Raw genomic sequence first — 72,089 nt, 5'->3', positions numbered from 1 at the left:
GCATTTTTTTCATTGCGACTACATCAAAGGCTTTTCTGGTGTATTTAGAACACCCTTGGAGAACTGCTTCGACGAAGGATTTTAGGAAGTGTGTTTCCATGAGAAGTGTGACGAACCTGCTTTCATCAATGGGCACACTGCGACAACTATCCATGCATTGATAAAGCTACTATTTCTGACTTGCATATTTTTTGCTTACAATAATGTAGTCAAATGAGTAAACTCTGTTATAGAGTGTTTTGTGACATATTATTGACTATTTGTCTCAATTAATCAATTTGTGTAATAAATAATTCATACTTACAGTATTCTCATCGTAACTTTAACGACTGATATCTCCTGTTCTAATTGCACACAGCAGCTACAATGTTTATGGTGTATGTATGTTATGTTGCTCTATTAACTGAGCTATGTATGAATATTGTCTGGGTGACAACATGTCCTGACCTTCCCTTGTGAGACAGCAGTGGCTGCGTGCTGTTTTATGACATGTACGATCGACGTCAGTTATCATAGAATCACAACGAAAATATTACCAATTGTTTGTTAAATGGACGTTATTTCAAGAAACCTGCACTAGCCACTGTTACAGACGTTTCGACATACAATGAAGCTGCGAAGTGTAGCACAGTTGCTGTACGAATCGAGTATGACTCAGCTCGAAATTGTCCAGCTAATTCCACAGCATACAAGTTACTGTATGGACTTGTGGTGTCTGTTCTTTAGGACATGTCCGAAAAGAATAAGCATCATGCTCAATCCGCATCTGTGAAACATACAATATAAAATGAAGGCGGAACACTGTTTACGTTAAAATGGTCAATGACGATACATGCGAGCGCGTTTCAAACGCGATCAAACTGGGTCTTCGTGTGCGTCACGCTGACGGTAACGTTGGGTTGGTCAAAGTCGAACATGCGGGATTAGGCATTTGAACTACTCGCGAGTTCGAATTGTCATCGAGGTACCTTGAGAGAACGTCGTAGCAGCTTTTCGGCCATGAGGCAGAACGCTGTGCCAACTTTCGAACGTGCCCTGTTCTTAACGGAGTGCATCAGATCAAAGTTGATCTCCGAAGCCATATTCCATCTTATCTGTTCATCAACGGATGTCGGGCAGTAATCACGTACGACCCACAACCGCGTACTTGTCCTGTGTGTGTAGAATAGGGTCACATCGGATTTGAATGTCTGCAGCGAAAGATAACACAACTACCGACTAGAGAAGTTGTACTTCTTTCGTCGTCGACGATAATTCCGGCCATATATGCGACAGCACAAAGTCGCCACCGGCCGCCCGGCGTCTCTCGGAATCACGTGAATAGCTGATGGATACTGTTCAGATCATTCCTGAACCGGTTGTGGATGACTTGACTGACGATGTGTCTTCAGTCACATCCTCAGTTTCGGTGGTAGCTCATCTCGTTATCTCGAGGGCATCCTTTCTACCTGATCGTCGCGACTCATTCCCAACTTTGGGCACGGAAGGACCATCGCGTAAACAATGCTCCCGTAAACGACGCAAAAGGAGACGCCGTACGACTTCGGAACGGGACTCTTCTCCCTGTCCAGATGATACATTACCTGTTGAGTAAACCAACATTTCAGCGCGAGAGACCGTGGACGACGGCGTAGCTAGTGCGTCTGAGGAACGGTGGCCCTCAGTGTCTACCCTGGAAGCTCTGGCGCCATTGCCCTGTGTCCAACGTCTCAGCTATCTTGGGACCACTTTCACGTTGTCAGCGCACCGTAAGGCGGTGGTCAACTTTTGTCAAGTTTTTAGAAGAACCTGTATGATGACCGTCACAGCTCCTTACACCGCTTAGATGATTGGCAGAGTGTTACCTACCTGGATGCCCACACTATGTGATCAAAAGTATCCAGACACCTGGCTGATAATTCGTGCCGCCCCTAATCAGTAATGCTGAAATTCAATATGGTGTTGGCCCACTCTTAGCCTTAACGACAGCTTCCACTCTCGTAGGCATACGTTCAATCAAGAGCTGGAAGGTTTTTTGGGGAATCGCTGCCCATTCTTCACCGAATGCTGCACTGAGAAGAGGTATCGATGTCAGTCAGTGAGGTCTGGCACGAAGTCGGCGTTCCAAAACGTCCCAAAGGTGTTCTATAGGGTTCAGGTCAGGACTCTGTGCAGGCCAGTCCATTACAGGGATGTTATTGTCGTGTAACCACTCGGCCACAGGTTGTGCATTATGAATAGGTGCTCGATCGTGTTGAAAAATGCAGTCACCATTCTTGAATTGCTCTTCAACAGTGGGAAGCAAGAAAGTTCTTAAAACATCAATGTAGACCTGTGCTGTGATAGTGCCACGCAAACCAACAGGGAGTGCAAGCCCCCTCCATGAAAAAACGACCACACCATAACACCACCACCGCCGAATTTTACTTTTGGCGCCATACACTGACAGATGACGTTTACCGGGCATTCGCCATACCCACACCCTGCCATCGGATAGCCACATTGTGTACCACGATTCGTCACTCCACATAACGTTTTTACACAGTTCAATCGTCCGACGTTTACGCTCCTTAAACAAAGCCATGCGTCGTTTAGTATTTACCGGCATGATGTGTGGCTTATGAGCAGCCGCTCACCTCCCACCTAACTTTCATAGTACTTGCAGTGGATGCTAGGGCAGTTTGGAATTCCTGAAGGATGGTCTGGATAAAGATGTCTAAAAAATGGTTCAAATGGCTCTGAGCACTATGGGACTCAACTGCTGAGGTCATTAGTCCCCTAGAACTTAGAAGTAGTTAAACGTAACTAACCTAAGGACACCACAAACATCCATGCCCGAGGCAGGATTCGAACCTGCGACCGTAGCGGTCTTGCGGTTCCAGACTGCAGCGCCTTTAACCGCACGGCCACTTCGGCTGGCCAAAGATGTCTGACTGTTACACATTATGACCCTCTTCAACTATCGGTGGTCTCTGTTAGTCAACAGACGAGGTCGGCCTCTATGCTTTTGTGCTGTACGTGTCCCTTCGAGTTTCCACTTCACTATAGGATCAGAAACAGAGGACCTAGAGATGTTTTGCCGGCCGCGGTGGTCTAGCGGTTCTAGGCGCGCAGACCGGAACCGCGCGACTGCTACGGTCGCAGGTTCGAATCCTGCCTCGGGCATGGATGTGTGTGATGTCCTTAGGTTAGTTAGGTTTAAGTAGTTCTAAGTTCTTGGGGACTGATGACCACAGTAGTTAAGTCCCATAGTGCTCCGAGCCATTTGAACCATTTGAACCAACCTAGAGAGGTTTATGAGTGTGGTAACCTCACGTACAGACGTATGACACAAGTGACACCCAGTCACCCCTGACCACGTTCGAGGTCCGTGGGTTCCGCGGAGCCCCCCATTCTTCTCTCACGATGTCTAATGACTACTGAGGTCGCTGATATGGAGTACCTGGCAGTAGGTGGCAGCACAATGCACTTAATATCAAAAACGTATGGTTTTGGGGGTATCCGGATACCTTTTATCACATAGTATATGTGGCATCCAGAATGGTTCATAAATCGCAGGTTCTACCGATGCCGATTACGATAGGACGCTGCATTCAAGAGGCATTCGTATATTTTTTTTTAGGTCTGAGTTCATCTTCAGAGTACTCATCCCCCTCTCCCGTGTGCAGGAGGACTTATGAACGTACGCTATCGTGCGGCTGTACATTACATGGCCACGATGTTTAAAAAACGGAGCTGTGTGAAACTTAGTTACGCTCGCGCCGAACTCCCACGAACGCACCAGCCGCAGGCAAAGGATTTCTACGTCCTTCCCCAGCATAATGGGGCCTAAAACGTCGTAGAGAGCACGTTCAAACTGGTGCAAATGGCTCTGAGCACTATGGGACTTAACATCTGTGGTCATCAGTCCCCTAGAACTTAGAACTACTTAAACCTAACTAACCTAAGGACAACACACACATACATGCCCGAGGCAGGATTCGAACCTGCGACCGTAGCGGTCCCGCGGTTCCGGACTGAGCGCCTGAACCGCTAGACTACCGCGGCCGGCGAGCACGTTCCCATTGTTGCTATTGACTGTGATTTAGCGGTACATTCATTACAATTTATTTCCGACGCGTATCATGTCGACTTAGTATTATGCGACTTGTGGTAAGTATCCAAGTAATCAGCAGCTCTACGCCATAGAACTGGCGGACTCTCCCCTCTGCCCCGTCTGTCGTAGTGTGGACGATGGTCATTACCGACTCAACTGTGTAGCCGTTACGGATGTTTGGTTGTTGGGGCGACAAATGGTCACATATTTTCTGCAAATGCTGCTGCATGTTATTGACCCACATACCTTTCCTTATCCAGCAGAGGAATATTTTCCTGCCACAAAGTCTCGGGCGATTCTCTGGATAAATGGCTGGACCTTGGTATATCTATATGGAGATGCTCATCACTCGTTCCTTGATTTTTGGCAGTAATTCAGACTGCAAATGTGGAGGTTGTGTGCTGTTCCCGTTACCGTAATTATTTTAACTGCACTTTTTCCACACCCCCAGTAAGCGGGCATGCTCTCGGCGAGGCAGCCGCCCGCAGGTTTCGGAACGAAACCTGACAGTCTACGCCTTTGATTCGATCCACCTGCCATCCTCTATCGCTTTGCGGTGTTTTGAAGGTTCCGCATATGTGCGCAAGCTTCAAGTATTTGTTTTTCCCCTGTATATATGTGCAGATAAATAAAAAAAATAAAAATGAGCATTGCGAGTGTGCAATAAAGCAAAGGGAGGGGGAGGCATCGTGGAAAGGCCACGGGATTCGACCCCTGCCCCAGTCCACCTGCTGCCGCAGGGTAGCCGTGCGGTCTTAGGCGCCTTGCTACGGTTCGCGCGGCTCCCCCCGTCGGAGGTTCGAGTCCTCCATTGGGCATAGGTGTGTGCGTTGAACTTAGCGTAAGGTTGTTTAAGTTAGATTAAGTAGTGTGTAAGCCTATCGACCGATGACCTCAGCAGTTTGGTCCCACAGAACTTACCACCTGCCCACCTTGCCTACTCTCCAGCCTGTGACATGTCTTTTTTTTAATTTTGTTTTTCTTTAAGTAAGCTGGGGTTCCTGTTCGAGTCCTAGTCCGACACACAATTCACTCGTCACCATTGATCCTGCATAAAGCTCCGATACAGCTGATATCATCAGTTCCTCCCCTTAGCTTTCCTTTCTCCCTACTTCACCTTAAATGTACATAATATGTATCACAGCTTCAGATTACGCGTGATGCCTGTTCTTTCGGACATGTCGGAAAGACCAGACACCATACACTCATGTAATATATTCGCCTCGATGGGCAATGAGCCCACAAATTTCAGTGCTGATACGCAAAATCGTTCGACCTTCAGCGGGAATCTAAAATTAGCGAGCGTGGAGGACATGGACGGAAAGTGCGTATAGGTAGTGCTACGTGGGAATGTGGGTCATCTGGAGAGCGTGGCGAGACTGTCCGTTCATTTGCAACGAACACTGTGTCCGGGGGTGCAGTGGTTAACGCAGCTGCCTAGTAAGAGGGAGATATCTGGTTCGACTCCAAATCCGGCCCAAGTTTTCACTCGCTGCCGCCGATCGCCGATTTTTCATAAAGTCTTGATGCATCCGTATCATCAGCTCCTTCCTTTTCCTTTCCTCCAACTCCCCCCCCTCCCCCCCCCCCCCCCCGCCACCATTATGCAACAGGTTGATCAATTATACACCTACAACAGGAATTTTTTGACTAGTTTTAAAGCTGATGCCACGTTAATATTTATTGTCCACTATGAGTAGGTCCGCAGATGCAATGAATTTTTTAAATGGTTTTGTGTTAACTTCAGCTGAAAGTTTCTTTATTTTATGTACGATTGTACGATTTCGCCTTAGACCATTTTCAGATAGCTAATACGGAAGCGTTACACACTGAATGCATTAGTATCACCTATGAATATCCGAAGATATACTATGACGATTATCAGTTACTTGGGAGATGATGTCTAAGGTTTCAGTAACGAACGTATTGAAAGAATTCGCTCGCACAACGTTGTATGGGGCTAAAAATACAAATATAATCTTCTTCACTTTCATACTACTCGACATTAAACGAGGGTAAAAGCGACTAACTACACAATGGTTGACACAGTATTTTGCATTTCCTGGTGCCAGCATGCTATAACTTTGTCTTTATCTTAAAGCATTTGATCAGCAACAAATCTACTCACTGTTTGGTCCTATTAGCACAGTCAGATACATCGATAAGCTAGAATTCCACAGTGGCCCATAATACAAAATGCTGACATAGGATAAGCACCATTCTAAGGCATCTAAGAAAGTACAACCACGAGTAAACTTGGTGAGGAAACTGGCAGACAGTACATGGGGAACAATTATATCAGTTCACCGAGGAGTATCCCTTGCATTGGTATACTCCGTAACAGAACATTTCCCACCATTTTGGCCCCGTATCACTCATGTGAAGAAAGCTGACGTTCATTTTCATGTAGCAATGAGAACCATTACTGATCCAGTCAGATCTATACCTACATGCTGGCCAACAATACCATCTACCTTATGGCCAGCTCACTTTCGCCGAAAAGCAGCTCTCTGCAACCTTTGCCAGCAAGTTTCTAAAAATGGGTCACTCCCTCTTCACGAAAATGTACTCACGTTGCTAGGAAACTCCTCAAATTCAGAATATCAACGTATGAAGGAAGAAGCCAAATGTACTCCACTGGATTCCTCCAGGACCCTGAATGGAAACGTGAGTAGCAAGCAACGAAATTCTTGAACCCCTAATGTATCGACAACCAAATTGTTAAAGATCCTGGATTTCAGAATCCTAGGGAAATGTGGGTACAGCTTTATAGATTCCGAACTAGAGAAGGAATGTGCAAATGAAACATGCAAAAGAGGGAGTTTTGCACTAGCAGTATGTTTGGCTGTGGCGACATTCGGACAATGAGCCACATTGTAAATTAGTGCCCTGTCGGACGTTTCCTAGAATATATCAAGAGTCTTCACGAAGCTACTGACGAGCCGCTGTTCTAGACCGAGCCCTCGGACATTAATGTGTTGCATGGGTTTCATGTTTATACAGTGTAAATAGATGTACACGTATATTTTTTGCTTTAATACGTACGAAAATTTTTGTTGTATGTGATGCATATGGTATTTATAACACAAACTGGAAAACAGGAGTTTTTGTGGAAGGTGGCGAAAAGCTTCGGTGTTTGAGTCATATAATCAGCAACACGTCACTAACTGACCTACAAAAACATTGTGAATGCCCGTCTATGCACTACTTTGAGAAGAAAAGGAAATAAATATATACACATACGTAAGGAGAAGAGAAAACTATGTGAGCGGTTGATGATATAAATATATTTTTAAATTGGATGATATATAATAAATGAAATGTTAACGAACAGTTCTGTGCATTATATCCCCTACCTGCAGTGGACGACAGCTAGCCAATAATGCTCTTCACAGGAAAGAGCTGTGCAGCTCTAATGACACCCCCATAGTTCATTCGATTCAAGAAGCATTTTTTGAAATCATATGATGTGATGAATCCAGCGAAATGGATGCTCACTGAGCTCAAAATAAATGCAGAACAAGGTGTTGAACGTCACTAACGTTAACGTCATTCTTCTAGCTATAACACAGGAAGCTAAACTTCAGTTAAAAGAATCTGTACCTGGTGGCGTTCTTTTAATGCTATCGATGGAATATTAGCTGTTAACCGCCATCATGTAACCACCACACCTCACGTTTGAGCATACTCAAACTTCAACATAAATTACAGCTACCATCGCTCATACCGGTATTCTTCACAGAACCCTTGACAGAAATGGAACCATGTAACTCGTTGTAAATGTTCTACCTATGAACATAGAGAGCAACGTGTCATTTTGAAAGAAGGTTAGCAAAAATATTACACTACGGTTCTTAGATTCATACACATTCATGCAAAAATCTCCTCAAAATCTAGCTGAGACTTTATGTCAGGATGATAAATATCTTACATGAGCTGTACATCCCAATATGTAAAACTTCATTTAGTTGCACGGAAGGATGTTTTCGTATACCAAGAACTTGATCCGCTGGAGAAATTCTTCGAAAATGGATAACTGATATTTCTGAATTATGCAAGAAATCTGAGGGAGACCCTTTAACATATGGGGAGTATCACTATGCGTAGCAGAAATACCAGGAATTTTACTTTCAAAATTTTGATGCGTGTGGAAGGCTGTACATAGAAACGGATACTCGACTCCCTTACTAACGTGTTTGGAAAATTTCGTATTGTATGCCAGGTAACACACGGTATGATTTACTGTTAAAATTTCAAGAGAGTACCATATTACTTAGGAATTATCAACATATTATTAATCTATGAGCGCGGGATTCGTGGAGAATGTTCTGAATGTGCCCACAGACAGACCTAGGCGAATAACTCATGAATGATGGGGACGTTTAATCCACAAATCGATTACAGTTACATCATATACTTTGATCTTAGAAAGTTCTACGTGTTTTTATGCACCAATTTCTACCTATAGGAGAGTTCCATTGGTTAGCCAGGGAAGAAATCGATAATACAGATGTTCCTACTGCTACACATGACTCTGACGTAGGATACGAGTTGGAGGCAGACTTACGTATCCTATAGTTCGCGTGACGAGCAGTTAATTTTACCTTTGTATTCAAAGCACCAATTTCGAAGCTGACGTTACTAATGTTAAAGCGGGACGACCATACAAAATTGGTTGCAGGTAAGTCTGATGCCAGACTGAAATTCATTAGAAAAATCCTCAACAACTTCATTCCTCCCGTGAAGGAAGTTGCTTACAAAACCCTAGCCCGACCAGTACTTCAATATTGCTCGTAAGTCCAGGACCCTTATCAGATAAGACTGATAGAGGATATAATAAGAATACAAAGAAGAGCAACGCGCACTGTCACAGGTTATTTCAGTAAGCGAGGAAGTGGCACGCATATGTTCATCCAAATACAGTGGCAGTTGCTACTAGATAGACGTTGTTCATAACGGTATGGTTTACTGTTACAATTTCAAGAGAGTACTTTCCTTGAAGAGTCAACAAACGTATTCCTTACTCCTATGCACATCTCACGACGAGACTGTGAGATTCTGCATGCGCCTTAATGCAAAAAGATCACAGCAGTCACTGTAATTCGAATTGATGTTTTAATTATTGGAACAATGACAATGTGAGTCCAAGTACGTGATGCGATTGGGAGAATGATGAAACGTAGTACGTTGTTAGATCATTGGTTAAGACGTTGGATGTGATGAACTTAAAGATGAAAAGAAAAACCTGTCGGCACCCAGAGAGATTGTAGTTTCCTTCGACTCAAAGGCCATTCGTAGGAAGCAAGATCTCATAAGGAGGCCGGTGTGGCCGTGCGGTTAAAGGCGCTTCAGTCTGGAACCGCGTGACCGCTACGGTCGCAGGTTCGAAACCTGCCTCGGGCATGGATGTGTGTGATGTCCTTAGGTTAGTTAGGTTTAATTAGTTCTAAGTTCTAGGCGACTGATGACCTCAGAATTTGAGTCGCATAGTGCTCCGAGCCATTTGATCCCATAAGGAGCCCATTCTGCAGACATACATGAAACGCTTCAATGCATTCTAAATGTGATTCCGTACGACAAACTACGTAATTAATTTGTGGAAATCTCTTATAATCAGATGACAGTCATTAAAACACTGAACGAAAATATACACCAAACCCCACTCTTTATGCTGAGAGAGAAGAAGACGATGACAGTGGCAACAAAAGGCAAAGCAATAAATAGTGGAAGATAGTCATTATGTCACAGAAAGAGCCAAAGAGACAATGGCAGCGTGAAAAACTGGTAGGGATTATAGTAGACAGTGGCATAACAGTGAGTGACTGAGTGAGTGATGGAGACAGTGCAGAAGGGGGGGAGGGGAATAAAGAGAAAAAAAGTGGTGCAATTGGGTGAGAACCAGTGATAATTAGAGACAGATAATATGACAGTGACAACGAAGCAGAGAGAGGAGAGAGGTAGTGACAGTGAGGTGGTACAGCAGCGGCAGTAAGGAAGGAATAAGACATTAGTAGTAACAGAGAGCAAGAGGGAGACGGTGAAAGCGGGATAAAACTCCAGTAGTAGGACAGGAGGAAGGGGACTGTGCCTCTGACACAGGACATAATGATAGAGAGACACAAAGAAATAATGACAATGAGTTGGGCGGCATGAGTGAGTGAGAAAGGACAACTGAGAGTGGTTGGGTATAAGCGATCTATACTTACGAATTAGTGGGTGTGAGAGAATTGCAATTAGGGATGCTTGTGGGAGCTTTAGGTGAGTTGAATGTTAAATAAAGGGCAAATATGTACGCATACCGAATTTTTTGGGAAAATTTTTAAGAATGGTGAGGAAGTTAGAATGAGGGAGCTGGCAGACCACTCTTCACTTAGAGTCTTTTAAATAAACAGGGACACATTCGCATTTTTTGCGGAAATAGGAGCATTTTTCCGCTGGTGTACTATGGTCCTGACCATAAGAACCTATCTACAGAACTGGATCAGCTTGAGAGCACTTTTCGAAGAACCTTTACAATGAGTAACGTTTTAAAGACTCAATGAACTATCGAGCCGCTGCACAGACATCGAGTATTTTATATTTTTATATTCTTTTTCGTTGTGGCTAGGTGTGTAGAGGGTATTCCAAGACTTATAGTCAGAATTATACACATTCGAGAGACATTAAACTGAGTTTTTTGAGATCAGAAATCAGTTCTTGAGAGGGACTCTTTTAAAATGAAACGAGTCTTGAACAAGCAATGTGAGCAAGGCATATGTTTCCAAACTTCTTGTGCTCCATAGCAAACAACTAACTGCATGCCACAGCAGCATTGCTCACGATACCTTGAGAAACGGTATATAGCACTCTCTGATATGTCCGTGGTGAACACTGTTCACTGTTAAAGAATGGTTGTAGAAGACAGAATATTGCAAATTGCAGCCATGTATTTAATGTAAAACCAAACATATGCATAGGGAAAAGTTTTACAACATACATAACTATGATTTCAAGAAATGTATCCCTGTACGTCCTGGTCGACCAAGAATCAGACCTGCAAGCAGTGCTCTGGCTCTCGTGCTATAGCTCTCTCTCATCTGTCTGCACACTTCCCCCACACACCACGTTAGACTGTCTGTTTGTGAGAAAGAAGAAGCTGGAGGAACTACGAATGCGACACATTTAAATGGCAATGTTGTTGGACTACATACGAATTGGCTTCATAGTTTACACTTCTCAACAACATAGATCACAAGCAAAACTAAGTTCCAGTATTATTTAATTGCTTTTGCCTCATTGAAGACATTTAGTTTCGTAATTTAAAAAGTCTTTTCACACAAATATGTTGATTAAAATATTCTTTACGTTTGCAGCATTATCCCGGAGACGCGGAAACTCTTCCAGAAGAAAACAACGTAGACCTTCTGGACAGTTTTACCGTTACAGTATTTGTCTTTTAATCGGGAGTTACACTGGAGATCAGTCAGTTCCACCTGCACATGCAGAGGGACGATTTCAACTGAAACTGCAAACGGTATCGGAAACATCTCGAAAACAGACTCAAGAGTGGCAGTGTCCTGAAAACGTTTAGGTAACTAACCTTGCACAGTTTTGAAGGCCACAAAGACTTCTTCAAATCGCGAATGATCCTTATTGCCAGCGACCTTAGCGAAATGGACGGTGTGAATTCAACAACAGTGGCGCTGAAATCGAAAAATTCGTTCGAGGCATGCCCCTTGACTTAACCAACGTACTTTTCAGTAATGTATAAAGTCTCCACACTGTTCGTTCAATTTCTGTTGCAAATGACAGTGGAATAGGCGAGCGATTTCAGAAAATTTACTATTTGCACCTCAAGATCATCACGCGGTTCGTGTCTGCAAATTTAGCACAAAGTGCTTCTTAATGTACAGAATAATGAATCCCCTCTATCGATTGTTATAATTTTTTGCTCTTCCATCGTCAATTAAATCTTTAAATTCATCCTGCGTGGAGTTGTCAACGTCGTTCTACAGCAAATTTGCGGTACCCGTCGATTATGCCGCTGTCCGCAGCTCGTGGTCGTGCGGTACCGTTCTGGCTTCCCGCGCCCGGGTTCCCGGTTTCGATTCCCGGCGGGGTGAGGGATTTTCTCAGCCTCGTGATGACTCTGTCATTCCGATTCAAATTTAAAGGCTTTTCGGGAAACAACAAAGTTATATTATGTGGCAGGTGGCATTAGAGCACAGTTAATAAAGTCATATCTTGAAATAATGGATAAACTAGGCACTCATCTTTTCGTGTTTCCCACGCTGGTCTCGTTGTGAACTCATGGCTCAATCGTCGGAAATCTAGGTCGTGATGATTCCAAGCTCGGATGCGAAGAGGCCTAGGTCTTATTCTGCGATATTCAAAAGTTTTATAGATGTGTTTCATAAACCATTCTTGAAGATTAACCTTTTGCAAGTTAGGACAATGGTGATGTAAAAAAGTAATCAGCATTCAGAATTTAAGTTACACTTCTTTTTTTATTACTTTTGTTGCAATATCACGTAATTCGTTCCAAAACATCACTTCACAATATAAAACATACTTGAAAATATCTTCCTCACTGTTAAAGTTAACATTTCATAAGCTGACTACAATTTGCGTCTTTTTAACATGATGACCAAAGCTTGACTCTCTAATAACCGCTTACGCGCCCAAAAATCTGAATTACAAGTACGTCAAAGATCATAGTGACAAAAGAAAGAATACACATAAGAATAATATCATTGCAATACATGCACATCGATGTATCGAAGTACCTCTACATTAATGAAATCAAATCTGAATGTTGTCACAGAAATATGTTAACTGTTTTACAGAAACACAGTAGAATATTGCTGGTATCGAGAGGTTGAGATGAGGTGCCGTAATGGTTACGTAATTCAAGTACCATTACATGGTTCAGAAATTATTAATTTAGCAGAATCCCGCAAAACTTCGGGCAGAAAGTATTGGGAGATAGTCAATAACGTATTAGAAGTCGAAAATGCCGTACTGAAATGTTTTATTCCCTACTGCATTTTCATTCCCAATCATAATCACATTCGTCCCTTCTGTCACTATTGCTTTCAGAAGGGTCACTGTCGCGTTGTCCACTGGGAGATGGTTGGAAATGCACATCTTTCACCTCAGGTGGCGCCTGTTTATCTTCTTCAGTTGTCGTTTCCTGGACTCTCGAGATGAATGGATCCAAAGATGCCAAAAGCTGATGGAATGCGACATGAAACTTTTTCTCATGGGATTATTCGGGTTTGAAATGTCGTCAATGCCCGGTATCCTCATTCAGAGTTTCCTGCACATCGACAGATAACCAACCAATCGGCCACGGAGCAGCTTCAATTATGGCACATTCGTGCATCAAAACTACGTGGACTGATGTCGGCATCGGGATTTATTGCAGGACGTTGTGAGTCCGTTGAAGACGGAATCCGACCTTCGAAAAACATATACTTTTTCAGGGTCCATTATGGATATAGTTTAGTTCTAAAGTTCTCTGTAGAAAATGTGAATAGTTCTGAAGCATACTGAGAAAAGAATAGTATAATTCGAGGAAATTTTAGTCCTTTAAAAAATTCATTTGCCAATTTGTCAAAAAATATGATAACAATCCCGGATAGCTCTCCAATAATTCTACAGAAAAACCTAATGATATCTTTTTTGTAGGTAATAGTTTATGAGATAACTGCAATAATGAGGGACCCGTTTTCACCGTGTGTCACTGCCGCATGCTGGAAAAAAGGCAGTCCACCAAAAACGTGCTAATACGTGGATTCAGAGCAAATTGAACTCGTTAACTATACTACTAAGAAAATAGGAGAACCATTTACAAAAGTGGAGTCACTCAGAGAAAATTTTGTAGCCACCTAATTTAGATAAAATGTGTAGGAGCTTGCTTTTAACTCGATATACATCATTACACACGTTAAAAATGTCATAGAGATAGCTTTTGGAGCACCCATCTTACTTCATCCTGACTACTAGGCGCCATCGCCATCGTATTTTAAACAGGCCATACAAACAATATCCGAAAAATGTGTCGTTGTCCGATTCACTGTTTACGCTAAATTTCACAGCCTGTATAAGATCGACTTGACACTGGCATGACACCGCAGCGTTGGGCAAATATGCACCAATGCAATCTACACAAGATTTCGCTGACTCAAGTTTGAACGCGCACGTTTTTTTCTACTCTGTCCAGGTATACGATCGAATTGGTCAACTACGCGCCTGTTACGGTTCTCTCTTTGAGCGTAGTATACTTTCGCTCCACCGTACAATCAATGAATGAAGAATGGATGGAATGAAGGAGCATAACTTGGTGACTCTCGAATTATATGTATTCACTGACACACTCCGAATATTTACCTGTAGCGTAAAAATGAAATAATTAATGTGGTTACTATTTACAGCGAGATGTCTTGGCACTTCTGGAATTAAATATTTAGGAAACTGTCACGGCAACATTCGGTCAGTTGATGTCAGAAAGGAGCAGAGGAGGTTCACGCATGACGTACCCATACAACAAGCCAATCATAATTGCCGTTTCTTAAGTCATAGTTTAACGTTACACCGCATTTTGAAAGAGAACGAAGAGACGCTGATGCATTGGAAGTATACTGCTTCATCTTTCCCACTACGCGTAAAAATTGCAAAGGAATGTTCATTTCCTATAAAGGATTCGTGTAAGACACATACACCCAATTCTCACAGTATCTTCCACATTGACCATCACAGATCTGTTTTTGTGATTATAAGAAGTGTTCCATGGGTAATGTCACGTCGACGACGAGGTCGTTCGAGTCGGAGGACAAGCTGAGACTGCACGGAAGAGAACGAAAATAAGCCGTGCACTATTCAATCACTTTAAAAAAAAATACCTTTGAAAGGGTAGGAAAACCACAGACGTCACACAGCTCAGCGTGTGTGTGTGTGTGTGTGTGTGTGTGTGTGTGCGTGTGTGCGCGCGCGCGCTTTATCTTTAGATACAATAGCATGTTTACTTGAGATTACGTACTTGAATGTCTTTCGAGGAAGTGTGAACACCTCTGTTGAATCAAGAAGATGCGGCTTCACTGTTATTTATTATGTTAAGAGAAGTCAGTGCTCAGTTCGCGAAACCGATTCGTTACAAGAGCCGACAGGCGCCTTTCCGGAATGTATTTCATCATTCTGGAAAATAATGCGAGGAATACAGCTGCTTGAAAGGTTTCTGTTTGCAGAGCGGCGAAGAAGTTGGTGAGGGGTGGCGCGCATTGTTCGACGCGCTGAGTAGCTGTCCTTATCGCCGTTCCTCTCACCGATCGGATGTCTTCCACAGAATTGTTGCGCTGACGAAATTATGGTTCGTTTTGCTACCGCTTCCCGTTCTTCTTATTCAAAAGATGAATGGTACTTACGCCCGTGCTGTATTGATTTCGTCTGACTGTAGTGGCAAGTCAAAGAAAGTACTATTTTCCTTAAGTATTTGCTACTATTTCAAATTAACAAGGAGGCCGCACAGTAATCGGATTTTTGAATTTTTTTATGTATATGGTACGTGAAGTTCAGAACTAATATGTGTGTCACCCAATGACGTTGGGTGCAACTCTAAAAATTTCTCCATAAAATCTTCTTTGTAATTCTCTGAGAGTCGTTTTCCAGTAATTCTCAGTGGAATTTTGGGGTCTGGGCATATATCTCTGTGGTAGAATGCTCGCTAGCAATGTGGCCTGCCTGGATTCGATTACCGGCCCATGCGAATTTATAAACACTCGTGTATGTTCTACGAGAATATCCGTGAAGCTTAAGAGACGTAAGGTGAAAAAAATAAATCGGTAGCATTCGAGGCTGGTAATCGCTGGTTCGAGTTTTGTTTCGGTCATTATTTTTTCCGTGTTTTCCGTTCGGGAATAAAACCTGCATCATATAAATATCAAATTCATCAAATCTATGCTAATTAACACTAATCTGTCATTTTATAAGAAAATGCATGTCTTCTTGATTAGATTTACACATCGCACACAGAATATAAATCCTTAATGACGTATCTCTTACCAACACTGTTAATTACCACTGTTTGGATAAAAAACTGTAGTTTATTTCAGTTTTGTCTATTTAAGCTTCATGGTAAAGCGCTTAGAACATGCACCATTGTTTAAAATTTTGCATTCACCATGAACTGAACGAAGGCCATTGCAGGCGGGCATATTACCACAGAGCCATGTCGCCATCGAGAACGTCGGTCTGAGTTACTGATTTAAAGGCACTCGGAAAATTATCAAAGTCGACTTCCTCGAGAATTTTTGAGAGCTGCATCAGTGACCGATATTTGACTTCCGAACTTCATCTACCCTAAATGTGAAAAATTACAAAAGTCAGGTTGCTGTGTTGTCTCTTCGTCAGTAAAATGTTCACACAATGCGCAATTGGAACTGTCTCCATCCTACTCAAATTCGCTACTTAGTAACATTATCACATATTTCTCAGTGCAAGCTAGTTACCTTATTTGTACTGCATATAGAAAAAGTTTGATTAAAATAATATTTAAGTCAATTGTTAAGGGTTTAAGATACGTTTTAGATAGCTGTTTCGGAGAGCCCATATTTCTGCGTGAGCTGAGAGAACTCTGTTGCAATGTGTACATATGTCAATGTAAAATGATTATTAAAGATACATGTAGATCACGTAGGACACTCTGGACAGAACGGGATAGCGGGTCAGAACGAAATTGTGCTATTTCCTAGACTGTAGAATGCTGCAGCCTGTTTTAGTGACATGTAGCTACCTCTAGGAATTCAAGGGAAGGTTCGACAGCCATTTTGAGTTGGTTGGCAGTGCGACTTCTAAGTGAACGGTCGCCTTCTACGTCTACAGCTGTGTTTTATAGCTTCTGTCAAATTTAAACGCGAGATAAGCCTTCAGTTGTTAATTGTACGCTCTTAAGTGGCATGTAATCTCAAAATACATCCCGGCCGCTGTACGTTAGTTACACAACACGTTGAGATTCATAAGTTATTGCACTTCGTTAAAAATTGTTAACCTGAAATGTGGTCTTGGGCTGCACTGGAGGCGGCAGAATGGGGCAGTGCCCCGTTTTTCCCCTTCATTTTTTGATGCAAGTGGATTTCTAACTATATTTATTTTTCCTTACTTTTCCACATTGTGTAAACTTGCAATAGAAAGACTAATAGACAGCAATGTAATATTAAATCAATGGAAATGGCAGGTTAAACCTTTTTATTTTCTGAAGCAGGAGTCTTAGAAGTATCTAAGAAGTTCAGTGATCTCATACCAGTATTGGAAAGATATGTTCGTAAAGCTAAGAACAGTCCCATCTAACGAGATGAGAAATCGTATGGGCAATTTAAAAAAAATATGTTCACTTTAGAAAAAAAGAGACGAGTTGGTTTCATATCTGAGGTCAACTGGGAACAGAGATTTTAGTCCTACGGTGAAATAATTCAGTGTCAGATCATTAACCTGTCATCCAGCAGAAACAAATGGCTTACTGCACCGATTTGACAAATAAATTAGTCTAGCTGAGCAGGATTGGGTTATAGAATTTATTGTTAGGCATCCTACTTTGTCTATTCGCAAGCCATAAAATACGTCTGGTGCATGAGCGATGGTATTCAGTAAAGTAACAGGAACAGTGACATCTTATTAAGCATCAAAAGTAATTATGCATTTTTCTAAATAGCAGTAAGATATTTTCTTTTTGGAACGATTATTTTGAAGATATCATTAAACAACTGCATGTCTGCGTTTCAAGATCATTTTCCTAACAATTCCAACGTATGTGCAATAAATTCACAAAAAATTGCCTTATCGAATTCTGCCTCTGGGTGGGGTAGAACAGGAAGTATGCAACTATTTCTTTAAGAATATGTAAAAACTACGTAACGTATAGTTTCAACTGATTTTCAAGTAAGGCCGTTGGATTATACTACAAGGTGACTTCTTATGCCTTCAAGAAGTGTTTTGTTGTGCTCCTTCATTTTTCAAAAAATATTAAACATAATGTACCTCGTTCCGCACCGAGATCCCCTATCACAATTAACACGAAACCTGTCACAGGTGAATGGTCACGTTTACAGACGTAAAACCGTTCCAGTAATCATGGATGCGACAGAAAGCGGTTTGCGAGAAAATGCCCAATGTGTGGCTAAGATCCGTTACTGACTCAAGTACGAATTATTTTTCGAGCCCCTACAAATGTGTCTATGATGTAAACTTTTAGAAGAAGTACCCATCTAATCCGGCTCAAATTTCCCCCGTGGCGTAACACGAAATACGATGCTACTCCACTACGTTGCCTGTTACAATTTACTCTTCATTTACACTTAATAAAGGAGGTGCTCGTGTGTACTCGGATTCGAGTACAATGCAGAGCTATGAATTCCTTTAAACATTCCTGGATCTCGTCGCAATTACTGACAAGACTCAACAATTCTCTGTTCTAGCTCTTCAAGCAACTCAGCGGGAGTGCTGTACACTAATCTTTCAGCACCACCACAGACAAATCTGGAGGATACACCTCAGGAGATATTGGAGACCAGGTTTCTGGCCGTTGCCAGAATATCCCTCTTGAATCATATTAAACTATAGACGTTGCCTTACATCAGCCGCAACATCCGCAGATGTCCCATGATGCTTGTACCATATCCCCCAACGTTTCGCAAGGAGAGAAAGCCAAAACCAATCCTGGAATGTCCTCTCCATGAAACTGAAAAGTACCCGCCTCCATCAAGTTAACTTGAAAGAATCTGTAGCCCAAATAAATGATCACCTAATACACGTAATTAGGTTTCCAATGAGAAACCTCTGTAATGTTGTGAACCATACTCATTACATTGGTTTACGGAGAGTTTCAGCACAATTACACGGAGATTTAGTTATTTACTGCTGATCCGCGTTTGTTAGAACATTTTTGGTTCAGTTAGACATGTATTTTCACCCCAGTCAGTTTTTGTATTTAATTATGATGCACGCCTCATTTACACAAAAAATGGTTCAAATGGCTCGGAGCACTATGGGACTTAAGATCTGAGGTCATCAGTCCCCTAGAATTTAGAACTACTTAAACCTAACTAACCTAAGGACATCACACACATCCATGCCCGAGGCAGGATTCGAACCTGGGACCGCAGCAGTCGCGCGGTTCCGGACTGAAGCGCCTAGAACCGCTCGGCCACCGCGGCCGGCTCATTTACACATATTAACAGTTTCATTAAGAACAGCCGTCATGTAACGTGCACGCCCATTCATTGTGATTGCAGAAGCGACGCGACATGACACTAACTCCACGAGACAATGGAAATGATCGACGACCGGTTTGTTATAAGCCATAGCTCAAGGAGTTTGGCTGAAGCTTAGTCCAAGAGCGCTCATGCGAGTAGATGGCTCGATGGCGGCCAAGTGACGACGAATAGGGTTGAGGCCAAATGACCCTAGCGGCAACTGAATACCCCTTTCATCGGTGGGATGTTCCGCAAGAAATACACACACGATCTCTGAGTGATGGGATGGTGCATTGCATTACTGAAGGTTCAGGTCATCTGCGGCGTGCTGTAGGCGACCAAACGGAGTCTCGTTACCGGACAACAGGTTCCTGTATTTTGCGCTGTGAGATGTTTCGTCGATTTGTCTTGCGTAAACCTTCTCCACACGGCAATTCAGCCACAAACTTCGTGAACAGTGTCTTGTCCACATATGGGATTCATTAATTCATATGCTTTTCTACGTTCTGTCGTTAGCAGAAATATTAGCTATAATTGCATTTTAACGCGGCTCAGTTCTGCGGATGTAGCGTGATAGAGTTTCCACACAATTTTTGGTTCAGTACTCTGTTTTAGCATCACGTCATGTAGTTCTTGGTGTGTGCGAAAAGGAAGGTGACGAAAACCATGGATGCATATCAGACTGGAAGTAAGAAGTGAGTGTCATAAAAATTCACCAACATACCGATCAGCAAATAGTATTTCGTTACTGCTTGCATTAAAAATTTTTAAGAGTTATTTCAGAGTTACAGAGTAGTGATAAGCTAGTTACGTTAACAATAAACAGCGAACATGTGGCTCTGTAAATAACGTCATCATTAAAAAAATCTTCACTGGCAGACGCACGTAGTACTTGAGATTACTCTGGACGTGAGCGAGAGAGGACTAAATGCTAACAACTACGAATTCATCTCCCTGTGTACTTCCCAACGGAGACTATGCAGCAGAGATTGATTTAGAACATAGATTGAGTCGCCGAGGGAATCGTATGGTATAATGAAGGTTAGAGGGCGTCCTTCCCCCGCTCGCAATCAAGCCGCGACCCTGCAGTCACGTTCGAGCTCCCTAGCCATTTAAAGTACTGCATTTCCATAATAATGAAATGCGACGCCATTTGCCTTGTCCAATATGGAGCGTATCACTGGACACTCAAATGGCTAGATATAGAGTGGAAGTTCAGAGAATACGGTGGTGTGTCATCAGTTGCAAGTGTAAAAAATCGAATCACAATGGAATAACACAAAATACTTTTCTAGCGACGTGGTTGAAACTGATTTTGTATGATTGAGGTCACTATCAGAAATTTATTTCAGTATCTACTACTGATAGCTCTTGTGGAGTAATAACTAATCAGACAGGTTAGAGCATTTCATGGAAAAGTAAAAATTGTCTCTAATCTGACAATGTGAAAATGTTCAGGCTGTGTGTGTCTTGTCGCGTCGTATCCTCCACTTAAAATAAACACTTCTCGGGACATAAGCTTTTATGTAATCTATGTAAAATGATTAGATACTAGCTCCGAAGCAAAAAATTGCTTTAATTTCGAATTTTCTAAGTAAACTTTGCAACTAAGGCATCTGAATAGCTTGACTACGAAGAGTTAAATATTCCATTTAACTTTAGGCGTTGACAACAGCTACGCTATAGCACCTCAGCACTCAGACAGGCATGTACGCCTTGCAGTGCAAAGTTTCCTTCCTTGCTGCCACCAGTTCGTTACAGGTCGGAATTTTCATCGTGCCTTTGCATAATCGCCTCTGACAGAGCATGTATAACGAGTTACGTAAAAAATGGTAAAATATTTATTATTTCGGGCCTTACAGTTCACTTAGTAAATTTGTAGTATTGGTTAACATTTAATTATAAATGTACACTACTTGATGTTTCTTTGTTAAGTAGCGCGTCTTGCGCCCTTCGTAACATTCAGACATAAAAACTGTGACCTATGTATAACTTACATGCGGTACACTTCCGTATATTACTGCGTACCTCCATCTCTCTGGATGATTAAGTTCCAGTTGCTCAGAAAGTTTACAGTATTATTCACAAATAGTTTCATGAACCTAAGAGTTTCCATTCTTGCCACAAGGTTGATATGACGACGTTCTCACATGCTTTGCTCTGTCTATGATGCAACTGATATCTAACAAGATTAGGCTGACAACAATAATAGGGAGTAAAAAGATATCAGAAATCCACTTATCTTTTCAGAATAAAAAAAAGTTCAAATGTGTGTGAAATCTTATGGGACTTAACTGCTAAGGTCATCAGCCCCTAAGCTTACACATTACTTAGCCTAAATTATCCTAAGGATAAACATACACACCCATGCCCGAGGGAGGACTCGAACCTCCGCCGGGACCAGCCGCATTTTCAGAATCCGCTTTGGTTTTGTGGTAAGATTTTCTTCTTCTCAAGCCACTATTCTTATCACCGCTTAATTTGGTTTAGCAGTACATTCTTCGAGCATGGTGGAAACAGTACCTACTGTAGATCCTAATTACAGCTATCCAATTACATATGAGCTCGAAAGTAATATTATGCTATAAATCCCGGGAAGCAGGCTTCATTTCCCCCAAAAATATTCGAACTGTCTCCAAATCGTTACTCACGAATACATGTTAATCTTAGCGTACAATTCACCCTGTGAGATCTCTTGTCTATCTAAAAACCTACATTACGTAGAATAAAAATTCTACACTCAGCTTAATATTGTTGTATGACGCCATCAGCATTAGGCGTTATTTATGCAGCCAGTATCAGTTAATGGCAGTAATGGCTGCTGCTAAAACCTAGACATCTGGCTAGGCTTGATACTGCGTTGGAATCAACTTAGTACAACTGAATAATACTGGCAGTTTCATTTTCCTACATAAATTATTATATTTCATACCATTTTGATTTATATTTGTCTGAATGTGGCTTCTTGTCGTAACATGTTATACAGCATATTACGACGAGCACGCAGTTGGGTTTACACAGTGTGCATTATGACCTACACAGTGTACCTGAGTTTCCCATACGATGTTACATGAGCAACATGTCGTTTAGGGCTCAATGGGCAGCGCTATTACAGTAGACAAGTAGACGCTGCACGTAAGTATAACAGTTTATAAAGAGTTATCATTCATCAACGTGTGCTATAAATGGGTATACATTCTACATTACCAAGGATTGATCTACATCAACGGACGCAATGGTATTACTTGCGACATCATTAATATTGCATTATTATACCATGTCGTATGCACCGCTATAATGACTATGCTTATAAAATGCTTCATCCTTTTTAAAGAAATTCATATGGATAAGAGAGAAACGTTCGGGGATGAGACCTTTGGTATGCTTGTGCTGTTATCCACATTAAAACCCCGTTACGTCCGATTCAGTCTCCAAGACGTAGAATCTGGATCTGCATAAATATTGTAAGGGCATACAGCACTAATCATGACAGATACTTCTCATTTCAAATTGGGTATTTGTCTACGAGTCACGCTTCAAAAAGATCGTTTCAAAATAGGCCTGGGGTTATGCCTCACACAAGACACAAATTTGGTTATGACCATGCTAACCCTAGATTACTAAATCACCTTAATTTACAATTGCGATAGGGTATAAAACTGAACAATCTGTACTTTATCTGGCATATAATATACCATCGGAGAGCTAATAATTATAATTAACTAATGCATAAGCTATAGATTATGACTTCCTTGGAGTAAATTTGGATTAGTGTAATTTACTATGGTTTCGTCGCAACGTAACGCCGTACCCCCTCCTCCCTTAGCGTTTTAGGACTAAACAAGATAATGTATGCACGTAACACACATTATATGATCCATTTTTTAGTAAGCTTCTGATGATATTGGGTGAGAACCGGTTCCCGTATCACAGGCAGTCTTAGGGCTTTACTATGCCAGAGGCGAGAATGATGCTACATACATAACTTTAACAGTCGTCTTCGTGTATTGTTATAACTTTTTATGCGGTGTCTCTCTTGGACACATTTAGCTATGCATCACCTCGTCCCTTCTAACCCGTTTTTCCCTCGTTTGTAATTCAGTCGTGTAATAGGCTGACCTTTTTGCGGAGTACATAGATTCTGTATAATGAGTAAACCGTACATTTTCCAACTACAAACAATTTTTGGTGTTGATTGTAACAGAATGTCACTGACGATCTAAAATGTTATAGACGTATTATGTGTAAATGTGTAGCTCTTGTGTGGCAGATGCGGAGCACATTTTGTTTTGTATCTATCGTACCTGAAATATAAACATGAAATCTGTAATTATATGTTTGCGTAAATGTGAAAAGTGTTCTGTCATAAACAGAAGGGCACTGTCTCCCTAGGAGGCTGTTGCTGTCGCTTGTGTAGTCCACTTCATACCTAGATTTTAGTCGTGAAATCTTAAATAACATTTTTATGACATTTTGCCAAATTTTGACTGATGTGGATTGCCCGCTTTTAAACGTTGCGACTATTGCAGCTGATAGACACTGTCACTGTTTGTATCTCAGAAAGAAACTGTACTGATATTGTTTTAACACTTTTCATACAAAAATTAATTACAGGTTCTTGTCTTCACAGTACGTACTATAAAGACATGGAAAATATGTGCGTGTTATGTTTCTAAGTTATCATGTAGGAGATTGCTGCCACCTGGTGGTACTCCGTTATACGACACAGTCTGTTTGGCTATTGACTGGACGTGTGTCGTCAGCTGTCAACACACACAGAGCCAATAATACCTTAGACGCAAAATGTGTTTTATCAGTGACATGTGCAAGTCTCACACGTTTTGTTATGATCTTGACGTTGGATTTTCTATAATCGCTTTTGTCTACATTACAGTTGATTTTCTATATATTCATGAGTAGATGACACTGCACTGCATAGAGTGGCACAATGTTTGATTTATGTATACGGTATGTCACGCACATACTTTGAAAAAAATGTTCTTCATAATGAATTTCGAATACTGGACTGCGAAAAACTGTTGTAAAAACTTTGTTGTAAAAATTTCTTTGAGATCAAAAGACAATAATTAAAATTTACCGGAACCAGTAGTCCGTGTACGTAATTACTGCCATCTGGGCAAATAAAAGTTCTCTAACGACTAGATTATATTTTTATATCCGTTTCTCTATTTACTTCGCAATTTTGGGACTTTAGTCATGTTAGTGTCTATGTTACGTTAATTTATTCCTTTAAACCAGTAACTAACGAGACAAATTAAGAGTTTAGAGCAGAGATGGGCCCTTAAATGGGGCAGCAGTCACTTCAACAATAAGTTGTAGAGCTCCACAAAGGAATAGTATCCGTGTATACTACACTCAAAAAATCAAGATTAATGAATTATTATAGTTCACAGTGAGACTGATGCCAAAGGAACCTCTAATCGAGTCTTCATTGCTACTGCATAAAAAGGAAGGCTAAATTGGTTGGGAAATGTATAACTAAAGGATAACCACACAGCTCTTTTTTTCGAACATAATTCTGGGATATCTATTATATGTATTACAGAAAATAAGTTAGGGGTACTTTGGATGCACCAACAGATGACGATAGTAGTACAGGGCAGAGCAGATTTAAAAGAAAGTATTCGAGCTAAAGGTAGTTACATTAAAAACTGTGTAGTCCTCAAAAGAAAACACAAATCAACCAACTGAAATAATAAATAATTATTCGATTAATGGATGTGAGATAACTATGTTGTACTTATGGTTGAGCGTTGACGGAAGGTAAGTTGTCTACCTACTCTGGTATTCCGGCCTGGCGCTTTTGAAATCCTGCCAGAGTGCGTGGACGTTGATGACGACGCGGCACATCTGCAGCCGTCGCCGTTGTAGCGCTGGCTGCAGATCCATACACATCTTGGCGGCCTGTCACTGCTCGCGGGCATCGTTTAAAACTTGCAGGTCAGCGGCTCAGTCTTCACTCGTGATCTCACTGACTTATTGTATTGTAGTCATTACTCATCATTGTTTTTGTTTCGGGATTTGCCAAACTTCTGAGTTTCTCTTGGTTACTCATTTGGACTTGTGGATCTGTTGTCCGCCTCCCTCCTATGGTTGGGCTGCTCATACTCGGAATTTCGTTATTGATAGCTTGTTGTGTTGTTCCTGGTCTTGTCAGATTCCGGTCACGATAGCAGGAAGAGGTGCATGGTAACAAAACTGTGGATCTCATGGAACATCAACAGCAACAGCTGCTCCTGGAGCATGGTGCAGCAACTGCAACAGCAGTTCCAACAGCAGTTTCAACAACAGCAGCAGGGAGCTGCACTGACCTTTCAGGATATTTAGCTTTTGACGGATCAGCTCTAGGTTCAGGATACAAACCTCATAAAGGTAGTGATCCATTCCCAGGGTGACAGACGCCAACCCATATTTCTTCCTTTTAACGACATTAGAGAGGACTGGGACGCGTATCTGCAGCGTCTGAAAAAGCACTTCACCGCCTTTTCGTCTGTGATGACGCTTTGCAATAGTCAATCTTCTTGTCTTGGGCTTCCCCAAAGACTTCTTTCTTACTAAAGACGTTGGCCCCCTCCCAAATTCAGTAGCATACACTTTTGAGGAAATGTAGTTGTTTCTTTCTAATTATCATTCGCAACGATTCCGCGCGGTAGCGTCATGACTTAAGGTTATCAGTACCATAAGCATATTGCAATCTTACCACTATGAAAGATTTGATTTGCAATTGCAGTTTCACTTTCGCAAACTCAGCTTGCAAAGCTTCATATTCATATTGCTTGATTCGAGACGTAGTGGCCGGCCGTTGTGGCCGAGTGCTTCTAGGCGATTCAGTCTGGAACCGCGCGACCCATAGTGCTCAGAGCCATTTGAACCATAACCAGCCCCAGGGGACAGAACACCCGTACGTTTTCTTTTCCTGACGGTGCCAGCGTGATTTGTCCATTCCGGATATGTTGATAGGCTCTGCACAGTTAGTCACACCCCGTTGGCCGAGACGGCGGCATATTGATTTCTCGCCACTACTTCACTTCCCACCCACATGTGGACTATTCGGATAGTCGGGTGCAGTGCACCCGTAGTGGGAAAGACGCTCATCTCCGAACTATATGCAACAAACCGTCACAACCGTCGAGGGGCAGTGGCTAAGCTTCAAGTAATTTTTCTTCACGGTAGTCCTTTGTGTACCAAGTTGTTTATCCACCATATAGCTGCTAATCAAGACCCCCATATATTGGGGGAGACGGAGCAACCTTATCCTCGGTGAACTTCCAGGTATATGCTCATCTGAATTTCCCAGAATTAGCCCCAGCCTCCTCTACGTTGGTTATGTAAGGTGACAGTTCGATTTCCCTTGGTTAATTACCAGCCAATGCTTCGTACAAAGCCTTGGCACGGCTGATGAAGCTGTTTGTTGCTAACAGTCACTGAGCGGGAAAAATTTTCGCCCTGGCTACCTTCTCATTGTTTGGATTCTTCATCAGTGATAAGATTTAGCTCGTCTCTGACTCGGTTTCCTTTCAGGAACTCAATGATCTTTGTATCACCTTCACGTACATATTTGTAACTGGCCTTTGCTGCGCCACAGATGTCCAGGCTCATTTCCCCTTCTGTTTGGACACAGAGACCCGGTTTTGCTGGTTAGGACTCGTTATCGTGTTCTACGGACAGTCATTAAGCAGGAAATCGATCACCTTTAAGAGGCTAGGGTGACAACTTGTCAAAACCCAGCGCTAGGCTCATGCACTTCGTGGTGATCAGGAAACCTAAAGCCTCCCTCCGGCTATATGGAGACTTCAGTAGGCAGTCAATGCCAAAGCACATTTGGGAACTTATCCCATATCATATCCGTAGGATCCCTTGCAAAGCAGGTCGGGGGGAATGTTTTTACATGACAGACCTTGCCAACGTATAATAAGCAGATCCCACCGGATAAGCAGTGACGAAGCATCATCGTTAACAATACACACTTCAGCTTATATAAATACAAGCGTTTACCTTCCGGGCTCTCTTCTGCTCAGGCATTCTTCCAGGGGTTCCTGGAACAGTTAAACATGTCTATCCCCCAATGTACAAACTAAGTGACGTAACTGCCACAGAAACCACACGTCAGGATCACATGCGCAGTCTTTGCACCTCTTTCACCAAATTGCATGATGCAAGACTGATATGGAACTTACAAAAATGTCAGCGTTTTAGGAGCAAGTGGAATACCTCAGACACTTGCTCAACAAAGAAGAGATGAAGCCCACGGAGTCCAATGCCACAGCTATTGAAACTGTAACCAGCCCCGAATGTTTGTAGCAGCTGCAGGCCTTTTTGGGAAAGGCGAATTATTATTCTGTGTTCCTTCCACAAGTGGCCCACGTCATCCATCCGCTAAACCAGTTGCCGAATATAGGCTTTCATTACAGGTGGAAAGCTGCCTGTGAGCAAGCTTTCACACATTTGAAGCATCTGCACAAAGTACCCTCGCTTATGCCCTTCTCCCTGCCATGTTAATTGGTTTTGGTTGCAGATGTCTCCCCGAACGGTTTTTGTGCAGTGCTGGTGCAGAAGAACATGTTTTTTGCTCGCGTATCATGTCATTTCTGGAAACCCAGAATCTGCTATGTAGGAATCAACATGGATTCCGGAAACAGCGATCGTGTGAGACCCAACTCGCCTTATTTGTTCATGAGACCCAGAAAATATTAGATACAGGCTCCCAGGTAGATGCTATTTTTCTTGACTTCCGGAAGGCGTTCGATACAGTTCCGCACTGTCGCCTGATAAACAAAGTAAGAGCCTACGGAATATCAGACCAGCTGTGTGGCTGGATTGAAGAGTTTTTAGCAAACAGAACACAGCATGTTGTTATCAATGGAGAGACGTCTACAGACGTTAAAGTAACCTCTGGCGTGCCACAGGGGAGTGTTATGGGACCACTGCTTTTCACAATATATATAAATGACTTAGTAGATAGTGTCGGAAGTTCCATGCGGCTTTTCGCGGATGATGCTGTAGTATACAGAGAAGTTGCTGCATTAGAAAATTGTAGCGAAATACAGGAAGATCTGCAGCGGATAGGCACTTGGTGCAGGGAGTGGCAACTGACCCTTAACATAGACAAATGTAATGTATTGCGAATACATAGAAAGAAGGATCCTTTATTGTATGATTATATGATAGCGGAACAAACACTGGTAGCAGTTACTTCTGTAAAATATCTGGGAGTATGCGTACCGAACGATTTGAAGTGGAATGATCATATAAAACTAATTGTTGGTAAGGCGGGTACCAGGTTGAGATTCATTGGGAGAGTGCTTAGAAAATGTAGTCCATCAACAAAGGAGGTGGCTTACAAAACACTCGTTCGACCTATACTTGAGTATTGCTCGTCAGTGTGGGATCCGTACCAGGTCGGGTTGACGGAGGAGATAGAGAAGATCCAAAGAAGAGCGGCGCGTTTCGTCACTGGGTTATTTGGTAACCGTGATAGCGTTACGGAGATGTTTAATAAAGTCAAGTGGCAGACTCTGCAAGAGAGGCGCTCTGCATCGCGGTGTAGCTTGCTCGCCAGGTTTCGAGAGGGTGCGTTTCTGGATGAGGTATCGAATATATTGCTTCCCCCTACTTATACTTCCCGAGGAGATCACGAATGTAAAATTAGAGAGATTAGAGCGCGCACGGAGGCTTTCAGACAGTCGTTCTTCCCGCGAACCATACGCGACTGGAACAGGAAAGGGAGGTAATGACAGTGGCACGTAAAGTGCCCTCCGCCACACACCGTTGGGTGGCTTGCGGAGTATCAATGTAGATGTAGATGTAGAAGAATGATAATGGTTGTGAGGAACTTTTATCCTATGAGTCAAAAGAGACGACACGAGCTCAGAAGAACTACTCGCCTATATAAAAAAGAAGTTTTGGCGATTATATTTGCAATTAGGAAGTTCAGGACCAAGATCAGGTTACTCATAACGGACCAAAACCCCTTTTAGCACTCTTATGGCTGCATTCCCAGCTTCCAGAACAGACAGCACAATGTCTCCAGCGTTTGACACTTTTTCTCAGCTCTAATAATTATACCATGAAACACAAGCCAACAGCAAAACATCAAAATTCGGAAGTTCCATCTCGTCTCCTCACAGGACCAGACTCGGTTTTTGGCCAGCGAATAATCTCATGTATCTACACATATGTGAAGGGCAACACATCTTAGACAGATGTTACAGCTGCTGAAATAACTCCATGAATGTCCTGCATGTTTGTCAAATAACGCGAATCCAGAGCTCTGGGCGTGGGCGCACCTCTCCTATCAGCTGTCACTTATTGCCGATGTTCTTGTGCTCAACACTGAGGCAGATACCCCCCGGTGTCGTCATGCCTAGTGTCGTGTAGCTTAAGGCTTGCCAACTCCTCCATCATGGGCATTGGCGTGTTTCGCAGATGAAAGCTTTCGCATGGCGACATACCTACGGACCAGGACAGAATAAGAGCATGGAGGACATGGTGTACAACTGTTCCACTTGTGCCCCGTACTAGGCTCTTCCACTCTAACTTTTGACGCCCTGGAGCACTCCAACATCGTCCTGGAAGGACTTAGTGTGTCCCTTTCTGGCAATATGGCCCACTGTCATGAAAGCCTACCATTACCATTTGTATGTGGTCAACATGACATCCTCGGCTACAGATGCCACAATTAACGCCCTCGTCAAGATTCTCGCCATTGAAGGGCTTCCTCAGTGGATGACTGCATCAGACTATGGACCCAAATTCACGGTGACGGACTTTGACCAATTATGCATCCCAAACGGTATCAAATACATCTTGAGCCCACTGTTTCAATCATTCTCCAGAACGTATAGTGTGGATGTTACATCAGCAAATTCTGAAAGCAGCTGGAACCACTACCACCACCATAATTGAAATCATGATACCACTTGTAATGGGACACCCTCCTCTAACACCACCTTTTTTATAGAAGTAACCGATACCATGTATACTATCGATATTTGTACAGGTGAACATTCTCGGCTGACTCACTGAAGGAATTTCATTTGATTTTGTAAACGATGTATTATATTTCAAGCTCAAATGTATAAAAAGAAATTAATTTGTTTCGATCGATACGTACTAACGGTTAAAAATTATTCCTGTTTTAGAAATATTAGAAATTCTAGCATACTTAAAATTCATGTTCTTAATTGCACAATCTAAAGCTAATTATTAAATTTCTTTCTGGATTTATTTATAAAATAATGATGTGGCTTAGTAAAGAGTCTTCCTTTTTCAAGAAAGTTTGTAAACTCTGTTGCTTTGTAAAGACTTTGGAATACTCTGAGTACTGTAGAATACAAGTAGTGGTGGGCATGCCTCTGAAGGAGTCAGATTTGTTTTTGACTGTGTCACTAATAATGTAATTTTTGGTGCGATTGAAGTAGAAATTGTAAATACGACGTGATATTTAATAGTGTGACAAAGAATAAAATTCAAGAAATATACAGGTAAAACTTCATCCGTTATTTAGTCATCAGGAACCCACAACGTTAAATCAAAACTTCAGCCTCAAAAATGTACCCCTAGACGCAAGAATTGGAGCCAACAACAAGAGATAATGAAGATAAGTCATAAGTTTTCCTTTTGTGTATCTTACTCTCCTCGAAGCTTTTGAAAATGATGAAGAGACTGAGAGAAAATTAATGGTGATGTGTGGCAGGGTAAGGTTACACACCGAGCACATAGAGTACCAGTGGAGACAGTAAATTTATATCTTCCCTTATAAAAAGTAATACCAAATTCGTATAGCTTCAGCAGTTTCACAAGGAATCTGTCTATGAGCTCTAAGAATTTCATAACTTTTGTTTGCTTATTTACTGAGATAATGTAGCTTATACAGAATTTAAATTTACATTATCCGGTTATGGCACTACGATTCCCCTTAATAGAATGCAGGACTTAATAAATTAATGACACAACTGAGAATACGAAGGTTTTATCGGAAACATCGCGCTATGGGAGAAAGAATTCACAGACTGAGACGGTACGAGAACGGAAAAAATAGTTTCAAGACAGCTTACCACTAGTAAGAATGGATAGTAGAAAATGTTTGCGGCCCATAATCTCTTCACCATGTTTCGTGCATGTCATAAAAAATCTCTGTAAGAAAGTATAGTCACCATCTATGACGTCAACTTTAATGGATGAAGATGTAAGTGAGATGAACGTGTGCTGATAATCGGTAACAGTCAATTCAGTTCGATTATTATTAGTTTTGGTGGGTTAATTTTACTGCAATTTAAGAAAATTTTTCACCAGACGCATTTTGCTATTATTAACAAAGCATCTTCAGTGGTCACTGTCTTTTCTCCTCCTTTTTACGTGTTATGAAGATTAACGCATTTTCCTCCGTTGTTAGCGAAGTAGGCCGAAAGAAAATTTTGGTTGCTTTATAAATAAAAGCGGAACTTTCGCGGTGAAAAATGCTCTTAAACTGCAGTAACTTTAAGGAGGACTAACCAACAACAATCGATGATTACAGCCGCTCGGAAGATGGTCATGCAAACAACATGTCACCTCAGTTATTAATTGATATGCTGTTTGTAGACGTAATGAAGAGTTTAATAACGCATTTGTGGCAGAGAAATGTACGTAAGCAATTGAGTAATATGTTTGTTTCATGGAGAAGGAAATCGGAGAAGAAATATTGACACTAAAAAGAAAACATCACCGCCGAAGTTGGCAGACTCTCCATGAGCAGGTTAGCAACTAATCCTGACAGCTGAATGATGTGTGTCTCCTCCAGGCCGGAATCCCAATAATATGAAAAAAGGCACTCGTCATTATTTTGAAGGTGGGTTACAACCAGTGGCTGCTAAGCCCCACATAACAACAATCTGTCTGCTACACGTTTTATAAAATATGCTGGAAAAATTCCAATGTTGCAGATAGTATGAGAAAAGACTGCTGTGATGAAACACTCCGCATCAGTTCAGTTTTTGAGAAGGGAAGTCAGCAGAATATGCTGCATAGAAGGCATAATTTTAGCAAGCAACGCTTTACATAAATACTTAGCGGTCATAATGACAGACAACGCTGAGGCGTCTGTCAATGTTTCGTAGCCAGCTCCTTTTCACACCCTGAGGGAGTTCGATGGCCTGACAGCTTTATACATATAACGGAAAGACTATTGTAAGGACAAAGAAGCAAGATTCGCGTGACCAGGTCAACACTTGACCAAACACACCTTAAAAATCTGGCCACAAAGATCCAGCTATTATCATGTGTTCTGGAGTCTGATGCTTTATCCACTCCTAGGAACGGCACGTTGAAGTCAGTAGGTCATTGTTATGCAGGAATATCTCGACGATGCAATGATCCCCTTTAGAGTAGCTCGAGAAGCTATCTGAAAAGAAAAATTATCTCCCGATATTTAGCTGACTTTTTGTTCAAGCCTTTGAAATTCAGTGCTTATATAAATGAAATGGCTAATTGAAAAAATAATAAGTTGGATTAAACTCAATAATAAGCTACCAATACAAGCTGTACGAGTCTATCACGACGTTACATTTACTACCGTCTCAGGTTCTTAACGCAAATGGCTAGGATCAAAGACTGCTATTGGTGAAGCCACCACTAGGAATAAGTACAAAAAGGAGAAGTACACTGGTTATCAGAAGGTCTAGCACCGTATCTCTGGACACACTTCCAGTGATAGTGTAATAAGTCAACTTGATCTTCAAGGACGAATAAAAGCAGTAATGTACGACGAATGGCTACCTTCGACTCCAAATTTTAAGAACGTAGCTGTGCAGGTCATTGACAGAACAGCATTAATAAACGGGATTCTCCAACTCTGGATTAATCGCAGGGATGACGTCAACTAAGGAAGACGAGCCTACACTTCATTCCAAACGTAAAACAATGGCTAAGATTACGACACCTAATCTCTTAAAGAGAGATAACCTACTTTCAGATAGTCTATATCCCTCATGCCACCTAACTGCTTTGAGTCAAATGAGATGAAGCATTTTGTTTGCTCCAGGGCACATCTTCTAGAAATGCCATCTGTATGCATACAGTGGCTAGGGCTCGGAGACATTTGAATCGGCGTCCATCAGCAGACGCTAAGGAGCTTCTGCACCATGAGCCAACTTGTCAGATCAAAGACCACTTTGCTGATGAACTTTGCTGCTGCAGTGACCACAAATACATGGGAGATAAATTATCATAAGAAACAACTCGTTATGCCATCAGTAATGAAACGGCACGCTGCAGTATTGCAGGCATGCTCACCCGAGAAATCCGAGAGAACCGGCAAACGTGGGTATTCAAACGGTGACAGTCCACACCGTCCGACAGTCAGGAGAATGTAGCTTTTAACTACGGATCACAAGAGAAAAATGTTCACAGAAAGACTGCTGTCGACGCAGAGCTGCACGAAGAATTCAGATTCCTTTACAACTTCCTCTTCAATGCTTAAGGAGCAAGCGGTGTATGTACGGGCTGGCGTGTCACTGAATGGCTGAGGAATTCCAGATGTAAAATCTGTTAAATAGTTAATATTGCCATTTTAGTACGATGTGAATAGAGAGTTATCATCGAATATCCCTGGTAATTGTAGTGGAAAAAACAAAAGTGGAGGTAGACATGTGTAAAAATAGTTATAACATTAATAGAAATATCGATTGTAACAGTCGGACTACAAACTGTAGTAGTAGGAGGAGGAGTAGTTGTTGTTGTAATAACATAATGCTCCAATTTTAAATTTACCATCGTAATTATTTAACCTAAAGTTATGCAGAAATAATTTTTTAGGCAGAGAATAGTGTCAGATGTTGAGTGGTAGGTGGAACCCAATAATGCAAAGCAAATAAATCAATACACTTGAGATACTGGAAAATCCGAGAGAGGAATACGATCAAATCGGACGAACATTATCATTCAGTAAAAGAGCTGTTTTTAGTTTCATGTATTAAATATTTCACGTCATTGGAAGGAATAAATTCAGCTCCGTGCAACTGAAGGTGGTATCCTTCGCTGTTCGAGAGTTACTGGAAATGGAATACGGTGGAATCTAAAATATATGACATATTTTAGAATTCATTGTATTCCATTTCCAGTAACTCTCCATTAAAAAAGGTTAGAAGTGTGCCTCGTATAACAGCTGAGACAACAAAAACATGAAAGAAATTCTGAAACGGCATGTATAGTATGAGGCCCGTTAAAGAATATGGAGCTTCATTTGCATTTGTTTTTCGGACTACTGAACCCGCAATGAGGATGCAATATAAATAATTCATGCTAAACCGCAGCAAGTATGGCGCGCTCTGGCGGCGACTGGGCAGCTGAAATGAAGACATTCCTCTGCTTTCTACAATTTTATGCTTCGTCAATTTGGACTCGCGTATCATTTGCGCCGCTCTTATTCTGGGAAGTGTGTCTCGAGAAACAAAGACGACAGTTTTTAGAGCGCAGTTCTGAATGGCTGGAAGTTTCTCCCTTACACAAATGGTTGACGCCAGCCGAGCAGCTCTTAACGCACAACGTTTATGACGCGGATGCAGTGGCGCGCTTCTTATTTCCTCGCGCCGGCGCCATTGTCTGCACACTCTCTTTCAGTTTGCCTTCTTTCACTCCTTTGTCTCTGCAGTCAGTTTCTCGTTATATTCGCTGCCTTTTCATTTCTTCCTTTCATCTGCGACGTCTCCTAGGGGCTCGGTGAGATGTTATTTGCTTCCCAATAAACTCGCAACAAAAGGTCTAATCGATCTCTTAGGGAGCCTTTCTTCTTTTTAATATCCAGCCGGAGCTAGGCAGATCCAGTGACGTTTAATATCCGCGCCTAGCTGCGAGCCGCCGTGCACGGCCGCGCCCGGCCTGCGCCGCTACCTCGGAATTAACTCTCCACGCGCCTCGCCTCGCCTCACTTCACATAAAAACCCCGCCGTACTCTCAATCCTTGTTCAGATTCCAACATTTCAGAAACATCCTAAAATTAATCTCTTAACCTCCCTAAGCATTCTGACTCAATGAGAAACAGCTCGTGGTATTTAATTCAAATAAATCGATACTCCTCAAATTCGTTAAGATTATTACGTTTTAAAAACGTTAGGAAGTTTCTATGGTAACTTATTTGTCACGTTCTATGTATGGTTCAATAATGATCTGGCTTAAGGCTTAAAACACGGCATCTGTGCCTCCCGAGATTGAAAGCATCAGTCTAAAATGGTACAGGAACAACTATATAAAACAGATACTCCTGTTTACAGCAACATATACACTGAGGTGACAAAAGTCATGGGATAGCGGTAAGAGCACATATACAGATGGCAGCAGTATCGCGTACGCAGGGTATAAAAAGACAGCGCATTGGCGGAGCTGTCATTTGTACTCAGGTGAGTCATGTGAAATGGTGTCTGACTTGACTATGACCGCACGGCGGGCGTTAACATGCTTTGAAAGAGGAATGGTAGTTGCAGCTAGACGCACAGGACATTCCAGTTCAGAAATCGTTTAGGAATTCAATAATCCGAGATCCACAGTGTCAAGAGTGTGCCGAGAATACCAAGTTCCAGGCATTACATCTCACCACGGACAACACAGTGGCCGACGGCTTTCACTGAACGACTGAGAGCAGCGCAATTTGCGTAGCGTGGTCATAGCTAACAGACAAGCAACACTGCATCAAATAGCAGCAGAAATCAATGTGGCACGTACGACGAACGTATCCGTTAGGACAGTGCGCGAAATTTGACGTAACTGGGCTGTGGCAGAAGACGACCGACACTGATATCGCCTGGGCTCGCGACTATATCCGTTGGATCCTGGACGAGTGAAAAACTGTGGCGTGGACAGATAGGTTCCAATTTCATTTGGTAAGAGGGGGTGGTAGGGGTGCAGACCCCATGAAGCACTGTATTCAAGTTGTCAACAATGCACTGAGCAAACTGGTGGTGGCTCCCAATGGTCTTGTCTGTGTTTACATCGAATGCACTGGGTCCCCGAACCGGTCACTGACTGGAAATGGTTATGTTCGGCTACTTGGAGACCATTTGGAGCCATTCATGCACCTTAAGTATCCAAACAACGATGGAAAGTCTACGGATGACAATCTGCCATGTCACCGGGCCACAATACTTTACGACTGCTCTGAAGAACGTTCTGGACAATTCGAGCGAATGATTTGGCGACCCAGATCGTCCGATATGAATCCCATTACATTTCTGAGACGTAATCGATAGGGCAGTTCGTACACAACATCCTTCATCTGCAACATTTTCGCAGCAATTATGGACTGCTATACAGGCAGCATGCTCTTCGCTTCATAATCTGACTATTGTTTATGTGATGTAAAAAAGTTCGATATAAAATATGTGAATTGACACACATTCTCTCAAATATATTTACAAACACTCAATGCACAGCTTAATGCACTGAAAAATGTTCCATGCGTACATGATTTACCTTTGTGGTGAATTAACGTCTCTGTCATAGACAAGCTCTATAGGTAAACTGTAACAGCATGATACATATGACAACTTTCAACACAGCGTCAGTTGAATTCCCTGTGCTGCGGAGATGCTGACATACAATTTCACAAAATCCACCTCAGTAACTCAAACAGAAATTTCTGGCTAACGGAACGTTTTAAGGATATGATAGTTTATTTTTTGTTAAAATGTGGCGCTGACTGACCTCTACGTTCTTGGGCAGGTGGTTGTAAATTACGACGTCCAATGTGAGCAAATGAAAGTTGGTGCCACGAGCAATCATACAACCAGTGCTCCAGCTACAAAACATGATGGTTGAAAATATTTTAATATCCACGGATGCGGGTGTGAATAATGTAAGTAAGTGATTTATGGATGCGATGCAGAAGCAAATAAATTCTCTTACCTGCGAACGCTTCAGATCATGGTCACTTGATATCGTCTCATAAAACTTACCAGCTAAGATTTTCTTTCAGCATGATCACAAAACCACTAAAATTTGCCATATAGCTACCTAAACTATTACAGAATCACTGCATAAAGTGCTTAGTGATGCCATGGGAAGTCATGCTATAGGTCTGGATTTCTCTGCCCCACGCTTTGCTCTTGCGTATGTCTGGTATTCCTCATATCACTGACGCAGAACATTAAAATCTTAGCACATAGATTCCTGAACATGTTTCACATTTCACGGTTGGAAGAAGACAGTCACAATGTACGATTTCCGCGATGTTCTTCATACGTAGGAAAGTCATGTGGCTGAAAGTTATTACAATCGGATCGTGATACATACACTGGTCGATCATTGAGGTAGCCTTTTGATGAAGAAAAAAGTATTTTCACTCATCTCGTTTGTAGTGAATTGTCCAGCAGATCAACCCTGCATGTTTTTCTTGTTTTACATGCTAATCTTGACTCACCTACTTCGTTTACGCTGTGCGTTCAGGCTGCACTGAAGCTGACAAGTAACATTTGTGCAGACATTTTCTTACAACGGGTTACAATCTCCTCCAGTACTCTTTGTATTTCTAAATTTAGTATTCATTCCTCTACCATGTGTAAGAAATTATGTTGTGACATGAAGTATCAATGCTGTCAAGACACTAAATAATAACAGCCATAATGACTTTGTATTCGACGAACTATCATGTTCTAAGGCTCCTTCGTTCCCTTCATTCTGAACAATGAGACAGTTGGCAAAATGGGACAGGTCAGGAAATACATTTCAAAGACAGCGTCAAAGCAGTCATACAGCATTTATATTTAATTACTGAAAATGGTGTAAATCTCGCCTTTGGCCGCAAAACCTGTGGAGTCAGTGTGAAAATAGGAAAGGACTCTCATATTACTTTAGTGCACAAAATCATCTGGCGAATACTGGAAGTCATTGTTTTCTGTAGGATTAAAAAAAAAACCTGATTAGGCACAAATTTACTAAACTGCTGGTCCGTTACTGAGCCAGCATCCCTCTGCACAGACGTTTCAACCGGTGGTCAGGGAGGCTGGCCAACGGTTTGTGAAAACTACTGCAATGGCTGGAATACTGTGAACGAAGCATGGTGCAAGGTCCCAGTCTGCCACAGTGGCGAGCTGAATTACCTCATGCCCTGGCCTGACGCTGAGCCGCCTTGGTCGAATGTGTCACGAAAAGAGTCGCCCTGTCATCAGAGCAACAAAACCAGACCGAGTAACTATAAAGACTCGCCGTTCGAACGGTAGTAGTATTTTACTGACTGTTGCCGACACCGGGTCGTACTCCTCACCAGACCACTGTCCCAGTGGGACCCAATCTGTTTCATCACGTCTAGCTGCTTCATCCACCAGCTTCTGGGTGATGTACTGTTGCTAGAAATGATGCTTCCGAGGTTTGAACTAGCGCGATCTGGCTGGGGCCACTTCGAGACCGACTCCATGTCGTCCCTAGGGCCTTCAGGGGTCTTGAATTTCGAACCATCGCCCTAGCGCTTAATGTGCTTGGTCGTTTGCCGTAGGAACCCGGTGCCCACACTCGCGCCGGCAGGCTGCTGACATCTGAAGTCAGTACCATGTCCGCAGGGTCGCGCGATTTTATTGGACTCACAAGCGAACATTCCCAGGTGTAAATAAAATATCTTGATGAAACTTCGCGGGTATGTAGCGGAGTCGAAAACATAAAACGTCTTTATAAGAATCGTTTCATGATATTTTTGTTGGTCTAACTTTTTACTATATGTCACATTAGCACCTCTGATTTTCTTAATTTAGCCCAGGAGAAGACTGAGTAATGGACTGTATTATTTAAGTCATAGTTAACTTATGACAGAAACGTCATTTTTTCTGCGTTAGTTTAAAACACGTTTATGTATGTATAACTACAGGATGTCCCACACAAAACCGGTACGCCCCACGTACTGGTTAATCAGTTCTAGTCGAATTGCTTGTGAAGTGCCACCAATGTCTCGAAAGTTGACTACACAGCATTTCATCGGGAAGTTGAGTGCAGCTGTCCATTCGAGCGTCAGTTGCTGTGAGAGGCTCGTATTGTTGAGCTGTTACATAAATTGGGCAATTTGCATTGAAACAGGAAATGGAAGTTGTGGAGTGTTACACAAAGACAGGCTCTGTCAAGAAATGTTTCAGCCGAAGTATGCTGGTAGGAAACTCCCCATGACCAGCGCTGTTCAAGATTTGTACAAGAAATTGAGGCCTGTAGGATCCATTCAGAATGTACAGAGGAATAGGCGACCGACAGTGAAGATCCCTGAAACTATAGACAGAATTCGTCTGGACATTACAAGATGACCTGCGAAGATGGTCAGGAGGTTATCGCAGCAGTTGGTGTACCTAGTACATCTTGTCATCATGTACTAAAATACTTGAAATTAAGAGTTTATCACATGAGTATGGCTCAAGAGTTGAAATTTGAGGATAAGGAAAAAAGAGCTCATTACAATAAATAGGTGTTAACATCCATTGATAAGGGTTACTGGGACCCCTTGCTTTACTTTATCTCAGATAACACCTGGTTTCATTTGTATGTCACGTAGTCTTCCAGAATTGCGGATACTGGTCGCAGGACAACCCACATATTTGGCGTGAAGGATCTCTCCTCTCAGAGAAGACAGGTGTTTGGTGTGTGTTGTCCAGCACGCGCATCATTGTCCCCGTATTTTTCAATTACACCTTAGACGGTGCCAGATATTTAGAGGTCTTTTACCCTTTGTATGCACAATTAAGAGACCCAAAGAACATGGATGCAGTATTCCAACAAAAGGGAGCAACCGCTCACACGACTAACCAAAGTATGGCCCACATCATCATCGTGGTCCCTATAGACAGACTAGTCATACGAGGGCTGTGGCCTCCAACGTCCCCGAACTTAACATCGTGTGATTTTTATTTATCTCGCACACTAAAAAGCAAAGTGAATACTGACAATCCTCACACAAAATATGATCTTAAATGGAACATTACGAGAGAAATTAACAACATCACGCCTGCAGTATTACAGCGCGTTGGTGGTAACGACATCACAAGAAGTCAGCGATGCGTGGTGGCCATGGATGAGCACGGACACCACTTCCCTTCCAGTATTTCTTACAAACAGGTAACTACATGACGAAAGAGTACACTGGTGAACAGCCGGGTGTTACCACCATCACGTTGAACTTGATGACTGCAACGTGGTCGCTTGCCGAAAAGATTGTGCCCTTTGGGCACTAACACCCGGCTGTTCACCGGTGAACTCTTTCCTCATGAAGTACGTCGGGAGACACTGAGCCGGCCGCGGTGGTCTCGCGGTTCTAGGCGCGCAGTCCGGAACCGTGCGACTGCTACGGTCATGGATGTGTGTGATGTCCTTAGATTAGTTAGGTTTAAGTAGTTCTAAGTTCTAGGGGACTAATGACCACAGCAGTTGAGTCCCATAGTGCTCAGAGCCATTTCAACCATTTTTTGAGACACTGAAGAATCATAGGTAGCTACATGTTTTTAAGGTTAATACTATCTATTCCTTTTAGTTACTTCATTGTTATTTGAATCTCGTGCGTAAGGCGTTCCGGTTATATGTGGGACACTCTGTATTGTCCATTGTTTCCCACGCAACTCACACATCTATTTTATATTGTTTCTGTCTTATATTCCTGTGCCAACGGGTTTTCCGCGTTGCTAACACCGATTCCCGTCCGATTACTCAAGTAAAGCGGTTTCGGAATTGGCTAGCACTTGGATGGGTGACCGTCCGGTCCGTCGAGCGACGTCGGCGAGCGCGTTGCACTCACACCTCCTGTGACCAATTGAGGAACTACTTGACTGAGAAGTAGCGGCTCTGATCACGAAAACTGACAACAGCCTGGAGGGCGGTGAGTTGACCATATGTCCCTCCATATACGCATCCTGTGACGCCTATTGGCTGAGGATGACACAGCCGTCAGGCTATACGTTTGGGACTTCCAAGGCCTGTTCGGACGGAGTTTAGTTTCTATATTCCTATGTTCTTTCCATTCCATTCCATATTGCATGAAAAGGTGAGTGAATGTGCGGGTCCGAGTGGTATTTCCAATGAGGTCTTAGTGTAACGTTTTCCGTCTGCTGTGGTCACAGTACCACAAACACTGAGTAGCTTGACCATGGCAAAGAGTTTTGTCCCTTCTGTGTAAGTTATTAGACTGTTGTTAGGTTGGTGATGGAAGGGACCCCTATTGTCACTTCCGTTTACCTGGGTGGTTCTCTAGTCAGCAAGTATTCTCGGGACTCCACTGTTGGTCTTGGTTAAGCGCGAGCTTGGTAACTTAAAACTGTGATGATGTTGTGTAAGCCTTCATCCTAAAGGAAATATTTAATAATTTTCTTTCGCAGCTTTGTTTTCAGAGTCATGTTTCATCATTTACGTAGAGTAACGAATGGTAGGATTTTCATGGCTTATTGACTTATTCAGGGACTTGCTTCTCTCCAGTGGTACTTTGAGATGTGGAAGTGTGAGATAGCTCAAGAGACTTAGTTACGCGAGAATATTTCTTTCTTCACCCTGAATACGTGTGTAATTTTGTCTTATGGCGCGTATAATTCTTCTTCTTGCTACAGTTTCAACGGACTTTCGAGTTTTGTTTCTATCCTTCTCCCGTGAGCTTTTTCCCATTGAACTCACTTGTTCATATTACGTTCAGTAAGCCTTCAGCTCCACCTCTTCCTAACTTCAGTCGAATTTTTTTTGTTACATTGGATTACATGTTTAAAACTTTCTTAACTGTGAAATTATCCTGAATTTCTATGTTTCTATACCTAGCACTGTTGGTGCGTAGAACGTGTTATCACGAACTAGTTGAGTCCTCAGCCCTTCCTATTCATTATTTGGTCGGGATTGCTGCATTTCTCTAAATCTTTCTCGGAAGTGTGTTGGCACATACTCAATTTTCAGTCGTTTATGATATTTCGCGTGATTTCTAGCATCGTTAAGTTACTCAACCACGTGGGTCTTTCATTCGTTTTCCGCCTGGGTATTGTTCGGAACACTGATTACATCTCCTGTTTGTGCTTGTGTTATTTATTGCTAACATGAGATCAGTTGGTACAATGACCTTTGCCATAATTGTGTGAACACATTAAGGTTACCTGCCTACCTTTCATCTTTTCGCCGGCCGGAGTGGCCGTGCGGCTCTGGGCGCTACGGTCTGGAGCCGAGCAACCGCTACGGTCGCAGGTTCGAATCCTGCCTCGCGCATGGATGTGTGTGATGTCCTTAGGTTAGTTAGGTTTAATTAGTTCTAAGTTCTAGACGACTGATGACCTCAGAAGTTAAGTCGCATAGTGCTCAGAGCCATTCTCATCTTTTCTGTGTATATATGCACAGATACGAGTGTGTTCGTCCACACTTTCCGCTTCTTGACTATCATATGTATTTCAGCAAATATAATCCCTTTTTGAAGGCTATAGTGATTTCGATTTCATTTTATTTCACAAGTAAATCAGTCACCAGCAACCGTTAACGTTAGGAGTTCAGTCTTGCGTGTTGATGCCAGTTTTTATGAAAATAAAATGTCGTTGTAAAAGTTTACAGTTTGTCCCGCCACTTTATTTACCCCAGTCTTTCCACCGGTGTTTCCGAAACACTGTCCTAAGCCAAACCACTATAGAGTTTATGATAGCACAAGTATTTTATGTTTTTTTGTGAGAATTAGGACGATTTATTTTAATTGTCCTGAAAGAGGCAAGGATTTTAATAACAACGAAGAACGTCCGTAAAACATTGATAAATCACATTATCTCTTTCCCCTCCCAAAAGGCGTAACAACAAATAATCAGATATGGTTTGGTGTAACGATAGTGCTTGTCATTGAGCATGTCGTGTGACTGCATTAATATTTTCTTTCAGTCGTTCAGTTATGCTAGTTGACGCTACGATTTGGTAACATAGTGTTCTGTGGATAGCTCCACCATTCAGTAGACAGTTTTATTTCGTTTACCTTTGCCACAGCCAGCCACGCACATCTCAGCCTACAGACTCCAATTACTATTATATTACTAACCATTTTCATACAATGTATGTGTTGAAAACACAAATTTTAATGAAACACCCCATCACCAATAATTTATTTTCAGAATTAAACTTTTGCTACAACATATATGAAAGAAACTTTCACGCCACATTCATTTATGTATAATAAAAGCTGTTTTTGAAATGCCATTTCTCGAAAATAATTTGTCCACTATGTGCTGTCAGAGTATTTTCAACACACATGATGAAATATCTAATCATTAATTATTTTTCTAATCATTTGTTTTACTTACTTTTGCTTTACGGTTCAAATTCATGTTTTTTAGTTTAATATTTCACATACGCGTATTTTTTAAATGGAAAGAAGAAGTAACTCATTATTATGACACAAAATCATTACAGTAATGATATTCTAAACAGGAGTACTTACATCCTAACCTTTTTACGTCATGCGCGATAAGCGAGATTTCTTTGCATAAAATACACGAGAAACGACACAACATGAAAAAAATTTAGCAAAAGAAAATGGGAAAGGACTCTTATACTACCTTACTGCACAAAATCACCCGACGAAAACAGGAAGTCATTCCTTTCTGTGGGATCCAAATGGCATTCAAAAAGCTAATTAGACACAAACCTAATAAACTGCTGGTCCGTTGTAGAGCCAGCATCCCTCTGCAGAGACTTCTCAGCCGGTGGTCCTGACTCGTAACATGCTTACTTCAGTATATTCGAAAACCTGACCGAAGAGAACTGATTGTGTGCTTGTGACTGAAGGTTGATTAGATTGTTTCTCAACTGGACACTGACGTCATAATCATTCAGCAGAACTAGATCTGAAAATCTTCTCAGTATGTTCCTACCCCATCGAAAGGCGTTATGTCCAACGGCTGTACCAGTCATGTCATTGGGATCACCAGATTAGTGAGTTCTTTGTCATCAGGCCTCAACACTGCTCTTTTACAGTGACCAACCCAAAAATCTAGCTATAACACTAATTTTTCTCCCGCACTATGAAAGGAAACTTTACTCAAATATCTTTTGAAGTCGGCAGACCTTAGTTTAAACAGATTTCGATGTTGTCTCAAGGCTATTAGAAGCTTCAAAAAGAGATCCACGAATTCTCGGTCCAAACTCATAATTTAGTGTCTTTAAAACTGTGAAGAGGGAGTAAGCATTTTGTAGGGTGAATTACGTAAGTGAAGTTCTCTTCATGGTGCATCTCCATTGGTTCTTCCGAAGAGGCTCTTCCAAATGAACACCGCATGTACTCGCAGCAAACGCTGGGGTATAGGGGCGATAGGTTCAAGTACGTACTGCTCGCCAATCTATCCATCGAGAACAGGCACTGCGACAAGTTCTTCACGACATCAAGACGGTGATTTCAGAACTTGTTTCGTATACTAATAGCTGTTTCCAAAGAGTGTTATTTGAAGATTATAACAGGAGCATTATGTGGTAACCCGGCCCTGCCCGACCCCAGTTCTCGCTAACTGCAGCCAAGAAACGCTGCGGGTACGGTCCAGCAGTCCACCGAGGTTCGCCAACTAGCAGCTCATGGTTTGAATGGCTGTGCTGTTATCTGACGACACTATAAACCACGTCGAGAATCTGCCGAGGGCTAAAGATGTGTTACTACGAGGCCTCTCTTTAGACTGAATAACAGGCAAAACAAAAATCATCCTCTGTGTCTTCGTTGTTGCTCCTACCGCTTCCACCGCTTAAAGTAGCTCTGTCTGAAATGTCGGCGGCTTCGTGCCTCAAAGCCTCTTGAACAACTTTGTCCATTCGTTTTCTTACTACTTCCAATAGAATGTTGTCATACATTTGCAACATCCAACACCTAGTTATTCTAGCTCGCACTCAGTTGTTTGCATTAATCGCGCCCAGAAAGGCGTAGCCAAGCTACTACATGACCCGAACTTGTCAGAACATGATTTCTGTCATTTTTATAATGAATAGTAGATACTTAATTAACGAGTAACGGACTGAGAGAGAGTTTACGGAGATTACAGAGTGCGGTAATGTTTTCTTAAATTTAGCTTGAAATTTAATAGCTTATTCGAAAAGTTAACTTCGTTAATTAACTACTAACGGATTCTCGGTCTTGTGCCCAGCTATGGTTACTGCAGAGTCATAGGGTTATATTTCCTGTATCACCATCACCCTAACATTGGCCTTGGACAGCATATACTGGAACCTGATGGGACGTTGTTTCATCTAGGCAAAATTACTGTCAGTGTCACACTGCAGCATGGTTTGTTTCTCATGGAAGGGGAATCAATCAAACTGTGAGCCAAGCCACCGAGAATTGATTCTTTCAATATAGTACCCCAAGTTATGGGAAATCTGCTGTGGGTGAGAGTAGGAAATGATTTGCTGGTGAAAGTGTTATATGTGGTTGAGTAGCTGCAAGAGAGTGTTCCGTTACAGAAAGCACAGTGTATTGTACACAGGGCTGTCGTACTTGTGTGGGAATGTACACAGCGGGCAGGCAGTGCCTGTCAGAACTGAAAATTTAGGGACCAGTTACTTGGACTTATCTAATGGATTCCTGGTGGTCTATTTGGGGAATTTGGAAGAAGATGGTCTATGTACGATGAATTCAGACCCTAAGAATAAACAAGCTACCAGTATAATTGCATAATGGGAAAAAGTGAAACATTTGGAAGCAATGGAAAAATTGGCAATGCGGGGTTGTTCCTAGAATTTGAGAACCTATTAAATCTTCGTCAGTTTTCGCCAGCGACCACTGTGTTGCTTCCCCACAAATATGAACGATCAGTCTGTGTGCTGTAAACCATACCGTGTACCTCATTTGCTACAGCCACTGATGGAGGAGTTCATTAATCAACAATTACAGGATGTCATAGCTGAGGATAGTGATTGTGCCTTGGGGAACACTGGTGGTGATTGCACTGAGGAAGAATATAGACTGAACCAAAGTATGCCAGCTTTGAAGTAACTATAGCTATGTTAATAACTTTCCTATTACGGACACATATTGAATCGAATATATAACAGAGACTTTGGACAATTTCAGGCAGTGCAAGTATTTTTCCACGATGGATCTTTGAGGCGGCTATCGTCAGTTAGAAGTTTCATTGGTCCAACGATATGAAACGGCATTCGTCTGTCCTTTGGGACGCTACTAGTATCACCATATGCTATTTGCGTTAGAGAATATGATAGCCAAATTTCAGAATTTGTTCGATGACGTCTTGCATAGGTTACAACAGAGACATTTGGATGGCATCACTGTCTTTGCGAAGGATATGGAATAGCAGCTACTGTACGGTGTTTAACAGGTTACGTATAGAGAAATGTTATTTCCTGTTATAAGAAGTACAATATTTCAGCCATGTGACAAGTTATGATAGAGTTTGGACGGATCTTAAATTATTTATCTGAATGCTAAGAGATTTAGTTTGGTTACTAAGCACATGGCATTAAAATGGCTACTGGAGTTGCAAGATCCATCAAATAGATTAACGCTTTAGGCACTGAGTCTTAACAAATTCGATTTCGAGGCAGTTTATTAGCCTGGCAAGAATCATGGGAATGAACATGGCTTCAGTAGGAAGGTATGTGTGTTACGAAGAGTGTGTTCACTGTTGAGGAGCGGTAGGAAACATCTAATGAAGACAAATGGTTCAAATGGCTCTGAGCACTATGGGACTCAACTGCTGAGGTCATTAGTCCCCTAGAACTTAGAACTACTTAAACCTAACTAACCTAAGGACATCACAAACATCCATGCCCGAGGCAGGATTCGAACCTGCGACCGTAGCGGTCTTGCGGTTCCAGACTGCAGCGCCTTTAACCGCACGGCCACTTCGGCCGGCCTAATGAAGACAGTAAACTATCTTCAGTGCTATCACAGTCAACTGCTCAGGACGGGGTACTATGCAAGAAGAAAAAACGTGGCTTAGGTGTTGCGTTTGAGCCATGTTGTGTGAGGAAGTTTTGAGACAGCCACATAAGCACATGTTATCATGGCACAGGGATCGAAGGACCACACAATTAAATGTAGCGGAACAGTACTGTTGAAACAGGCACGTTATAACGCGTTATCAGTGCTTAGGTGTCGAAGGACCAAAGAAAGGCGTATAGCTCATCAGTACTGTTGACGAATACCACGGGAAGCCAAGAATTTGGCTCATGAGCTATTACTTGCAGAAGTGTCAACACCACCTCATCTCTCACAGATATCCATTCGTAATGTAATGGATTCCTTCCTATGTTTCAGTCGATCTTTGCCTTATGGTACCTTTAAGAGTATTGAAAAACTGTGGGTTTTGTCTTATTCAAGTTCCTTCTCCTTAATTTGCTACCATTTGCTGTCTCTTTTGTTGTAAACTGCAACTCGTAACCAATAAATTACTGTCGGTTTCCGACTGCAGCGGGAAATGTGTTTCAATTTCCAATCTAGTTTCGAAAAAACTCTTCCAAATGTGTATTGTTCTTTTGTGATTCTTAAGCAAGGTGTTGGCGATGATTACATTATGCTCTGTGTGAAAATCTACCAGGTGGCTTCCCCTTTCATCCCCCCCCCCCCCCCCCCCCCAAGCCTTTGTGGTTCAAATGGCTCTGAGCACTATGGGACTTAACGTATGAGATCATCAGTCCCCTAGAACTTATAACTATTCAAACTTAACTAACCTAAGGACATCACACACCCCCATGCCTGAGGCAGGATTCGAACCTGCGACCGTAGCGGTCGCGCGTTTCCAGACTGATGCGCCTATAACCGTTCGGCGACACCGGCCGGCCCAAACTATTGTGTTCTTACTGTTTTCTCTTCCTGTACCTGCTACCGTATCAGATTTTAAGTTTTTGTTTCGGATAAATATCTGAATAATCCATTTTATCGTACATTGTTTCATTGTGTTACGAGATAGTGAACAATAATAAACGGTAGTCATGAAATATGTTTATGGTGAAACAAGAAAACAAGAATAACGGAATATGTGAAAGGGTACATTGTACAGAAAATGTAAAATTGGTATGTCTTCACCCAACGTCGTCTTCCCTTCGTGTAGGTGCACGATATAGTTAACCAAACTCCCGGGCGTTTCAGTGGGGTCTCGCCCCATACCTCCGTGGCGGTCCGTCATTGGCTACCACTAGCGTCTACCGCTTCCAGGTGGGAACGTCAATTCCGCGAGCCGCCGTGTCAAAGCGGAAAACGCTTGCCGCTGCCGTTGCCGCACGCCACGCTGCCGCGCTGTAATGGGAACCGGCCTTAAATGGCAGTGCAGTCGCATTACATACGACTTGGTTTTGTGTTTCGTACTTCTCAACAACATAGACCACAAACAAAACAAATTTTCAGCATTATTGTTAGCTACTTTTGGCACGCTGGAGACGAAATCTAATTTTTATAGGGTACCAACTGTTGGCATATTGACAAACGCAGAGAATTTAGCAGATTTTCGCATTCCGGCTGGCACGTAATTGGGACTTACTTACTTTCAGAATCGAAAAAATGTCTTTCACACACGTATGTTGATTTAATTATGGTAGCACTTTTGTAACCTAATTATCGAGACGTGGAAACTCTACCAGAGGAAAGCAGTTTCTGTCCTGGACAGTTTCAACGTAAAAAGACTTGTCTTTAAAACAGGAATTACGTTTCTGATCAGTCAGTATATGCGCATATGCACAGGTGTGCATCCAACCGAAACGGCAAACGATCTCGAAAACAACTCGAAAACAAATGTAAGAGGGGCAGTTACCTCAACACGCTTAGGAAACTATCCTTTTGTTCTTTCAAGACTAAAATGAATTATTTAAACCTCGCTTTTTTTATAACACAAGTGACCTTAGGGAACTGGACGATGATTTTCAAAATGTGTCCGTCCTGCAACGCGATTTTATTTTCAAATGTATCCCCATAAAATCAGAAAGAAATTGTTCCGCGTCTTGCAGTGTCTTACTGTGGGCTACATGCAGTCAAGTATTCTTGAAATGTGATTACTGCAATCCATTCTGGATATTGTAATTCTCGTTCCTGCTCTTTTTCCTTCATAAATTTAATAGAAGCTAGTTTTAAATCTAAAAATCGTTCCAGCGTTTCCGTTCGACTTAACCATTGTACTTTACAGAAATATTTAACGTCCCCACACACTTGTTCAGCGCCGGCCGTGGTAGCCGAGCGGTTCTCGCCGCTTCAGTCTGGAACCGCGTGACCGCTACGGTCACAGGTTCGAATCCTGCCTCGGGCATGGATGGGTGTGATGTCCGTAGGTTCGTTAGGTTTAAGTAGTTCTAAGTTCTAGGGGACTGATGACCACAGTTCTTAAGTCCCATAGTGCTCAGAGCCAACACTTGTTCAGTTCCATCGGTAACTGTTGCAACTGACAGTGGAATAATACGTGTTACTGAGCAAATTTACTGTTTGTACCATTAATGGAGAATACTCAGTATTGTAGAACACTCAGTATAATGTCGTTTATTGAAACTGAACTACACTTCTCGAACAATCACTATATACACACAAAACAAATAACTTTTAGACGACCATTCATCAAGAGCGTCGGTGAGGTCCGTCAGAGCTGGTCCTAGCTCGGCGAGGAACTGGCTGTACTGCTGCTGCCCTGGTCTTATAATGCCGGCGGAGGCCGGCGGAGTACTCCAGCTTTCCCTTTATCTGTGAGGCGACCTCTGCAGAAAAAGGTTCGCATTAGTCTCTAGCGAGTTCTGTTTGTTTTGAAGAATTGTTTTCCTCTTCGTTGCGCCTGCAAATGCTTGTGTATGTTATAAGGTACACAGGTGTGTCTTGAGTGTTGTCTGCCTGGCAGGGGCCATCTGTGGCAGACGTAACAATTTCTTCAAGTGTTACATGCCTGCAAACTTAGCTCAAAGTGCTTCTTAGTGCAGAGAACAGCGAATCCTGACTCTAGATTTTCGTAATTTTTTGCTCTTTCACTGTCAAGTAAATCTTTAAATTCTGTCTGCATTATACTGTAATATCGTTTCATAGGAAATTTGAAGTACCTGTTCAAAAACTGGCTCTGAGCACTATGGGACTTAACATCTATGGCCATCTGTCCCATAGAACTTAGAACTACTTAAACCTAACTAACCTAAGGACATCACACAACACCCAGTCATCTCGAGGCAGAGAAAATCCCTGACCCTGCTGGGAATCGAACCCGGGAATCTGGGCGCGGGAAGTGAGAACGCTACCGCATGACCACGAGCTGCGGACGAAGTGCCTGTCGTTGTTGCGACTGTACGATATATAGTGAAAGTTCTTCTCCCTCTCTTCTGCCATTCCCGTTGATTTTTAAAGGCTTGTGACTATAGATGGCTACACTACCTCTTTATATACAAACAGCCACTGGAGCTGTGAATGTCCGTCATACTGTCAACAGAGGGTGAAGGGTAAAAGCCACTGACATAACGATTCTGTGAGACTGAGAAAAGTTGTGCCAGAGGAGAAATGCCGCACAGCCATACTAAATAAATTGTCACGAGGTACCGGGTGCTTCGGAGAAGGACCGAGCAGTTCCCAGACAGGCTGAGCCTTTGACCATATGTGGCCCACACACTCTGGCTGCGTTAAGCCTGGCACTCCCTATACGGCACTGTCCAACACGTAAGCTAGCTGTCAGGCAGTATGTGAGAAACCGTATGATGCATTGAGCAACCAGCATAATCTACTGTAAAGACTACCTGAGGCTGATTAAGTCATTTTATGTCATTATCATGAGTATCTTATCCACATTTGACCAAACACTGGCATGGAATCGTTGTGTGCTGACAGAATAGAACGTCTTTCGAGGTATATGAGAACGATAGCTATTAAAACTCAGCGATTCAACACGGCGGCTCAGGCCATGGTAATCAATTTTTTGTGGAAATACGTTGTCCAGACACGTTAATTGCAGATTTGAAAGCCATTTGCATCTCGAAATGAATGGAAATGTTTGTCAGTTGCTGCATAGAACAAGTTTAGGACAAGTGCAATGCATCCACCGGCGAATGTAAGGATTGAACGAGTACATCAAACCATAGAGAAGTATTGAAGTCATAGTATAAACAGTCATCATGACGATTGGGATACAGTTCTAAGATTCACGAAAGTAACGTCTATCACCACACAAAGTAATATATGGACAGAAAACGCTATCACCATTCGACAGAGTAGAGACTCAAATTGGGTAGAATGGGGCTTTGGTCAGAAATTTTGCAAGAGCATTATGCAAGGTATCGAATTAGTACAAAAAGAACAAAAGGCTCTAGAATGTCAGGAACATCTCAGACAGTCAAATGCGAAGATGCCTGACTACAGAGTAGCTGTTAACGAGCTACTACACACCATTAGGGAAACAAAGAAATCCTTCAGGTGGTATCAGTGTAGTGCCCTGTGGTCGGCGAGAAAGAACTAACGATCAAGTTCGAATACATTTTATTTAACTAAAAAGCCTTCCTGGCTTGCATTGATTTCCAAACGCAAGAGCAAAAAGAAACGCCACAGTTCTTGCGCTGGCAAAAGCCAGATCAGAGTACAACCCAAAGAAAAGAAATAATAACCAAACACTACGCTACACAATTACAAAGTGGCGTTATGCCCAACAAGATACAGGTTTCTACTGAAGACCATGGCGAGTGTCTGCTGAGCTAGAGTCAAAGCAGGTGTTGGCTGGTGCTGTCCTAGCTGTTGGTACACACTGCTGGTCTAACCCTGCTGGCATGCATGTAACACCGATTCTCTTGAGTACTACACTTAGTTCCATTAGTTCCAATTGGTAGATCTCTATCACATGGCTTTCCACGAAGTAGTGCCATGCTTATGGGGAACGTCTGTTGATGTTTACATTGACTGGCGATGTTTTGACCTCAGCTCTTGGAGGGAGGTCGGCAGCCCACCTTGCTTGTCTGTTGAGCGGGCCCTCTAACTGATGAGGTGCCGCTACAACATTTATCCTGCTGGGAAAAGAATTTACAGCACCACAAATGTCCTTAGGAGTCGGGACGTCATTATCGACGTCCATAGGATTTTGGCCATCAGGGGCTGTCGGCGGCGACACAGCAGGGTCAGCTGGTGGCATAAGCAGCAGCTGAGGTGGAGGCAAAAGCAGAGGTTCCGTCACAGGTCACCCATCGACAGGCACTGGCAGCTGCCCCAGGGCGTTGTCGTCCACCAGACTTGGAGGTGCTGGCAGGTGGCGGAAGCATCAGCCCACCAGAGAGATGCCATCACACGGCCAAAGAGCTTGGTGATGACGGAAGGCGCCCAGCCCGCCTGTGGATTGGTTAAGATCCACACCCAGACCTCCTGCCTGATGTGGAGGGAGTGTGCGGCAGTGCGTATGGGAGAGTGAGAAGTCTCAGGAACAAGGACAGATAAGGGAGAGGAAAATGGTCGACTGTGAAGTATCCCCACTGGACATTTACTGGCATGAGGGGCAGAGCAGTATGTAGCCAAAACAAGAAAGAAGCGTTCTCCAGCTTCTCCAGCAGGTGATGGCTCAGCAGCTTGTCATGCTACATCTTGAATGTCTGCACAAAATGTTGTGCCTGGCCAATTGATGGAGGGTGAAACAGGGTGGTGCTGACAAGGGAAATCCCATTGGCTACACAGAACTTCTTAAATTCGGTTGAAGTAAATTACAGATTGTAATCTGTAACGATCGTTTTGGAGAATCCCTCCACAGCAAGGAGGTGCCGGAGAATTTTGATAGCCTCAGCGAAAGGGGTGTTCATCTTGTGGGATACATAAGGGTATCTCGACCTGAAGTCGATCAGGATGAGCCACTGGGAACCATGAAATGGCCGTGCAAAATCCAAGTGGAGTCGTTCCCACGGAGCAGCTGCATCTGGCCACGAATAATACTGGCGTGGGGGTGCTGCCTGACGTGTTCGGCATGTGGTGCAGGCTGACATGAGGGAGGCAATGCCTTCATCCAGTTCGGGCCAATAAAGGTGTCAATGGGCCACCTGTTAGGTGAGGACGATTCCCCAATGGGCAGCGTGGAGAAGGTCGAGGACACAGCAGCTCAATGCATGCCGTATGACCACAGAATGTCCGAATCACTATGCAAAAGGATGACGCCACTGCGGAAGAACAGACTGTGCCGATGATCCCAAAAATGCTGGACTCCCACATCACGGGCGCTACGATGTCTGGTCGGCCAACCCACAACGATTTGGCAGCAGAGAGCTTGCAGTGTCTGATCCAGAGCTGTGGCCCACCGGACCGCATCGGCGTCCAATGGAAGCGCGTCCAGAGCTGTGTCCACGTTCGGTTCAACACGGAATAAAACCAAGGGGGAGGCGTAGAACTCACGGTCCGCTCCAGCAGGTATCCAGAAAAGTGAATCTGCGTTTTAGTGCCGTTCAGAGGTGCGATAGACAATATCAAAGTCGTATGTCACCAGACATAGCGCCCAGATTGCCACAGACGAAGCAAAGAAATCAAAGGTTTGTGGTCGGTGTGTAGAGTGAAATGACGACCGTACACGAAATCTTAGAATTTTTTCAAGACGAAAACCGGTGTCAAAACTTGTTTTTCAGTTTGGCTGTATTTGGTTTGAGCGTCGCTCAATTTTTTGGATGTGAAAGCCACTGCCCTCTCAACGCCATTTACCACTTGCGATAGGGCAGCACCAGGCCATAGTCCTGTGCAATGGCGGCGGGGATGAGACGCAGAGAAGAGTCGTAAGCGGCCAGACATCGTGGGCGGGAGAGATCAGACTATAGACTTGTGAAAGCCTGCTCACACGCCGTATCCCAAACCCAAGGCACACCCTTGCGCAACAATCCAGTCAGGGGCGCCTAAATCTCGGCGACGTGGGTTATCAATCACCTATAATAGTTAATTTGACCGAGGACGGATCGCAGTTGCTTCACATTGGTGGGAGGGGGCACTGTGTGAATCACCTCGACATACTTCTTAAAGGCGCGGAGGCCACGGGAATAAATCGTGAACCCATGATAACTGACCTCACGCGCAAAAAAGTCACACTTTTCTTTCTAGCAAGGCAGGTTAGCCTCGGAAAAAACCTGAAACAGCCTATCCATCTTGTCTGCGAGATACACCGTGGACGATCCATCCACGATGATATCGTCCAGATAATTTGCCGCACCGGCACCTGACTTGTGAGGTGATCCAAATAGCATTGGAAAAGGGCGGGGGCGCTGGCAGTGCCAAACGTGAGGCGGTTGTGCCGGAAAAGGTCATACGGGGTACTGATAACTAGGAACTGCTGGGATTCCTCGTCCAATGGCAGCTGCATATAAGCATCGCGCAAATCCACTTTGGCGAAAACGGTTGAGCCCGCAAGACGTGTGAGTATGTCATACACCGATGGGACAGAATATGCATCGATGACGAACTGAGAATTGACCGTGACCTTAGCCGGCCGCGGTGGTCTAGCGGTTCTAGGCGCTCAGTCCGGAACGGCGCGACTTCTACGGTCGCAGGTTCGAATCCTGCCTCGGGCATGGATGTGTGTGATGTCCTTAGGTTAGTTAGGTTTAAGTAGTTCTAAGTTCTAGGGGACTGTTGACCACAGATGTTTAGTCCCATAGTGCTCAGAGCCATTTGAACCATTTTGAACCGTGACCTCAAAATCGCCACATATGCGTACAACACCATTCGGCTTGTCGACTAACACGGTAGGCGTCGCCCAACGACTGTACGCAACAGGGGAAAGGATGCCTTCGTCTTGTAAGTGGCGAAGTTCCGCCTGGAGCTTGTCTTGGAGAGCAAAGGGGACCGGGCGGGCTTTAAAAAACGACGGGCAGCAGAGGGAAGAAAATGAACATGTGCGGTGAAACCCTTCATTCCCTGGTGTGGAGGATGAGAAAAACGTTTCGTATTCGCTGAGAAACAGGGCGAAGAGGGTATCCAAGGAGAGGATCGAAACTGCCTGTACCTCATCCTTCACCGACAAACCCAGACGACAAAAATTGTACGCACCCAGAAGGTTAGTAGCGCCGGGGGAGCCGACCACCAAAAACTGAGCGGTGAAGGAACGGCCATTGCAGGAGATTTGTGTTGAAAAAACGCCGACGACTGATATATGGTGATTACTGAAACAATGCAATGCTCTAGTGCACAGAGACAAAGCTGGAGAGCCCAAGCGTTGGTATGTGTCACCATCCACAACAGAAACGGAAGATACCGTGTCAGTTTGGAAGACCTCAGGAATATGCGCGACCTCCAAGGTAAGGCGGAAACGATCTCCCTACTGCGGAATGATGGATATACTTGTCTGTCAATCGAAGGCGAGGCTTCCAGGTCCGGCGGTGACGATTCGTGACGACATTGTGCGTCCGCACGGAGCGTGGCATCTACGCGATGTTTCTGCGAGGTCTCACACACAACGGGGATATGGCCCTTTCGGCTGCAAGTACACCTTGCTCGCCCGTGGGGGCACTCCGACATTTGGTGAGTCCGGACATCATGGGAAACGGTTGGAAGACTTTCTCTCACGCAATGTACCAACGCACCAACGAGACTCCCGCTCGGTGCTAGGCGACTGGCGAGCCACGAAAACTGCTGGATCAAGACACAGCGGTTGTAGACGGTGAGGCTGTTCAAACGCACGAATGATCGGCAGACAGTTGTCATGGGACGGGTCTTATAACCTCAAAATATCAGCCTGAAGACCCTCGTCCGGTGCGTGAAACACCACCATATCGTGAATCAATGAACAGGCATAAGACTGCTTGCAGGTAACGATGGCACACCGCAATTTGCAATGGGGAAAGACCATGGAGAGTCTTAATCCATTCCCGATATGTGTGACCTGGTAACTTTCGACAAGAAAAGGATGTCCGACGGGCAGAGGTGAAGTGTATTACTGCATAAAAGCAGTCAAAAAGGCACTCCTAATATGGGTAAACGAGAGATCTCGAGGGAACTGCTCAGGGTTCAATTGTTGAATTAAATGATACACCTGTGGACCGATTGTTGCTAAAAAAAGTTCGACTTCGATTTTCGTTGTGGATCCCATGTACCAGTAAATGTTGTTCCAACCTTTCAATATAATTTGACCATGGCTCGACAGACCTATCGAAAGCCAGAAACGTCGGTGAAGCCACGTGCGAAGTGCTTAACTTACCCGCAATGGAATTAACTCTACGAGCTACGTCTTGCAACGCTGGGGAGTTAGGGCGATGTTCTGACCTTGTGAACGCTGACTGAATCTGTTGTAGAGTTTCCGTCAAGGACTGAAGGAATTCCTCTAAGGAAGACACTGTAGTGTCCTGCGGTCGGCAGGAAAGAACTAACGATCAAGTTTGAATACACTTTATCTAACTAAAACACCTTCTTGAAGTGCACTGATATCCAAACGCAAAAACAAGAAACACAACAATCCTTTTGGTGGCAAAAGACAGGTAAGAGTACAACACAATGAAAAGAAATAACAACAAAACACTACACTACACAGTTACAAAGTGATGTTGTGCCCAACAAGATACGACTTTCTACTGAAGGCTGCGGCGAGTGTCTACTGAGTTAAGAGCTGGCGTAGGTATTGGCCGGAGCTGTCCTAGCTGTAGGTACACACTGTCGGTCTGACTGCTGGCATGCTCTTAACACAGATTCTGCGGAGTGCTACACTTAGCCACGTTAGTTCCAATTGGTGGCTCCTTGTCACATGGCTTTTCAGTAAGTAGTGCAGTGTTTACGCGGAAAGACTGTTGATGTTTACATCCACTGGCGATGTTTTCATCTGAGCTCTTGAAGGTAGGTTGGCAGCCCACCTCGCTTGTCTGTTGTGCGGGCCCTTTAACTGATAAGGGACCGCTACTACGATCAGTGTCCTTATCAAATAATCTCTCTGGTGAACCTACAATGTTCCTTCTTGTCAGGGGTATCTATCCCTTTCGGAGTGCACTGAGTTTATTACTACCATTTGCACCAATTACAAAAAACGAATGAGGATATAGGAAGGGAGCGGCAACACAGCAGACAGAACAAACCATACTCATACAGAGGAAGTGTACATTACTGTTCGTTTTAACACCTAGGATTAGGCCGATGTATAAAGGTTAGTGTATTATAAATTTATGGGCATTATATCATGTGCATTATTTTACGATCAGGGTGCTTCCAAGTCTTGAGACATGGGCATATATAACGTATATGAAATCCACACATGACAGTTTTGTTTTTGTGTATTTTCTTTCATACGTTGTTTAACAGGTTATAATGTGTGGACGGATTTCATTCTTGTATGTTAACAGTTATATGGGGGATGTTAAGTCATCTGATTCTAGTGTTTTGCTTTAATAAAATGGTTCAAATGGCTCTGAGCACTATGGGACTTAACATCTATGGTTATCAGTCCCCTAGAACTTAGAACTACTTAAACCTAACTAACCTAAGGACAGCACACAACACCCAGCCATCACGAGGCAGAGAAAATCCCTGACCCCGCCGGGAATCGAACCCGGGAACCCGGGCGTGGGAAGCGAGAACGCTACCGCACGACCACGAGATGCGGGCTTGCTTTAATACTTTCGAGGTTTGTTTATTATATTTTATTAATATAGTGTACATTAGCCACAAGATTTTGTAAAGATTGTATGTTTTGGAAGGGCGTACCGTAACCTGCTATTGTAGGCATCGAACTTAGTGAAGAAAATAACGCATGGTTAGCATGCAGTGCATTCTTTCAGATTTTTTGGGAGTTGAATGGTTTTTGCGTAGTGATCTGTCCAGAATGGTCCAAACTGTCACAGAGACGAGTGTGATTGACTTATTTCTAGGAGAGACACGGCACATTGTTACAACACTGACTTCTTTTCCGAAAGCAGAACCTCATTAGATATACACTGTATATGATCCAGTTATAGTTACCACGAATTGTCATGAACAGGGACAGTAGAAGGAAACATAACGCTTAGAGATTACTAAACGGTACGGAATGTGACACCAAGGGACCGTCTTTTTCGCTTCTGGCCATATTAACAGGGGCTATGGTTTTAAATCTATCGTATGAATTGCTGCGTGTTATCGACAGTCCTTTAGAAGTGTTACTCGCCGAATGATACCTTGGATCCTACCTTACTCACTTCTTCGGACGACCTTACAGCCCCACAGAATTGTCTTATTAGTGCATAACAATTGTCCCAACATATCCAGCAGTACCACAGTAGATACGAGCACTGAGTCATGGCGACAAGAATTGTGTATTTGGTTACCATAGTAATCTTGGACGTCATTCATACAGCCTCTGCCTATCCACGGCGGAGAACTGTCCATCCTCCTGAACACGCAGTGCACCACGTGCCGCGCGAGTGTCACCCCTAGAATTAAGGCAGACATTAGTATACTGGTACCATGACAGTGTGAGTAGGACTGGACCAAAAGGAGAGGTATATAGTGTAAAAAATTTAAATAAACATGTATTACAATATAAGTTGTGCTATGTTGTTTCTAAGTGGGTCACAGAGTTATTAGTAAACTATGATTTGGTGGACTGAACCTTCTGAAGGGGCGAGAATGCTGCGCAAACATCTCTCCGAACAAACTTTACGACTAGTGGCCAGGAAGGAAAGCCAGCTGCCGAGCCTGGAATATTGTTGACACGGCATGGTGCATGGCTCCAGACTGTTAAAGTCGCGAGCTGAATTACCTCATGCCATGTCTCGATACTTAGCTGTCTTGGACAACTAAGTAACCAAAAGCACCGCCTTGTCATAACAAAACAGTAACGTTCAATTATAAGTAGTCATCGTTCTGAGCCGTAGAGTATCTTATCTCTGTTGCAGTCGCCAAGACATAGTAAACGACAACCAGTGGCCTCACTGGGGTCCAGTCTGTTTCATCACGCCTAGCCGCCTCATTCACTAACTGCTGGGCTGCGGAGAGCCGCGAGAAATGATGTTACAGACGCCTGAAGCACTACCATCCAGCAGGGGTCACGATCAGGATGAGTCTATCAGCATCCTGGGAGTCTCTAAAGGGTCTTGAGTTCGGAGTCATCCCGCCACTGTTCCACGAGCCTGACTCATCGCCGTAACAGCCAGCTGCTCACACACATTTTGAGAGACGGTCGACGCCTGGTATCAGCAACGGGTCCGCAACGTAGCACACGCTGCACTAAGCTGAGCCGACATTCCAACCAGCGACCGCGTGCAACTGCGGCCAATATGCCGCCTACGTTTTTCCTTAGGTAGCTTTACCCACAGTTGTCTGGGGTTCAACGTACACTTCCTAGCCGCAGCCAGTGTACGAGAACATCACTGAATAAATAACGCATTTGCTAATGAACAATTTGTCATTCTCTGATCTCTTTAACTGGTAGTTCGCACCCAACGTCTTGCACGGCATGCTGCTATATAATAGTGCTGTCATCACAGAGAATATTACACTGCTGAAGAAAATCAGGGCGTTACGTAGAAGTATGTTGCTGCTATTGCTCCTTATGTGGCGCTTTCTCGATGGCAGGTCTTTCCATTGTTTCAATCAGAGCGTCTGACTTCCTCTGTTAATATACCTAGGGCTGAAATTTCAAACCAGCCCTCACTGATCTTGCAATAGTATCGCTTTCTCGAATCCTGCGTAAAGGGGGTGTCATCTAATTTTAGATACTTTTTGGTACGAGATAGCATACTAGTATTAACCACGGAAATGAAGGTCCAAAATCAGGCCTTTTCAAATGAAACTTTATGGTTTTTAGTTCCACAGTACCAGTTCTAGACGTTATGACGAGCGCTATGCGTCCTCCGTAAGTTAGTACACGGACGGCTAATTCCTCAGTCTAAATATCTTTTAGACTGAAATAAACGTTTGAAAATTATTAACAGAGCGTCACTAAATATGTTGCTACTAGCTTAAAGCAAATGAACTTAGGCATACTTCTGTACGCACCTGACGCATTCGAACGTTGATGTCACTTTGTAAGATCTTTTATCAAATAAGTTTTGCACCCAACGTTAACGGTGCATGGAGCAAATCCCCTAAGGTAGAGGAAACGAATCCTCTAACGGTAGCAGGAATCGAATCCCCAACCACAGAAATTATTTGCTCTATTGCGGTTGTGTACTATCATGCAGCAACAGTCTGGTCACAGGACAAAACTGGACTACAACAGAAGTAATTCTGGCAGCACAATGAGTAGTGATTAACAATCATTAAGTATAAAACGACATACAAATACTCAGCATTGGTAGGATTGCGATGGCAGTGAATGACTCTAAAGGTTAAAGTTCGGAACTCTGGTCTATACTTAACGCTGTAAGTGATGTTTAACTAACCTCATGGTAATTACAGTCTGGATTTTCTGTCGGTGACAAGATCGAAGCCTTGACTCTGTTTATAATGTACACTGCATCACAGGGCGTACATTCTGACACTGTACGATGACTGTGGCATCGTGACGACAGTTCGGCGACTGCTGGCAACTGATAGAAACTGCGACAACTGATAACTGCGGGAACTGGTAGAAAGAAGCTGTGTAACCGCTTGTCTCCGTTCTTGGCGGATGAATATTCCTATGCAAGTAATTTGCCTGGCGTCAGGCGGAAGCAGGATGTAGTACAAGTTTTGGGAGCTCTCTGTGGCGTCAGACTATAACTATGGCGAATGGATCTGACTTGTAGCGGAAACATAATATGTCCTTTGTTGGGGGCGCTCTCAGTAGTAACTAACCTGGTGTCACGCTGGAGACATTTCCTGCTTTGCATAATAGCTGTGTATTGCATATAATGACGGACACAACAGGGTACGGGTTAACCAGACCTCCACCGTCAACATCGCGCAGCTTGTTCACGAATATTTTTTGAGTAATTTGATACAAGGGACCCGAGAGGACTGACAGTTCGTTACAGAGTAATAATGTAGCTATGATTTATCCACTTTGTTGGGCTATTTACGTATGTTTTGTGAAAATACCTTCACAACAGTGAAGAAACTTTTAATTTGCTATCAAAAAATTTTTCAACAGATATCACAGACTAATGGAACAAGCCTCAGGGCTGTTATGTGGCTGACATCACTGCGGGAACAGATCAGACCAACGTCGTCATGGCGCTCTTCCACTGCATTCAGTGAATCCACATCCGAAGTGCCTATCGGCCAGCTCTTCACTAGCGAACATATCCATACTGCTATGTTCAAATGGCTCTGAGCACTATGGGACTCAACTGCTGTGGTCATAAGTCCCCTAGAACTTGGAACTACTTAAACCTAACTAACATAAGGACATCACACCCATCCATGCCTGAGGCAGGATTCGAACCTGCGACCGTAGCGGTCGTGCGGTTCCAGACTGTAGCGCCTTTAACCGCTCGGCCACCCCGGCCGGATACTGCTATGTATCATGATTTACGTACAACTAACACCGCTGGAAAAACAAACCCGAAACAGGAGCGAGTAGTACTGAATGCAAGCTTGAGAACGAAGAGTGAAGTGGGCATTACCGTCGGCGGCAGAAAGTACCGAGAATGAACGGAACAAACTTTTTTCCAAACAAGACATGCAGCGCATACTGTCGTTTGAGCTGTAGTCCAGGTATTTTCACTGCAATACAGATGCAAAGATAATGGGGGTAGCAAACCAAACGAAGAGCAATTACTCTGTAACGAGGCACCGGAGACCACATGTGGCTGATACTAGAACACTCAAACCTCTGAGAAATCTCCTGAATTACGTCGGTGGAGTTGTGGTTAATATATATATCCAAGGCATGAGTCTCTGTCTGGCATACAGTTTTAGTCTGGCGAAAAGTTTAAATACAAAATATATTTGTATCAAATGTAGAGAAACTATGTGCTCCAATTGTTTAGAACATTCTGACACACCAGATTTTCTGATCATTTTTACGAAAGCATGCGTTTTCTCGTAGTGTCCACTGTAGTGTATATCACTGAAATTTGTGATTTAATCATCTAAAAACTAGCACTAAACCATTTTTTTCATTACAAGTAACTGTAATTTGTTAAAATGAATCACTCATTTAATTTTATCTTCTTTCAAATTATTTTATGAGTGTGATGTTTCAAAACGCCGCAAATTGGAGCAACTTGCAGGAGTGAGGAGTGCTGACAACTGCACGCACCGTTAACGGTCAGCCTATTACACATTTATTATTGCCTGCTAAGGATACAAATATCACACATACATACAGTATTATGGATAACTAGGGCCATTTGAGTGTTCAACACAGCTTCTAGTACACATAATAAATACAAAATTGTAAATATCTGTAGTTAATTCTCTTCCGATGGCTAAGGGGAATTCAAAATGAAGTGTAAAAATTTCACAAAGTAGGATTCGACTAGGTGCTCAGTTGTAGTCTTTCGTGCTTATTGGCGTTTTTCGTGGATGTAAACCGTTCCTCTACATAAATGCAACAAAAACAAACAAACAAAAACAAACAAGGAAAATGCACACTCCCTAATACAACTCTTTAGGCTAGCAGAAATACATAACACCGTCCGAACAGTCCTCGGTAAGCCCAAAGGTACCGAGCGACCACCGTGTCATCCTCAGACTATAGACGTGATTGAATGCGGATATGGAGGGACATGCGGTCAGCACACCGCTGTCCCAGCCGTTGTCAGTTTTCGTGGCCTGAGGCGATACTTCTCAATCAGGCAGCGCCTCAATTGACCTCACAGAACCTGAATGTATGCCCTTTTCCATCAGCGCCCGGCAGACACGAACGGTCACCCATCCGAGTGCTAGCCAAGCCAGACAGTGCCTAACTTCGGTGATCTGACGGGAACCGGAATATACATACATGCCTGAAAGAATAAAAATTAAACACTTATTCTAGTGAATGTTGAATGTTATTTCCAGACTTTGCCTGGAAAAAAAAACGAGCTACTATTGTAAGACTTCATTGGGAAAGAAACACATCGCCGTACTCACACTAGTTGTTTCGTAGTTGAATGGGAACTTACTCGGAACACACATCGAAACACTTAACTAAAACTCAAACACATACATGACAGACGAATTATTAAATTTTGAAGTGGTCTCCCTAGGGTAAGTGAGCAGAATAAGTTTAATTATAAAACAAACATACAAAAATAAGAGTTATGGATATATTAACTGATATTTCACTTTTGCTGCATCATTCAGTAGTTACTTATCTCGCTTTATGAAATCAACTTCTTGTAGTTGCTGATAAAATGGATACCTTTCTGTTCTCCAGCGTTCAGCTCAGGCTCAAGATAAGGGTGATTCTCCATTCTCTTTCCTACACGGTATGATACGTCGTATTGTAGAATGTACATAGCTCTCTTGTTTCTCTGGGACATTTGAGTTTTCGTGGATCCTTACTTACTCGGACTCTCCTGTGTCAAAAAAGTGTACCCATGTATTCGGTCGTAACGATTAATACGTTTGAGGGACCCACTCTCCGAACGGCGGGCCTGTAGTAACCTCGATACCATTTGATCAAGTGTCACACATTTTATGTTGTTTAAGTTCTCCTACAAGCCCCTTTCAAATGCCACAAGAAAAAGTATATAGTTCAATTAGACAGAAACAAAGTCGGTGTCGTAACTCGGCGCATATACACGATTAAAATTACTTGCGAGCGTCAGGTAATTCGACATTTTGTACGCTATAACTTAACGAAAATCGCTCCTCGATATATTTACTCATTCAGGATATATCTGCGGTGGTATTAGCAGTCTCACACTGTATGCAGGGTGTTATTGGTGTAATTGCAAATATTACTGTTGATGACTGTGGACAGAGTACTGAACTACATTCCATCAGTAATACAAGTAGTGTATTTCTGGGTTGGTTAGTGACTCCAAGTTCGCAAGGCACAAGCAAGCACTTCCTTTTGGTTCTCAGTGTCCATATCCCATTTTCATACTTTGGATGGCTCAAATGGCTCTGAGCACTATGGGACTCAACATCTTAGGTCATAAGTCCCCTAGAACTTAGAACTACTTAAACCTAACTAACCTAAGGACATCACACACACCCATGCCCGAGGCAGGATTCGAACCTGCGACCGTAGCAGTCCCGCAGTTCCGGACTGCAGCGGCAGAACCGCTAGACCACCGCGGCCGGCTCATACTTTGGACCCAAAATGTTTCAAATTATTCATCTTTCTTTCTTCTCCATATTATTGCTTCGTATATAATTTCACGAAACATTACTGATCACAATTAATAAAAGCAATATTTTATGGACTGACGTCATACCTCTTCATTTTGGTCAGTTTTACTAACTGCCGTAACAACCTTCACGCAACTAACGGACTGTTCACACTACCATGAAGATGACTGGAAATGTACTTACCTGGTGAGTGTCTGTTACATTTGACATTTTATAATGGTCCAAACAATGGAACGTCTGGAACCCCCAGGTACACGGAAGATGTTCTGTTTCTTATTGTGACTCTGACCTTTACTGATGTACTTTTCAGTCTTTATTGCTTTAGCTTTCATCTTAACGTAAACCGGCAATAAGTAATTAAGTATGGTATTATTTTCCTTTTCTTGCTATAATCTCGATCTGTAGCGCGAAAAGTAAATATGCGGTGTTTTTCTGCAAATATTTGTCCATTAATAATTGAATTACGGCTTATAAGTCCATCATCAAGTAACAGGTGTAGCTGGTGACTAGGGTTCGCTGAGACACTTGTGTACGGCATAGCACCTGACAAATATCTTTCATTTCGTTAGTGGCGTTTACCTACTATAGTGCGGTGCAACTATAAGGAAGTATGTCGAAAGTAGTTAACTAACAATTTGGTAGTACGCACTGGACGTTAATCATATGCTACTTGATGTTAGACTAGTAACTCAAAAACCATTAAGTTATAAAGAAATACTGGTAGAACAAAACGTAATTTATGTGCTTTTCACCTCTACATATGAAATAGTTCTACTGAGAAGAAGCCCTCAAAATGACCAGTCGCATTCGTAATTACGGAGAATACGTGTTATGTTTTAACAAAATAGGGAGCCTCATCTCCTACTACAAGCAACGTGCGACCTTCTCCACAATAACAGTCGTTTAGATTAGGCGATATGATAAATTAAGGCCAGAAGGACGAATCACAACTCTACTTAAATAACAATCGGCTTCATACTACATTAAATATGGATATTAAGATAAATACTGACAAATATAGGGTGTCCGTACAAAAACCACCTATCATATCAAACAACTGTAACTGGGAAAATATTAGAGAGCGAGTATCGGACATCGTTCTAAAACATTTTGTGGGTCTCAACGTTTCTTTACTGTAATGTCAGGATATTAGTGTGCGCCTCACTTCTCACTCGAACAACATCAAGGCGATTCTGCCCATTTACGGGTCAACATTGCTGCAGCCACAGTTTTGATTGCCTCAGTGAGTCGTGCACTAAGTATAACAATGGCGTTGACCGGTGTAGCGTACCCGTGATCTGTGTCATCACCCCACAAAATGAAGTCTAACGACGTGACATTGGGAGAGCACAGGGGCCATGCGATGGGACTATGACGACCCACCAACCTCTCACTAAATGCGTCATTCAGAGCATCCTTCACGTTCCAACACGAAATAAGGGATGCAACACCTTGCTGAAAGATGATGAACGGCTGCAGCTCTTCGATCTGTGGCAGCAAAACAGTTGGAGCATGTCCAGGTATACATCGTTACACGGAGCTGACGGACACCAGCTCCGTTAGCTGGCTCCTCATATCATCTGGAGCCATTTATCTGAAGGCGGCCATATAGACAGAAGTCCGTTACCGGAATTCAAAGTAAATAATTTTGTTTTTATTTTCAAAATTTTTGTGTCGTGAGCCTGCATGGGATCTCGCATAAGTGAATCTGTGTTTTTACTTTCCTTATTGTCAGTAATTCTTGATCGATACAAATTAGTTTTACTGCTTTGAAAATGATTTTCGAACGACAGTTTGTCCATTGCCGTCAACTCTTTTGTTAGCATGTCTGAAGCCCCCAAATGAATTCCACTTGGATTCTCATTCAGTATGAAGTGTAAGTTTTCAATAGCTGCGGAGAGCCGACCGCTGTGGCCGAGCGGTTATAGGGGCTTCAGTTCGGAACCACGCTGCTGCTACGGTCGCAGGTTCGAATCCTGCCTCGGGCATGGATGTGTGTGATGCCCTTAATTTAGTTAGGTTTAAGTAGTTCTAAGTCTAGGGGACTGTACTGTAGACCCTGACGGAAACGCAGGAACTGCGTCTAATAAATTAGATTAATACGTAGAGATTAAAAAACCTAACTATCGAAGCACTCTGGTGAAACTAAATAAGCGAAACGATATCAGAACATTTATATTGTAACAGTAAGAGAGTAGGCGTAATTTAGAAAATTGTTATGCACCTTTATCTATAAATCTTTTGAAAATATTGGAAGTAGTAATAAATCCCCGAAAAGGTTGTGTAATGTGAGGTATCATAAACGCAGCCATTATCCCGTAATTGTAGAGAATAAAACGCCAGTATTAACGTTTGAAATTCAAGGGACGCAACAGATATGGATACAAATTCATTATAAAAGGATTCATCGGTCGGATGAGTTCCACAAGGGAGCATAATGAAATATGTCAATGGCGCGTTGAATCAGAATGCCGATTTCAGTTTAACATTCTGGTCACTGGCAATCCCTCAGCACAGAAGTGCACGATTATCAGCCGAAGGTACAATACATTTCAGTGTGCCACAATCGAAGCTCTGCCATAAATTTCAGACATATGGTACCGCGATGACACTACACATGGGTAGGCAACTGGTCAAAAATATGCCGATATAGAAAAGTTTTTCTTCCCAGAATGAATTTTCTGCCTGGAGCACAGTGTAGAGAAGGTAGGACACGTTGCGCTATAGTAAAACTATGAAGAGAGGGTGTGAGCTGTGCTTGGATAGCTCAGTAGGCAGAGCGCTTGTCGGCAGAAAGCGAAAAGTCAGGTTAGAGTCCCAGTCCGACTTACACTGTTAATCTGCCAGCAAGTTTGAAGAGTCTTCCCAATTGTTAAGTGAAGGTTTCTGATCACCCCGGTTCCTACAACTCCTGAAGATAGACGTTGACTGTGGATATTGTGTCACAGGCACAGTTCCTTTGACTGCTCAGAGATGTCACTAAACCAGCCCCAAGATGTGAACAACTATTCATGAACAGCGCCTATTACAGAGAGGGGGTACGACAGCCGGTCAGTTTCAGTCTTTCCACCAGGAAGGAGGTACACGGCTCGTGTTGTCTGTAGTTCAGCCATGCCTAGACGGTAAATACCGTGGTTCGATCGCGTCCGCATTGTTACATTGTGCCAGGAATGGCTCTCAACAAGGGAAGTCTGTGAGTGAACCAAAGCTATGTGGTTCGGACATGGAGGAGATACAGAGGAACTGTCGATGAAATGCCTCGGTCAGGCCGCCCCAGGGTTACTACTGCAGTAGGTGACCGCTATCTACGGATTATAGCTCGGAGGAACCCTGACAGCAATGCCACCGAGTTGAATAATGCTTTTCGTGCAGCCACAGGACGTCGTGTTACGACTCAAACTGTGCGCAATAGGCTGCATGATGCTCAGCTTCACCCCCGACGTCCATGGCGAGGTCCGTCTTTCCAACCACGACACCATGCAGCGCAGTACAGATGGGTCCAACAACATGCCGAATGGACCGCTCAGGATTGGCATCACGTTCTCTTCACCGATGAGTGTTGCATATGCCTTCAACCAGACAAACGTCGAAGACGTGTTTGGAGGTGACCCGGTCAGGCTGAACGCCTTAGACGCATTGTCCAGCGAGTGCAGCAAGGTGGAGGTTCCCTGCTGTTTTCGGGTGGCATAATGTGGGGCCAACGTACGCCGCTGATGGTCACGGAAGGCGCCGTAACGCCTGTACAATATGTAAATGCCATCCTCCGACAAATAGTGCCACCATATCGGCAGCATATTGGTGAGGTATTCGTTTTCGTTGGCGCCCACATCGTGCACATCTTGTGAATGACTTCCTTCAGGATAACGACATCGCTCGACTAGAGTGACCAGCATATTCCCCAGACATGAACCCTATCGAACATGCCTGGAATAGATGGAAAAGGGCTGTTTATTGACCACGTGACGCATCAACCACTCTGATGGATCTACGCCGAATCGCCGTTGAGGAATGGGACAATCTGGACCAACAGTGCCTTGATGAACTTGTGGATAGTATGGCACGACGAATAGAGGCATGCATCAATGCAAAAGGACGTGCTACTGGGTATAAGAGGTACCAGTGTGTACGGCAATCTGGACCACCACCTCTGAAGGTCTCGGTGTATGGTGGTACAACATGCAATGTGTGGTTTTCATGAGCAACAAACAGGGCGGAAATGATGTTTATGTTGATCTCTATTTCAATTTTCAGTACAGTCCGGAACTCTCGGAACCGAGGTGATGCAAAACTTTTTTGATGTGTGTATAATTTTTATGAACGCGCAGTGTAAATGGAAAGGAGGGAAATTCAAGAAGTAATGAAAATAAATAATTTCGTTTAATTTTGGGAAACAGTAAAGAGAACATATGGCGACGCAAGTTCTGCTAATGCAACGTTATCTGAAACTATACTGTATTTTGAGTTTCAGCTCTTCCAGATAAACACTTGTTATAGCCGGTAGGAAGTTCATTTTTTGATGTGAAGACACATATAACAACGTTCATGGAAATAAAGCTTCATCTTCTTTCAAACTAGAATTCGGAGAAGCCGCTAAGAAGCAGTAAAATGTGAGTCACATTGTAGTAGGGCCCATGTTTCTCTCACCACATCTCCACATCTGATGTATCGTACCGGATACACGGATATGGCCATATTGTCAGTCTAAATGAAAATGTCTTGAAAGAAAAAGTCAAAACTCATCATAACTTACTACAAGCAGAGTTCGGAAAGGATAAATGAAGAGTTAAACAACAAAGCAGTTAAAGGTTTTCTCTACGGCAATGTTCCAAAACGAATAATTATGTTAAAGGAGTAATACCGAGTTGGTAAACGAAACTGCAGATGCTTCTGGATGGTTTATCTCACTTTTCTTGTTAAATATTAAGAAATTTGTAAAAAAAAAAAACTAGCTTTCTTTTGTTTTTATTTTTATTCTTTATTTAATTCATATTTCCTACAAGGTGACAGTGTATCACACCAGGGTGCAATAGATTATCGTCAGAAGGGTTTTAATTCCCAAACAATGCGTGTGAGAGAAATCTGAAGATTATAATCAAGAACATGGCAAAGAAAGCAAACTGAGGACGGCAATAATTTTGTAATTATCAAGTGGGGACTGGAACTGTAGATAAGTTATCAAACCAGAAGGAAACCACAAAGGAAATGTGCTTACGAGACAAAGGCAGAGACAGTGATGGATCGAATCCACACGCCTGATCAAAGAGCGCACGGCGAGCGAGAGCCCAGCGATCAGTGGGGCTGAAGGGCGACAAGGAACAGGAAACGGCTGTAGTCGGATGCTGCTAGAGCAAAGCAGTCGGCTCGTCAGAGTTTCCTTCCCGTACCAACCGCGTTCAACTAGATTTACGTTTTGAATCAGGAATGCCATGACGTCTACGTTCTTGTGAAAAAAAAAAGGCGGAGAGCGCATTTCAGTCATTGCTGAATGGGAATTGCTTTATTTTTGACATGGTTTGAAGCCCATGCAAAGTGGTTAGTACGCCTTCGTACTATTAGAAAGTGGCAAACTATTCACCGGATCATCATTGCAAAAACAACCACAGAGATCGTATGATGCACTTGTCTTCTGACGAACAACAGTGAATGCTGCCTTAACCTACGGCGGTCATTAGGGGAAAAAACTGAGATGAATTAGGGAGAAGAGGAATTTGTGGCACAACTTCACGAGAAGGGATTGGCTGGTGGGACATGTCCTGAGGCAACAAGGGATCACCAATTTAGTATTGGAGGACAGCGTGGAGGGTAAAATCGTAGAGGGAAACCAAGAGATGAATACACTAAGCAGATTCAGAAGGATGTAGGATGCAGTAGCTCCTTGGAGATAAAGAAGCTTGCACAGGATAGAGTAGCATGGAGAGCCCCATCAAACCAGTCTCTGGACTGAAGACGACAACATCAACAACAAGTCTTAATGCAAGAGAATAATCATTTGGCAACAGATATGGTAGACAAGATTGATTCTATCAAACAAAAATTAATTCTATGGAGAAATCAGCTTCAGATTCATGACAAGGAACATTTCCTGGATCTCAAGGTAGTCATCTGTGGCCCAGAAATGCCTGACTACGTTTCAAGAATTGAAATATTTCATCATGACTTCTCAAAGATATTCCAATACTTCGTACGTTGAAGACAGTCGGCGGTCCTCGCTTTTAGCCGCTAGTGCACCTCCTCATTAACTCCAACTTTAGCTGACAGACGTACAATGTAGCATACGGGTCAATGACCTATTTGTCCAATATAGGAATTTACGCGACCTTACAAAATGTTACCCCAAGAGCTTTATCCTCAAACGCGCACAGGGACGTCTCTAAAGTTATTTCAGGGTTTGGTTTAACATATGTGTGCGAACCGTTTTCCTTATGTTACGAAATTGTGAAAGACCCACCAACATTTAGTTTCACACATATGCGCAACACCATGTGTTTGTATCACGAACAATAGTGCCATGTATATTACATATTTTAAAATCCAAATGTGTCTGAATTTATATACATCACAACTGAATGTTAAATGTCCGTATGTAAACAAATTTCTAGTTCTGCTCACTGTACTAGCATTTTATGATGTGCCTACTGAGTACCGCAGCAAAGTTGTAGCTATGGAGAAAAAATTAAAAAAAATAGGGAATAAATACTAGCGATAAAATAGTCCTTACAAAAGTATGCTGCAATATTCTTCTCTTGAATGTAATTGCACCGTGTTGCAGTCAGTTGTTCGTAAGTGTCCCGTGTGCAGCGTTCGACATACAGCCCTCTCACTCACACAGCTACATCTACATCTACATATACATCTAGATGTACTCGGAATAGCGCAGTGGTGGGGAAGCCGGAGCGCTGAGCAGTTACGGGTGCGTTCGTGGAGCGTGAGAGTGCTCCGGAAGCGTAAATCTTTGACGAGACACTAGAACATCGCACAGTCTGACTGTAACTTCGGGTTTATTTTCCCCACTTTTCTAAGTAAATAGGTTTGATAGAAATTGGTGACAACACTGTTGTAATTCATACTAGACTTGACAGAGATTCACCCTATTACAAGCCTTCAGTACAATCACCTCGCATCTCAGTCGCCTTCCCCCGCACTGAAAGAAGGCATCGGACACATTCAGCGTGGTCATCTCTGTCGATGTCTCGCAAGGACCACATTATGGTGTGGATGATACCTTCTTTGTGTTGTAGCGTGTGCCACGAAGAGTGTCCTTCGTGTTGACGAACAGGTCGTAATGACTTCTCATGTCGGGTCAAAACGGTGGATGTTCCATTATCTCCCACCCTCACATACACAGGTGCTCCTGCATGGGGTTTCATGTATTGCATCGTGCTTTGTCATGGAGGATGATGGGATGCAGTGCCAGAAGGTGCCGTTGCTTTCTTCTCAGTGCAGGGCCAAGTTGATGTCGCAAGAAATTGCAGCAGTAGGCTGCAATGTCCGTCTTCCCCAGCAAAATGTGGGGCACTGGTGTGTGGCACACGCCTACCTCTGCGTCTAAGTCACGCACTGTCCATCGGCGGTCTGTATCCATAGGGGAAGGAAGAAGCTCAATTGTCATGTTGTTCATGGGGTGGAGTGGGATGGGTGAAATGGGGCGATCTTGAATGACATCCTTGCCATTAACAGACATTTCCACTCCATTTCGCCACTGTACAATATGTCACTGCTGCATCACCACCCTCCATGCCCAACGCATTTCCTGAAAACGTTGTTGCGTGCTCCGACC

The sequence above is a fragment of the Schistocerca americana genome, chromosome X (genome assembly GCF_021461395.2).
Source record: "Schistocerca americana isolate TAMUIC-IGC-003095 chromosome X, iqSchAmer2.1, whole genome shotgun sequence".
Lineage (NCBI taxonomy): Eukaryota > Metazoa > Arthropoda > Insecta > Orthoptera > Acrididae > Schistocerca > Schistocerca americana.
This window is presented reverse-complemented; position numbering follows the sequence as displayed.